Source organism: Antechinus flavipes, chromosome 2, assembly GCF_016432865.1.
Source record: "Antechinus flavipes isolate AdamAnt ecotype Samford, QLD, Australia chromosome 2, AdamAnt_v2, whole genome shotgun sequence".
Classification (NCBI taxonomy): Eukaryota; Metazoa; Chordata; class Mammalia; order Dasyuromorphia; family Dasyuridae; genus Antechinus; species Antechinus flavipes.
The window spans coordinates 218,169,788-218,241,876 of NC_067399.1; the positions used below are offsets into that span (position 1 = coordinate 218,169,788).

A 72,089-nucleotide genomic window follows, 5' to 3' on the forward strand; every position below is an offset into this window, starting at 1 on the left:
ACATAGTTAGGCAGTTCTCTTCCAAGATCCTCAAAAAAAAATGAGCCAAATTCAATAGTGGAGTAGAATCCTTGACTCCCATGTGAACCCTTCAGAAAAAAAAGTCTCCTTTACAGGTCCCCAGATCACCCAAAGATAAGGAAGACAATACTTGTTTTAATGGAAAAAAAAATAACTAGTTGCCACCAGGGCTAAGCCCTTTTGTTCTCTTACTTACTTGCTCTCAGTTTCTACTTTCTATAGTAGAAACCAGAGCATCTGAGTAAGTAATTCTGAGTAAACTGAGGAAAACAGCCATGTATAAGGAAATGAGCCCAGCACTAAGAGTCAAGAGACCTGAATTGGAGATCCATCTTTGTCACTAACTAATTATGTGACTTTTTGGCAAGACATATTGTTCTTCTGAGTTTTAATTTCCTCCTGAGTAAAATATGTCTGCCAGGCTGGATTCTCTCCAAGGATCCACTCTTCTGTGGCTAACATCCTATGACCCTCTGGGACTGTTTTCGAGAATTATATCACTCTCAAATCATAATCTGTAAGTCGCTAATAAGGACAGACAAGAAGTTGCTAGATATACTCCCTGGTGTCCAGATTCTCCCTCCTTCCTTGTCCTTCAATTCTGAGATGCTGAGACAACAATATGAGGAATAAGTAAAGCAGCTTGATGTAGTGAAAATGGCTAAGACCAGTAGTAAATTTTTTCCCACTCTAGAGTAAGATCATGAAATCCACCTGAAATACATTTTTTATCTGTAGTTGAATCCTCAATATCTAGGAAAGTGCCTGGAATATTTATTGTTGTTGATCAGTAATTTGTCTGACTCTTTGTGACCCCATTTGAGGTTTTTATGGCAAAAATAATGAAGTAGTGTGTCATTTCCTTCTTCAGCTCATTTTAGAGATAAGAAAGCTGAGGCAAACAGAATAGACCACACAATTAGGAAGTGACTGAGGCTAGATTTGAATTCAGGCCTTCCTGACAACTCCAGGTCCAACACTCTACCCACTGCATCACCTAGTTGCCCCTAGCTTCCTGGAGAATAAAAGGCACTGAATAAATATTTGTTGAATCAAACCTTGCAAAATGTGCCCTAGTGAATGATCAACAAACAACAAAAACAAAATTTTCAGAAAAATTCTGTTGCAGGTCTGGGAAGGAAAAGAAGAGACAAAAACTCTGGGACAGTGGATATCAACTCATATGGGGCATAGAAGTCAGGAATTGGAATGAGAGAAAAGGAAGTGCATACCATCTGGTATTTCCTATTTTAACTAATTATTCTTGCTAAAATCTAAGCTCAGTTGTTTCTATGCTTCTAAATGAGTATAAGCACTGTTTAAATGACCTATAAATTTTAGCACCCTGGAAGAAAAATCCATTAGTCCTGCCCTAGTTCCTAAGGAAGGAAACTAGGTTTGAATCTCTTCCCTTTTCTAAGCCTCAGCCAAATAAGGAGATTGGATTAGATGATCCCTGGGATCTCTCTTCAAACTCTGAATTTTATAAATTAAAGAAATCTGGCAGTCCTATGAGAGGAGCCATCAAACAAAAACAAGTGCTTCCTGTATAATTTTTTTCTCCCTTCACTCCCTACAGACATTTCAGTTGCTGCCCTGATCTTTCTCCTTTTCATCAGTTGCTTTTCATTTCCCTAGCAAAACTGATCTGAATTGATTCATTTAAAGGCAGAGAGGGAAGAAATGCCCAAAGACAGAACATCAAGATCTATTTATTCTGGAACATAGGGCAGAAGATTAATTTACAACCTTCCCCATAATTAAGAATAGTCTACATGGCCATCAATGTCATTATGAAAAGTGGAGGAAAGAAGACAAAGAGGAATGAAGAGAAAAGGGGGAGACAGAGACAGAGAGAGGCAGAAACAGAAGAAGAAGAGGAGGGGCTGAAGAGAGTCCAGAAGAAAAAGTGGAGGATGAAAGAGGCAGAGGGACAGAGAGATTGAGAAGTAGACAATGAAAAACCATCATTATATCATTGCAACTACTCTCAAAATATGATTTTTTTCAAACTATCAACTTTCAGAATTTCCTGAAGATTAAAAACGCTTGATCTAGTACAAGAACCCTTTCCCCTTCTTCCCCACCCCTCGATGCCCCACAAACCTTTGAGAGAAGAGGAAACTAACTGTAAGTGTAATCTTAGGTCAGAAAAGTGAGAAAGCACTCTGAACTTAAAAGAGTCTTTCCTCTCACACATTCACACCTTCAAGAAACTGAGAACTGACAAATTGGAAAACTGTATTCTTGAAAATAGAGTAGCTGCAGTGATGTAGTGGTGGTTTCTCTCCATTTTCCTCTCATTCTGTCTTTCTCCTTCTTTGTCTCTGTGCTCTTCCTCCACTTTCTCTTCTCTCCCTCTTCTTCCCTCCTTCTCTCCTTCCCTTCCTTACTTCTCTCTCTCTCTCTTTCTCTCTCTTTCTCTCTTTCTTTCTCTCTCTCTCTCTCTCTCTCTCTCTTCTCTCTCTCTCTCTTTCTCTCTCTTTCTTCTCTCTCTCTCTCTCTCTCTCTCTCTCTCTCTCTCTCTCTCTTTCTCTCTCTTTCTTTTTCTCTCTCTCTCTCTCTCTCTCTGTCTCTCTCTCTTTTTCTCTCTCTCTCATTCTCTTTCTCTCTTTCTTTCCCTGTCTTTCATTCCATTTCTTTCTGTCTGTCTCTCTGTTTCTCTCTGTTTCTTTCTCTTTCTCTCTTTCCTTTTTTCTCTCTCTTTCCCCTTCTCTCTGTCTTTCTTCTCCTCCTCCTCCTCTTTCTCTTCCTGTCTTTCCTTCCCCTTGTTCTCCTCCTTCTTCTTACTACTCCTGTACTTCTTCCTTTTCTTTTCATTTTGTCTCTCTGTGGGGAGGAGGGAAGAAAGAAGGAAAGCTCTTATACTAAACCAGGGAGACCTACCAACCTGAAAGATAAATCCATATGCCCAAAAAATAAGACAAATTTGTCAAGATGATATGACAATATATGACACATAACTACATCATTGTATTAATTTGTTCTTGTGTATATATACATAATAAACTCAAGATTTTTTTCCTTTCAAATTGACCAGCAGGTAGGGAAAGGTTTGTAAAGATCAAGATGTACTGGCTGAGAAAATCAAGAACCCTTTGTGCTAGATATACTGATAATGAACTTACAATGAAAAAACAGTTGTCCTCCAAGAGCTTACATACTGGAAAGAGAAGGCAATATTTAATTAAATAAATACAATTTAGGTAGAATGGAGAACAACTATTAATCAGAGAGATTAGCAAAGACTTCCTGTAGAAAATGGCATCTAAGTTGAATCTTTAAGGAAGATGAAGACTAATTCTAAAGAGAACAATGAAAGCAGAGGAAATAGAATTCTGGGTTTGAAGTCAAGAAGACCTCAGTTCAAGTCTTGCCTTGGATAATTAATAGCTGTGTGATCTTTGGCATGTCACTTATATTCTCTGGATCTCATTTTCTTTATCTATAAAATGAGAGAGAATTGAGCTCGATGGCTTCAAAGGTCTTTCAGATCTATATCTAGGATGCTAGCAAGGAAAGAGGGCATTCTAGGAATGAAGGGCAGACCGTGAAAAAGCAAGAGAGCCAGGAGAGAGAATGCTGAGTCTACAGAAAAAGTAGTTGGCCAGGATTGTGGGAGGAACAATGTGAAATAATTCTAGAAAAGTAGGTTGGAGTCCAACTCTGAGAGTAAATAATGATTCTAATTACCATTGTCTTGTCCATTTAGAACAATAAGCTTTACCTTTTCCTTGTTCCTCCTCTTGGCACTAATACAGTGATAGGTTAGCCAGAATTCAAATAACAAGGAGAATACAACTTAGTGATGTAAAACATTAAGTCTTACATGTAGTAGTAGCTCAGAAACTATAGTGATTGCTAGAGTTCTGAAGAAGGACATTTGGTTGTGGGCTAGGATAGCTGTGAAGGACTTCCTAAAAGAGGTGGAATTAAGATGGATAGAGAAGTATTTAATGTCTGTTGATTGATTAATTGATTGACAAGTAGAATTAGACTGGTAGCTATTCTCCAAATAGCATTCCATTTCTGGATTCTATATATTTGTACTGGCAACCTGCTATGGCTAATGTACTTCACTGCATCTCTGTCACTCAGAATCCATGTCTTCCTTAAAGGTTTTGCTCAACCATATAGAGCTTGTTTCTATAGAAGTCTTTCCCTAATCTCTCTTTTTAGTTAGTGTTCTTTCCTTCTTCAGATTATCTTATATTATATTTATCTGTATTCATGTTGAAAAGTAACATATTGAAGTAGTAGAGAGCTGACTTCAGAATCAGGAAGATCAGATCTTGGTCAACTGGGATCCAACTTTTGATATATTGGATGTTTGACTTAAACAAATTACTTAAACTTTCAGTGTTCCAAGGCAACTCTTTAAAATTATAAATTGAAGAATAGTTGCTGATTTGTTTTGATAGAGTAAGTTTCTTCACTAGATATTCCCTACATCAGTAAAATCATTGGTCTGGAACTCTCCCTTTTCTTGGCCCCATCACTCCACCATGTAACTATTCTATCCCTAGAATATGAGCTTCTTTAGAGTAGAGTCTATTTGATTTATGTTTTTGGATTCCCGGTGAGAGATAATAGAAATCATTTCCCTGATCTTTATCTCTTTTTCCCCATGTGGGAAAAAATGATTATAAAGTAGTTGATTTAATTTTCTCTCTTTCAACTGTAGCATCCTATGTCTTCTAAGATCTATGCAGTCCCAATAAGGTCCCAATATGCTTTGGGAATCATTAAGGAGGATGGGTGGAAGTGTTCATCTCATCTCCTCCTGGTGAGACAGCTGTCAACCAAATTATGAAGTTCCCTTTCCCTTCATGGCATTTACACTTTTCAAATATTTGAATTCTAATCATCTCACTTAGTCATCGTTGATCTAAGCTGGGCATATTTCGTCCTTTTAATCACTCTTCATAAATCATTCCTCGCTTCCACCCCCATTCTCTCAATTGCTGGTTAGTGCTGCTCTTCTCCAGGCTTTACCTAACTTAGAAAGAGTTTCATCCATCATTTATTAAATGTTTACTATACACCAACTCTCTGAAAAGCACTTGGGGAGATAGACTAGAAATATACACTACTACCTTTGCTTTGAGAAGTTTGTAATTTAAATGGGGAATTCATGTAAACAAACATAATAACTCCTAATTTATAGTAATCAATCAACAAGTAATTATTAAGTGTCTACTACTAGTGCTAGCCACTAGAGATTGAAAGGCAAAAGTGAAACAGTCCTTGCACAAGGAGAAGGGTTATTTTCTAATGGTACAATTCATAAGCTCCCAGCTGTGTGTTACCTGCCATAATTATTAGTGGATTATCAGTTGACCAGTTTTAATTGGCTTTCATAGAGAGATATTTACAAAAGTGGTATAATAGAGACAGTTGGTATAAAACATTGCCCTTTAAAAAAAATCTGTGACACACTCTCCCACAAGTGTATAAAAAGTTTAAGTAAAAGTAGATTCGGGCTTAGAGATCACATGTTGCATAGAAGTAACTCATTATTACAGGAAGACCTTTTATAGAAGTTTTCAAAATGTTCCCCTTAGATATGATACAGCTTTCCTGCTGAGCTCTTTACAGAGCCTATAATCTGTATCCAATCTGCCTTTGTCCCAGTGTAAATTGCAACAGCCATTTCAGGATGCTGTCATGATGGCCTTGGGAATATGAAAAGCCCTCTGGACCCCCAAAATTCACAAGCTCAAGGTCAAGTTCTCTGGTCAAGTACACTGGAAGGGAATAGATGAAACCAAGACTAAGATTAAGATTTGGGGCTCTGCTCTTTCCTCCCAAGTGATTTCTTCTTTGAATTATTTTTATTATTAGCCATGATATTCTGTTTGTTTAAATAATTCTCTCCCCATTTGGAGGAGAAAGGTATTATTAATCAGTGAAATCTCTGATCAGTTTGATAAAATCTTCAATCAACTTTTTTGAAACTATAGGGCATATATCCAAAGAAAGAACTAAGGAGACTGAATGCTAATTAAAACATATTTTCACTTAACTTCTTATGCTTTTTTACCTTTTGTTCAGATTTTTCACTTTTTTCTTCTGTTTTTTTCACTATACTTCTGATTTTTCTTTTACAACATAACTAATATGGGAATGTGTTTAAAGTTATTGTACATGTTTAACCTGTATCAGATTGCTGACTGTTCTGGTTAAGAGAAAGGGAGAAAAATGTGGAACTAAAATTTTTATTAAAAAATGAATATCAAAAATTGAAAAAATAAAACACCATTACTAAATGTTTTAAAAGAAACTACAGGGCATTTATTTCTTTTTCTTTTGGAGAATCTAGCATCCACTTTCCAACAGAGCATGAGTTTGAGTACTGTCACTCTGACTAGAGGATATAGAGATTGGTTTCTAATAACTTTGATGCCTTTTAGATACTGGCCACTGTGAATCAGTTCAGACTTATGTTAGAAAACTTGCTACTGGGAGTAGCACTGGCTTATAAAAAGAAATTGGTAGTGATTTTTTCTTTCTTGAATTTCCAGAGGGAGGAAGGAAGAAGGGAAAGAAAGAGAGGGAAAGGAGGGAAAAAGGGAAGAAGAAGAGAAAGAAAAAAGATAAACTCCTAAAATTGAAATAAGCTCAAATAAAAATCCAAATCCAAGGTATTTTTAAGCAATCTTGGAACATTAATTGAAACTGCATTCTGAATAAAAATAAGCAGTCAACCAAAAGTGGTAAATTAAAAATAGAAGATGGATTAAAATTTTGCTGCAGATTTTCCCTCAAAAAAGATGAAATAAAAAGGAAATGATCTTGACGAGGAACAATAACTTCTGTGGGAACTTCCCATCGGATCAATAGGGAATCTCCAAAGAGAAAGAATGCTGGACAAGGAAGCAAATCACCTCATACTGAGGTAGTTATCACAACCATGGCAAAGATGTTTGGGTTCAGGGTACAGATACTCATTGAATGAAAACTATTCCATCTCCTCTGAGATTATAATCTCCCAGCACAGGTAGGGATGGAGTATAGAGATTTCTGAGAAGGTAGAATTTTAATAGAGCAAAGCTAAGATTCATGATCCTCTTGGGATAACCTTGAGGGTTATCTGAAAATTCAGCGACCATGTCCAGGTAACCAGAAGAGCCTTATCCTCTCAGGGAACACATGGACTAAGGGAAGAAACTTCTAATTTGCAGCAGAGATGTGAAGAATGCCTAATGATAGCATCCTAGATGCAGATGCTACATAGGTTAGTTTCCCAATCCTCCATCTGGTTTCAGAGGAACACTACTCTACTCTATCAGAGCTGTGAGTCTCAGAGCAATTCAGTTTTCAAATTACTCTGCTGGGGAAAGAGAATGAGATCAAACTCATTCTTGAAATGTTAGCTGATAATACTTCTGTGCTTTACTATTCATTTCTTGCCCAATTGCATGTTTAATTGTTTCAATGCTGTTCCTCACCTCAGTCTTTTAGTATGATGAACAGCTAGACACTAAAACCTGTGTTGATCTCAGAACTTCCATTTTCTAACTAGATGAGGGCAAAGCAAGCCAGATGAGTAAATTTCTATTAAAAAAATAATAATAACTGCAATTTGAACTCAAGTTCATGAGAACTCAGAGCTGCTTGAACCAGTGGAGTAAGGTGTTAGACCTTAAAAACCATTTAGCCCAACTACTATTTCATAGATTACTTGTATAACATTTCCAATAAATGATCACTGAGACCTTCTCTCTTGAAGGCCTCTCTATTGACTGGTAAGTGCTCACAGAATCTTAGGGTTGAAAGGGGCTACAAAGGTCACCTAGTCTAATGAATACCTAAACAACAATCTCCTCCACAATATATCCAACGAAGGTTCATCATCCAGTTAAGACCTCTAGTAAGAGGGAATCCATTAATTCCAAAGCATGAACTCTTAACCTAGAGCACATAGACCCTGATGGATCTAACAACTTGGGTGAGAAAAAAATTGCACCTTTATTTTCACAAACCTCTAATTGCAATTTCATATCTCTTTTGATTTTAAATGAATGTAGACAACAAATATTATTTGGAGGAAGGCCTACATTTCATTAGACTACTAATGGGGTCCATAACACAAAAAAGGATAAAGATCCTCTAAAGGCACCTCATTCCACTTTGGGACAGTATTTAAGAATTAGGAAGTTTGTGCTCGCTTCGGCAGCACATATACTAAAATTGGAACGATACAGAGAAGATTAGCATGGCCCCTGCGCAAGGATGACACGCAAATTCGTGAAGCGTTCCATATTTTTAGCAAATTATAGACATAATTAATAACTTCATCCAAGAAAACGATAATAATGAGACATCATACCAAAATGTATGGGATGCAGCCAAAGCGGTAATAAGGGGAAATCTCATATCTCTAGAGGCCTATTTGAATAAAATAGAGAAAGAGAAGGTCAATGAATTGGGCTTGCAACTAAAAATGCTAGAAAAGGAACAAATTAAAAACCCCCAATCAAACACTAAACTTGAAATTCAAAAAATAAAAGGAGAGATCAATAAAATTGATAGTAAAAAAACTATTGAATTGATTAATAAAACTAAGAGTTGGTTCTATGAAAAAACCAACAAAATAGACAAACCCTTAGTAAATCTGATTAAAAAAAGGAAAGAGGAAAATCAAATTGTTAGTCTTAAAAATGAAAAGGGAGAACTCACCACTAACGAAGAGGAAATTAGAGCAATAATTAGGAGTTACTTTGCCCAACTTTACGCCAATAAATTCGACAACTTAAATGAAATAGAAGAATACCTCCAAAAATATAGCTTACCTAAACTAACAGAGGAAGAAGTAAATATCCTAAACACTCCTATCTCAGAAAAAGAAATAGAACAAACTATCAATCAACTCCCTAAGAAAAAAACCCCAGGACCAGATGGATTTACATCTGAATTCTATCAAACATTTAAAGATCAATTAACTCCAATGCTAAATAAACTATTTGAAGAAGTAGGGATTGAAGGAGTCCTACCAAACTCCTTTTATGACACAGATATGGTACTGATACCTAAACCAGGTAGGCTGAAAACAGAGAAAGAAAATTATAGACCAATCTCCCTAATGAATATTGATGCTAAAATCTTAAATAAAATATTAGCAAAAAGATTACAGAAAATCATCCCCAGGATAATACACTATGACCAAGTAGGATTTATACCAGAAATGCAGGGCTGGTTCAATATTAGGAAAACTATTAACATAATTGACTATATCAACAACCAACCAAACAAAAACCATATGATCATCTCAATAGATGCAGAAAAAGCATTTGATAAAATCCAACAGCCATTCCTAATAAAAACACTTGAGAGCATAGGAATAAAAGGACTTTTCCTTAAAATAGTTAGGAGCATATATTTTAAACCTTCAGTAAGCATCATATGCAATGGGGAAAAACTGGAACCTTTCCCGGTAAGATCTGGAGTGAAGCAAGGTTGCCCACTATCACCATTATTATTCAATATTGTATTAGAAACACTGGCCTCTGCAATAAGAGTCGAGAAAGAGATTAAAGGAATTAGAGTAGGCAATGAGGAAACCAAACTATCACTCTTTGCAGATGATATGATGGTATACCTAGAAAACCCCAAAGATTCTACTAAAAAGCTATTAGAAATAATTCATAATTTTAGCAAAGTAGCAGGATACAAAATAAATCCCCATAAATCCTCAGCATTCTTATACACCACCAACAAAATCCAAGAGCAAGAGATACAAAGAGAAATTCCATTCAAAATAACTGTTGATAGCATAAAATATTTGGGAATCTACCTACCAAAGGAAAGTCAGGAATTATATGAGCAAAATTACAAAAAAGTTTTCACACAAATAAAGTCAGACTTAAATAATTGGAAAAATATTAAGTGCTCTTGGATAGGCCGAGCAAATATAATAAAGATGACAATACTCCCTAAACTAATCTATTTATTTAGTGCTATACCAATCAGACTTCCAAGAAAATATTTTAATGATTTAGAAAAAATAACAACAAAATTCATATGGAACAATAAAAAGTCGAGAATCTCAAGGGAATTAATGAAAAAAAAATCAAATGAAGGTGGTCTAGCTGTACCTGATCTAAAATTATATTATAAAGCAGCAGTCACCAAAACCATCTGGTATTGGCTTAGAAATAGATTAGTTGATCAGTGGAAAAGGTTAGGTTCACAAGACAGAATAGTCAACTATAGCAATCTAGTGTTTGACAAACCCAAAGATTCTAAATTTTGGGATAAGATTTCATTATTTGATAAAAACTGCTGGGATAACTGGAAATTAGTATGGCAGAAATTAGGCAAGGACCCACACTTAACACCACATACCAAGATAAGATCAAAATGGGTCCATGACCTAGGCATAAAGAACGAGATTATAAATAAATTAGAGGAACATAGGATAGTTTATCTCTCAGACTTGTGGAGGAGAAAGAAATTTGTGACCAAAGATGAACTAGAGACCATTACCAATCACAAAATAGAAAATTTTGATTATATCAAATTAAAAAGCCTTTGTACAAACAGAACGAATGCAAACAAGATTAGTAGGGAAGTAACAAACTGGGAAAACATCTTTACAATTAAAGGTTCTGATAAAGGCCTCATTTCCAAAATATATAGAGAACTGACTCAAATTTATAAAAAATCAAGCCATTCTCCAATTGATAAATGGTCAAAGGATATGAACAGACAATTTTCAGATGAAGAAATTGAAACTATTACCACTCACATGAAAGAGTGTTCCAAATCACTATTGATCAGAGAAATGCAAATTAAGACAACTCTGAGATATCACTACACACCTGTCAGATTGGCTAAGATGACAGGAAAAAATAATGATGAATGTTGGAGGGGATGCGGGAAAACGGGGACACTGATGCATTGTTGGTGGAGTTGTGAACGAATCCAGCCATTCTGGAGAGCAATCTGGAATTATGCCCAAAAAGTTATCAAACTGTGCATACCCTTTGATCCAGCAGTGTTTCTATTGGGCTTATACCCCAAAGAGATACTAAAAAAGGGAAGGGGACCTGTATGTGCCAAAATGTTTGTAGCAGCCCTGTTTGTAGTGGCTAGAAACTGGAAAATGAATGGATGCCCATCAATTGGAGAATGGCTGGGTAAATTGTGGTATATGAATGTTATGGAATATTATTGCTCTGTAAGGAATGACCAGCAGGATGAATACAGAGAGGCTTGGAGAGACCTACATGGACTGATGCTAAGTGAGATGAGCAGAACCAGGAGATCATTATACACTTCGACAACGATATTGTATGAGGATGTATTCTGATGGAAGTGGATTTCTCTGACAAAGAGACTTAACTGAGTTTCATTGGAGAAATGATGGACAGAAACAGCTACACCCAAAGAAGGAATACTGGGAAAGGAATGTGAACTATTTGCATTTTTGATTTTCTTCCCGAGTTATTTTTACCTTCTGAATCCAATTCTCCCTGTGCAACAAGAGAACTGTTCGGTTCTGCAAATATGTATTGTATCTAGGATATACTGCAACATATTTAACATATATAGGACTGCTTGCCATCCTGGGGGGGGGGGGAGGAGGGAAGGAGGGGAAAAAACGAAACATAAGTGATTGCAAGGGATAATGTCATGTAAAAATTATCCTGGCATGGATTCTGTCAATACAAAGTTATTATTAAATAAAATTAAATTAAAAAAAAAAGAATTAGGAAGTTTTTAGGGGGAAAATATTAAGTTTTAAGTATTTTATTTGGTATTTAAGTATTAACTATTTTTGGTTTGGTTTATTTTTTAAATTCACTTTTTATTCACTCATATATAAATAATTAAATATAATTTGTACAATATCAAGGCTAAATTTGTATATCTACAAGTTTTACTCATTTTTTCCAATTCTTCTCTTCTCCAAGCAAAACATCATCAGTCTCTTCAACGGATCTTTGCATGGCACTATGCTCAGTACCTTTACTGTTTTGGTAATCCTACTCAATAGACTTCCTAAAATATGGTCCCCAGAGCTGAACACAAGATTCCAAATGTGGTCAGACTTGAGTCAAGTACAGAAAAACTTATTTTGCATCCTATGCCTCTCTTAATGTGACTTTACCTATTTTTAGTTTTTTGCCCACTGTAACCCCAAATCTTTTCCTACACAACTGCTATGAATGTCATATTTTTGGTATGGTCTCATTAGGACAGAATGCAGTGGGACTAGCATTTCCTCTGTTTAGGATATCAGATGCCTATTAATAGAGTCTAACATGGCATAAGCTTCTTTTGGCTGTTCTATCACATTTATTGACATACTAATTATGCAATTCACTAGAATCCCAGGACTTTTCCATATAAATTGATTTTGATCCATATCTGCCTCATTCTATATTTATATAGGTGATTTTTTGAATATATACCGGTATTTCATACTTATTTTTATTTTATTTCAGTCTTACTTGATTTGTCTAATCTATTTAAATTGTTTCAGACTCTCATTTATACATACAATCCATTGACTCTCTTTTTCTGCTTTGTTTCATGTGCAAATTGGATGTCTGTAATATCTACATATTTGTCTTAAGTCATTTATATAAACAGTGAGTTGCATAAGGGAAGGCAAAAATCCCTGAACATCAGCTCTGTGGGACACTTGGAACAAAGTTAAAACTGGGAAGGGAGGAATATGGTGGGACCCAGCTCAGGAAGAACTGACCTGGCATTTCTCTTCCAGAGGGAGAAGAGGTGGCATCTGTTAATTTCAAATGTTAATTCATTATTCTTGCTAACTGGGTGCTAAGTTCAATTGTTGCTATGTTGCTATTAAGGGAATTACCATTTCTTTAGGCACAGAGATAGAGACTGGAACCAAAGAGCAATATTCAAACAAAACAAATCCACAAATTGACTAAGTTTGACAATGTCTTTCTCGATGTTTAGTAGGAGTCCCTTACCTCTTTATCAGGCGGTTAAGTCAATCATTCATCTTTAGTTCTCTGGAGTCATGATTGTCATCGAAATGATCAGAGTTGTGAAATATTTCAAATGTGATTTTCTTAACGATGTGATTCTTAATGATGTGTAAATTGTTGTTGTTCTTATAAGCATTTAAAAGTTTTTCTTGCTGTTTTGGGGATGATAGAAAGATGTGGGCTAGACAATAGTATTATAACTGACTCTAGTGCTTTACACAGTACTTGGTACATAGTAAGCTTTTTATATTGATAAATTGACATTTATATTATGCTTAGGGTTCAAGAGCAATTTAAATTCATTTTTATATTTGATCTTCATAATACCTCAAAGAAAAAGGAAGGATAGGGAATGAGTTCATTAGTGTTAATAATTCCCAGATGAGGAAATTCCCTCCACCAATGTAGATAGGTCAACAACTTCTCTGAAACTATTTTATCTTGGGTCATAAAAGTAATGTAGGCAGAGAGGGGACTTAAACCCAACTCTTTCCATCTCCCTCTCTTTCCATTAAGCTAGATTGCCTTTAGAAAGTTAAATAATACAAGCAAGTGGAACAGTGGATAAAGTGCCAGAAATGAAGTCAGCAATACTCATCTTCATGATTTCAAATCTAGCCTCAGACACTGACGAGAACCTAGACAAATTATTTAATCCTGTTTGCTTCAGTTTTCTCATCAAAAGGGAATGGCAAACCACTCCAGTTTCTTTGCTTCATGGAATCATGAAGTGTCAGACATAACTGAAAAAATGACTGAACAACAAGAACAATTATTATCCCCATTTTACAGATGGGAAAAAGAATCAGAAGCAATATAGAGAGGTTGTAGTAAGAATCAGAAGCAATATAGAGAGGTTATATGTTATATCCATTAGCCAATCAACCAATAACATTTGTTAAATATCAATTGTGTGCTAGGCTCTGTACTAGCCACCGTGGTTATAAAACCAAAAACGAAATGGTTCCTGCTGTTAAGTATCTTATATTCTATTGGAGGAGACAATGTGATGTATGTATACATACATAAACATGATATATACATATGTGATATATATGTAAAATATTTTCAAATTAAGTACAAGATAATTTCAGGGGGACAAACAAGTTGTTAAAGAAGATTAAAAAGATTTTATGTATAAGAAGGAGTATAAGCTGAGTTTTGCAGGAAACCAAAGGAGCCCCAGCTCTGGAACTAGAGGATTTGGGTTTGAATGACCTCTCTTCTACATATTCCCTAAGTGACCTTGGACAGAAACATTACTTCTCTGGGTCTTCGTTCTCTCATTTGCAAAATGAGAGAGTAGGACTAGTGTCCAGAAGGCAACATGCGGGTTTTGGATATTGCTTTTGAAGGTTTCCTTAAGGCCTATCATGTGATAATCATCTCAGTCACGCCAAATCAGTGTATAGTCTGAAAGAAGCAGACATTTGGCCAGAAGCAAATTTCAAAGGCCCTTACTTGTGACCTCAGTCACTAAGGAGGATCAAGAGAAAAAGTTAATTCAGTGTCTTAAATTGATTTTTAGGCTGATCCATATGAGGGGATATTTTCTCATTTTGCTTCTGGGTCTACTGAGGTTCAGAAAGGCTAAGGGATTTGTTTAAAGGCATACAGCATAAATAAAGAATAAATAAAACAACCCAATTCTTCTAAGACCACAAACCATAACCTTTCCTCTAAAGTGTGTGTCCTAAATGATCAAATAAAGGAATAAGCATTTATATGGTGCCTTCTACTGGGCACTATTCTAAGCACTCTACAAAATATTATCTCATGTGATCCTTACAACTACCTTACAAAGTAGAGGCTATTACTATCCTCATTTTACAGATGAAAAAACTGAGGCAAACAGAGTTAAGTGATTTGTCCAGGGTAACACAGCTAGTAAGTGTCTGAGACTAGATTTGAACTTGGGTCTTCCTGACTCCAGGCTCAGTTCCCTATCTAATATATCACTTAGCACTATGCAAATGCTTACAATTGTCATTATTATTATATCATTACTATTACAATTATTATAGCATTGCATGTTTTTCTAGTACTTTAAAGTATACTGGAATGTCCTTGCTTCTAGCTTCTCTGGCTTCCTTCAAGTCTCAGCTAAAATCCTATCTTCTGCAAGAATCCTTTCCTAGTCTCCATTAATTCTAGTATCCTTTTTCTGAAATCATGTCCAAGTTATTCTATACCAAGGGGTAACTATGTAGTATATGGAATATTCACTTGCATTATTTTTTCTTTCAATACTGATTTATGTGTTTGGTTTTATGCTTCTCAATACTGTATCAATGGAAAGATTTGGTGGGGAGGAAGAACTGGAATTATAGTCCTATTTCTTTAAAAGGTAGGAATCAGGAAAATCCAAATTTAAATCCAGTTTCAAATACTCATTGACTATATGACTTTAAACAAGTTATTGAACTGTTCTTTGCCTCTGTTTTCTCTCATGTAAAATGGAAATAATAGCTCCTATCGCCCAAAGTAGTTGTGAGGATCAAATGTGATGATTGTAAAGTGCTTAGCATTGTGCTTGTTAGTATTACATAGTATTAACTTAGTACCATATAGTAAGTGCTATAAATGTCAGCTCTTACTATTATTAACTTCTCTTTGTCTTAGTTTCCCCATTTGTAAAATGGGTATATAGTTTTCCCTTCTCTTCCCTCTCCCTTTCCTTCTCTTCTCTTCTCTCTCTTTGCCTTCTTTTCCTTTTCCTTCTAGTTCCTCCTTATTTCATTCTCTAGCCTTCTTCTTCTATTCCCTAATATCTGTTCTCTTCCCTTTCCCTTCCCTTTTAATTCCTATCCTTTATTAGTCATTATCAAAAATAAATGTAGAAATAATAAATAAGCAACAATAAAGTCAGAGAGACAGAGAGCTACAGAGTGACAGAGACAGACAGACAGACAAAGAGATAGAGACAGAGAGTGGTTGTGAGATAATAGAAAGGGTCCCAGACTTGAAGTCAGATCAGAATCTGATTCCCAGATTTGACTCTTTGATCAGCCTGCTTTGCTTCTTTGATCCTCAGTTTCCTTCTATATAAAATGGAAATAATAATATGTGCATTGCTTACCCCATAGTTTTCTCCTCCATAAAATTCCCTGGGTAATTCTATATTACAATAACTCATTCATTTACGTGATTAAATATAAGGAATATTCACCTGCATTATTTTTTCTTTCAGTATTGATCTATGTGTTTGGTTTTGTGCTGCTCAATACTGTATCAGTGGGAAGATTTGGTGGGGGGAGAGAACAATTGGAATTATAGTCCTATTTCTGTAAAATGGCAGGATGGAATGAGGATGGGAAGATAATGATAACTCATATTTCTATAATTTTTTAAGATTTACAAAGTATTTTCCACACAAATCTCTATTCAGGTGGTAATAGAAGTTTCACTAGTTTCATTTTAAAAATGAGAAAACAGAAGTCCAAAGGAGAAAGTGACAACTAACAAGTGCTGGAGTCAGATTTCTTCAAGAATTAATGAGATAGGAATTTGTGAATGCTAATAAACAATGACAAAAGGACTTCTGTTCTCTTATGTGAGAAAGCATGAACCTCATTGGCCAATAATGGTCATTGTGCAGTCATAGTCAGGTTACTGATAAATAAAAATTCCTTACATTTGCACAGTTATTTTCATGCCCCTTAATTTGTATGATCCTTCCAACAATCCTACAAGGCAATTATCATGCCCATCTGGAATATAGTAAAACTGAGACTCAGAGTACAGGTCACCCAACCAGTAAGAAGTAGAACCCAGGTTCCCTAGCACCTGGTGCAAGACTCTTTAGAAATTTTTTAGTTGCCAGAATGGACTTGTTTTTATTTTAGGAGCTGGCACAAAGCTGGCCTGGGAAGATAACAGCAATTACCATTTTTCTTCCTCTCTGATAATGTTGCTATCTTTAGGAAACTAATTACTAATAGGGTTTGATAAGCAGCCAGCATAATTAACAGGGTAAACTATCTTTAACGACTTATTCTGCCCAATTAGCAGTTGGATGCTGTGAGCAACAAAGTTTGGGAAGCTTTTTTTCTTACAGATGTTCAAAGGAACAGGGCACAGAGCAGTATAAGTGAAGAAGTCTCTTGGTGCAGCTGCCAGGCAAGTTCTATTATGAGTTATGGCAACTCCAGGGTCACTGAGCTGGCAGAGATAGGGGTCTTGGAGTAAGAGCAAAAGTATGTGTATAAGACAATAAGCAGGAAGGAAAGAACAAGACTTGTAGAGGAGAACAAAGAATATTGGAATCTTATGGGGATCAGTGGAAGAGAAGAAAGAACTTATAAGGGGCAGAGGAGGTGGGGGAGCTTATTGGGATGAAAAGAGTAGAGGAAGGTACTTATGCACATATATGTGTGTGTATAGCTATATGTACATGTGTATATATATATACCTGTCTATATATGTATATGTGTATACATATATATATTTCCTCAATTACCAGCTAAAACAATTTTTAATATTCGGGGCTTTTTATTTTTGAGTTCCAAATTCTATCCATCAATATATCCCCTCCACCCCAAAGTAGTAAGCAAATATAGATTATACATGTGCTATCATGTAAAACATTTCCATAGTAGTTGTTTTGTACAAGAAGACTTCAATAAAAGAAAAAGAATAAAAGTAAGAAAATGAAAAATAACATACTTCATTCTGTATTTAGACTATATCATTTCTTTCTCTGGAGGCAGATAGTATGCTTCATCATTAGTTCTGTAGGATCATCTTGGATCATTGCATTTTTAAAAGCTTTTTATTTTCAAAACATATGCATAGATAATTTTCAACATTCATCCTTGCAAAACCTTGTGTTCCAAATTTTTTCCTCTCTCCCTTTCCCCACCCCTTCCCTAGTCAGCAAGTAATCCAATATATGTTAAACATATGTAATTCTTCAATATATAATTTTCACAATTATTATGCTGCACAAGAAAAATCAGATCAAAAAGGAAAAAATGAGAAATAAAACAAAATGAAAGCAAACAAGAAGTAAAAATGCAATATGGTGATCCATACTCAGTTCCCACAACTCTCTCTCTCTCTCTCTCTCTCTCTCTCTCTCTCTCTCTCTCTCTCTCTCTCTCTCTCTCTCTCTGGATACAGATGGTTGTCTTCATTACAAAACCATTGTAATTGGCCTGAATCATATCATTGTTGAAGAGAGCCACGTGCATTAGAATTAATCACTAAATAATCTTATAATCTTGTTGTTGCTGTGTATAATGATCTCCTGGTTCTGCTTATTTCATTCAGCATCAGTTCATGTAAGTCTCTCCAGGCCTCTCTGAAATCATCCTGATGATCATTTCTTGTATAATGATATTTGTATCGTGGCATTGCTGAGAATAACTAAGTCATTCATAATTCTTCATCATACAGTGTTGTCGTTGATGTGTACAGTGTTTTACTGATTCTGTAATGAAGAAGGTGCTTATGGATAATATTGAAGGACAGAATGAGTTTGAGGCAGAGAGGAGCATTATCGAGGGAAAGAGGAAGCTGATGGAGAAGAATGAAAAGAAATAGGAGTTGTGAGGTTCAGTAGGGAGGGAGAGGAGGGCCATTCAACAATTCAATTCTGAAAACAAAAGGCTTACATTCTACTGGAGTGGGTAGGAGAAAGAATTAAGCATGTACATAACATGTAATACAAAATAAATTGAAAAATGAAAAATAAAAGGAGACTTTACAGAGGAGTTGACATCTGTCCTGAAACTTGATGGCAGAGGAAGATGCCGAAAGAGAAATAAGGAAAGGAGTGAATATCAAGGGAACAACTTTGAACAAAAGTTCTGTGAGAAGGTCTAGCAGGATCTCAATAAGCAGATACCTTCCTCTCCAATTCCCTTCCTTTCATCCCACTGTCGGCTCATGATTTGTCTTGCGTTTCATCTGGGGCTCAACCTGATTGGGGAAAACAGACTTTTCTCCAAAACAATTCCCTAACTGAAGGAAACAGGAAAGAAAATGAAAAAAAACTTTGTCTTTAGTTTGTGCTAACATTTGAGATAACAAATTTTCAAAGTTAGTTGAAAGGGATCCTTAGTGACCAGTGCAGTTCATATTTGGAGTATAGCAAAACTCTGCATTTTACTCCCTCAACCCCCATGGACTCTAGTAATTTTGATCCCCAGAATGCAACTGGTTACATCTCCTTCTCAGGCTTCAAGAATCAAACCCCACCCCCCACTCCTGCCCCAAGATACAGAACTTTTCCTATGTCATTAGCTCAAGTTCCCATTCTGGTTGTTTTTCCCAATATTAATGACCAGTTTTAAACTGATCAAGTGTAATCTTACCAGTTGATATTACCTCAATATCCTTAATTAGCAATTAACATCAATTGCCTTTAACACAGGAATATTTACTAAAAAGACCCAAAGTACAAAAAAAAATCCCTCAAACTAGACATTTTCTTTCCTCTACAAATCAGTACTTGGGAAGTTTGGGCTCAAAACTAGTGATTGCCACTAAATATTAACCCAATTTTTAAGCATAGCACAGTCATTAAAAGAATCTCTACATTGTGTGTAAGACATGTTATCTTGGATGTTGAACAGTCCATTTCTGGATTGGGTCCCATAGAGCATTCCTTGGGTTGCATTCTTCTCTGAGCTAGACTTCTTATAGACCTTTTTATTTTTCAAAACCCACAAAGTTGTCCCTAGTTTCTACCTCCTACACTCTTTCACCTAGAAGGGAAAATGAAACACAAGGCAAAAATCAGCAGTACTTTGTATTCAAGGCTACAGGGTGTCCTGGGTGGAGCCCTAAGACTATCTCCCTACATGAAAGCTTATAATTTTTTTCTTTATTAACATCAGGAGAAAAAATTATTTTTTTAATTTATTTTGAATTTATGGAATAAAATAAGCATTTTCATAACATAGTATGGTAAAAAAATGATTACATATGAAACTGCAAATTAATTATGTACTGCTTGAAATTCTTTTTAAATGTATAATAAAACTATCATATAAATTTCTTTTTTCTCTCCCTCTTTGGAGATATCTACCATTAAAAACAAATAAATGTATATGTAAAATTATTTCATAAATATTCTATTTATCAGTTTTTTTTCTAATGGCAAATAGCATCTTTCTTCATCTGTCCTTTATAATTAACTTGGGTACCTATAATGTCAAAATGATCAATTCACTAAAAGTTGTTATTAAAATAGTACCGCTGTTACTGTATACAATATTCTTTTGGTTCTACTTATTTTGTTCTTTATTATTTCATTCAGGTATTTTCATGTTTTTTTTTCTAAAATCATTGAGTTCATCATTTCTTATAGCACAATAGTATTCTATCACAATCATATACCACAGTTTATTCAGCCATTCCCCAACATGGGTATGCCTGAATTTTCTAGTTCTTTGTCAACACCAGAGGATTCCTATTTTTAAAATATATAAGTTCTTTTCCTTTTCCCCTTAATCGTTTGCTTAAATCAATATGTGTCTATTTGTTGTTTGTCTATATGTTGTTTTCTATGTTTGTTACAAGTTATTGGATCAAAGGGTATAACCAGGTTAATAACTCTTTGGGCAAAATTCCAGATTGCTCTCCAAAATGATCATATAATTTTACAATTCCATCTCTGGGGCTTTTTATATGCTCTCCCAATTCTGGCTCACCAATTAAAAGGCACTTCCCAGTAATCATAGAGGAAACAATCATGGAAAACCCAGGTATGTTCTGGAATTGAAGACAGGATTCATTTATTGAAAATTATCACACATTTCCAAAAGCAGGATTCTAAAGCATTCATATAAGTTAGCATCAGGCAGAGAACATAGTACATATTCACAAGTTTGGACACTAGTAGTCAGGATTCCATTGTAATGAGCAAGAATTTCCTCCATGCCATATGTGAGAAGTGGTCATCTGCCTCAACTTAAAGATTTCCAATGGGGCAATGAAGTAAATGCTATTTCTGTCCCTAAGGTTCTCAATTATTTTAGACAAAACTTTATTAAAGTAAATTTAAATAAAGCAATAATGAATACACACTCAAATACACATGCATGTATGAGTGCTCATGCATGCCATCTTATTGCTATCCTTAGTTTAGTTTTTCTTACCGATGTCTGCTTACTTTTTAAGCTCAACATCCTTGATACGGTTCCTACAATGTAGTGCCATGTTTGTGAATTCATCCTGTCAATTGCTTTTGTATCCATTTTCCTTTCACAACTTTTTAAAATCTAATCTAGTCAATACAGTCTTTGAAAATGTATCCATAGTAGTCTGTTTGGATAATCCTTGTTTTTCCTCCTTTCTTTGTATCTTCAAATTTTTACTCTTAGTTTTCTTTCTCTTTCTAATTCTAATTAGGATGACTTCTGTTGAAGTCTCATTTTGTAAAGGCAATCATTGTCTATCTGTCTAGCAAGAAGGATCTAAGAAGCTTCCTCTCTATATGCAAATTTCAAAGTCCTCTTTTCTCTAGTATGAGATAGAGATTTCTGTTTCCTAATTGCTTACCTAGCTCTGAACCATTGCTATGCTGTGATACTCAGTTTCCATTCACTTCTTAAGCCCAATACCTTCTCCCATATTCTTTGTCTTTTGTTTCTAGCTTTGGCATTTGATCTCTCAACCCTGAATTCCATCCTTGTTTCATTGATATCATTGATTCTCAAAACAAATTGGGAATAATAGCAGCCTTTTCTTATATCATGTTCTCCAATTCTCTGTACCATGTATAAATGCCATAGAAAGATATTCACACTATTCTTTAGCAATACCATTGCATATCTCCTAGTTTTTCCTCCAACCATCCATGAAGACAAGGCTCTGAGCTTGGGTCATCGACACATTAGGTCGATTTCCAAAAATGGGGAGAAGAAAGATTTCCTCCACTTACTTACCAGGGATTCTGTTATTTGAAACATAATGTTATGTCAAAAGTCCAATCAGGACTCAATAAAAGGACAATCCTGAGAGATGTTTATAAAAAGTGACCATCTGCATTCCAGTTAGAATGTGAGTGGTGCTATTGAGGTTTATTCTTCTTATGTTAAGATATGGTAACAATTTATATTACCCTAAGAGAACATCTTCTGATAATGAACCTTTTATACTTCACTAGGCAGGCTCTCAGACACATGATTTCTCACCAGACATGCTTGAAAGTTTCATTCATAGGACATCTTTAATAAGAAAGTGGGTATTCTCTTGTCAGTAACTGCCTTCTCTCTATTAAAGGGCCCCCATTATCAGTTCCCAGAAATAACATAACAGAGAAGATATAGATATATATGTGCATCCATGCATATGTATATATATATATATATATATGGAGAAAGAGGAAGAAAGAAAGAAAGAAAGAAAGAAAGAAAGAAAGAAAGAAAGAAAGAAGAAAGAAAGAAAGAAAGAAAGAAAGAAAGAAAGAAGAAAGAAAGAAAGAAAGAAAAAGAAAGAAAGAAAGAAAGAAAAGGAGGGAGGGAGAAAGGGAGAAAGAGAGGGAGGGAGAGGAGGGAGGGAGGAAGGAAGGGAAGGAGGGAGGAAAGAAAAAATGGAGAGAGGGAAGAAGGAAGGGAGGGAACAAAGGAGGGAGGGAGAGGGGGAGGGAGGGAGGGAGAAAGGGAGGGACAGAGAAGCATAAATTAAGCATGCTTTATGCCTTCTCAGATCCCTTTCAACCCAGATTCTGCCTTTCTGTAAAGCCTCTTGTTTAAATTATTTTATGTTTTGGGGTTTTTTTTTGCTTTATTTTTATTATCACCTCCAGACATGATAACTGAAAAATTTATATCATAACTAAGCTCTCAAGTCCTTTTTTCACTATTTCTAAGGATGCCATTGCATCCATGTTAGCCCCTCTCCTGATATTAATTGTAAATTCTCCCTGCCTTAATATAGGTAATAGTATAGTAGAAAAAAGTACTGGGCTTGGAGTCAGAGGACTAACTCAGTTTTTGTCCTGCCTAGGAGACCTAAGGCACATCCATTTTTCCACTTTGGGGGCCCTGATTTCCTCTTCTATACAATGAATGTATTGAACTAGATAATCTGAGTTGATCTCCAATTCTAACTGTTATGATCCTAAAGTTTTGCATTAGCTACTTTGATCAATGATAATAATCACCATCCTCCACCTCCTCTACCACCATCATCATTAACATCATCAACAGCAACATCTTCAACATCAACATCAACATCATCATCCTTTGGTGGAAATGAACCTCTGCAATGAGATGAGCTCATTCTCAGGGGGCAGAGACACAATATGTCACCTAGGTTGTACTTGTAGCCATTATTTCATGCTAGGATCTGCCTTTTTGAGAACCTTGGCTCATCTGCTTGTCCCAAAGAGGCATCAGAGCAGTACTTTAGTGGAAAGAAAGAGCATTAGATGTATTAAAAAACACACACAAAAGCCTTTCATGTCACAGATTACTGGGCAATTTGGGTTTGAAAGGTCTTTCATTAATTTAAACATGTACTCAGAGTCTTATTCACAGAGCACTGCCTCCCCCGCTCCCATCATTATGCACAATGAAACAGCCTGAGCGTTGAGCTGCCAACAAAGACACAGAATAAAAGCCACTCCTGGGATAATGTGCAGCCATTATGTGAGAACAAACTAAGTGCAGAATATACTTCAAAGAGACTAAACTGCTTTGTTTTATGTCAGGTATGAGATCAGCTTTTGTAGGTCTCAGTTCTCAGTCCTAGCCCAATTGAACACTGGGAATATCTTAAAATATTTATCCTCTCTAGATGGTGCCATGGATAGAAAGCCTGGGGTCAGTAAGACACATCTGTCTCATATGCTTGCTAGCTTTGTGACCTTGGGCAAGTAACTTATCCCTATTTGTCTCAGTTTCCTCATCTATAAAATGAGCTGGAGAAGAGCAAACCATTCTAATATCTTTGCCAAGAAAATCCCAAATGAAATCACAAAGAATAGGATGTGATTGAATAACAAATGGACAGAATAGAAAGCTTTCTGTTCAAATGACTCCTCTCACCTCAGTACTTAAACATTATTACCTAGTTCACAATAAGTTAGCACCAATGCTGAAAAAAAGAAGGAAAGAACTTAGTAACATATTCTTCAAATCAGAAAATAATTTTAATGTTTTAAAATTTTACTTTCTTGGAAAAGAGCAGTCTTTATATATTTCTAGGTAAAACTTGGAAACATATTAAAGTTATCTTTCTATAAGTTCATTTTTATAATGTATAACATGGTATCCTGGACTTACTTCACACATAGAAACTGCCTCAGATTCAAGGCTTTTTGTCAATACCCACTCAAAATCAGAATTCACAAATTCCCCACAATGTTTTTAACTTCTTGACCCTATTTTTCAGATAAGGAAACTAAGATTTAGTGATTTAAAGATCAAAAAAATAACACTACACTATAGAAAAATCCTATTTATAACACAACATACCAGAAATAGCACTCACAGTTTTTACAATAAAAGCTCAGTAGGTCTAAAGGCTCAACTGGACACTGTATCTAAGGGAGCTCCAAATCTCCTAACCAAGGGCAATGTCCTTGTCTTTTATTTTTCTAGGTAATATTTTATTATATATTTACTTTAATATTCTTCTATTTCTAAATTTAGAGTTCTAAATTTTTCTTCCTCCGTCCCACCAATATAGGAAACAAAATATCAATTATTTATGTGAAATTATGCAAAACATTTTTCCATGTTAGCCATGTCAGAAAAAAAAAAAAAAGCAGAAAAAATTGTACTTCAATTTGAATTCAGAGTTCATCACTTCTCATTCTGAAAGTGGATAGCATTTTTCATCATGAGTTCTTCGGAATTGTTTTGGATCATTGTATTGATCAGAGTAACCAAATCTTTTAACAGTTGATAATCAAAACTTTGCTGTCACTGTGCAAAATGATCTCCTGACTCTTCTCACTTCACATCAGTTCATATAGGTCTCAACATGATTTTTTGTTTGTTTGTTTTCTGAAACCATCTACCTTGTTATTTCTTTTTTTTTTTAAGGTTGTTTTTTTTTTACTTTTTTTTTCGTGAAACAATTGGGGTTAAGTGACTTGTTCAGAATCACAGAGCTAAAGTGGCTAAGGCTGCCTTTGAACTCAGGGCCTCCTGATTTCAGAGCCAGTACTCTATCTACTACTCCATCTAGCTGTCTGTTTTTTAAAGCACAATAAACTCCATCACAAATTTTATAAATTTTGCTGTGCTCCCTATATATTTGAGAAATGAGGCCTTCATCAGAGAAACTTCCTATAAAATTTCATAATAAGCTTGATAAACTCTGCTCCAGCCTTTTATTTCAACTCTGTGTGTCTTTCTTTACCAAATGTTTCTCTTGTACACAATATATTGGAACCTGGTTTCCAAGGAGAACACAATACTTCCATTGAATGCTAGATGCTTTAGTGTAGAGATGATATTTTTGTCTTCCTATCCCTGAAGCCTATCTTACAGCTCATAAATATTCAATGAGGGAGGTGCATCATTCCTGAAAGTATTGCAATAATGGATGCAATAATGCATGAAGTTGGCAAAGCAATCTCCCATTCCATCTATTTGTTCCAAAAATCCATTTAATATATTGGATAGAGAATGCATCAGATATTAAACTGAAAAGAATTTTACTTGATCTTAGCCATTAAGGTATGTGGGAGGATTAGCACCTCTGGTGTGAGGGCTTACTGAGCCCTTTTCAGGGCTGCTGATCCACCTTGGTATCCAACATTCCCCAGCTTTCACCTGGACTTTAAGAAGATGTAACATGTACAGTTGCCACAGCCCAATGAAACCATGAAACCAGAGGAAAATCTGGACTCAATCCTCTATTCACTTTATTTCCTAGCTACCTCCAATGAGAAAGAGAGTTGCAAAGATGCAAATTTAGACTTAACATAAGAAAAAAAAACTTCCTCATAAAAAAATAACTGAGCTCTAGTGAGCTAATGAAATCACCAAGGGAGAGAATATAGAAAGAGGAGAGAGAGGGGAGGGGAAGAAAGGAGAGAAGAGGGAAGGGGAGGGAAGAAGAGGGGAGGAGAAGAGGATCCGTGACAGAGCCTTAGAGGACATATATGATTAAGAGATGAGGGGGGAGAAGTCAAAGACAGAGATTCAGGAAGCTGATGATGATTCAGAGACTAAGAAAGCAAAGGCAAAGAGGGAGGAGAAAAACTGAAAGAAATCACTATCACAGAAACCAAGAGAGGAGAGAATATTCAGAACTGATCAGCAAAATGGAATACTGCACAGAGGACAAGCCAAATGAGGACTAGAAGAAAGGCTTCAGATTTAACAAATAAGATGATTAGTAACTTTTGAAAGAAATTTCAATAAATGATAGGTTAAGGAGCCAGATCACCAACAACTTAAAAGTGAGTAAATAGTGTAACAATAATATAGATAACTCCTCCTAGGTAAATGAGAGGAAGGAGAGGAAGAAAGAGGACTTTTCAGTGATGAAACAGTCAATTTCAGAGTTTTTTTTTTTTTGTTTTGTTTTGTTTTATAAATGGAGAAGACTGAAAGGCAGTTCAGCTTGTGGAATAAAAAATTGGCTTTGGAATAAGGAAGGCCCTGGGTTTGGCACTAATTGGTGACCCTCAATATCTCAAGCAAGTGTTTAAAGCTATTCATTGCAGAACTAGCCTTGTACAAAGAAAGTTCCCTTATCCTCATTGGAAATTTTCTATAACTGCGAAATCACACATTTAATAAAAACAAATGGAAAGATAATCATATGGTTCGGCGAACTCAGTTCATAAAAGAGACAAATAGGTTCCAAGAAATATTAAAAAATAGAATAAACTTTAGCCTGGACTTAGTCATTTGATGTAGATTGGCTGAGGATAGGAATTCTTTTGTCCTCTCTATAAGGTATAGCTAAGAAAAGCAGAGAGAAGAAAACTTACCCTTCTCTGCATGAAGAAAGGCTTTTTAAAGCCCAGAACTACTTGTAGTTGGAAGACTGAGGAGCAGACAGCTCTGAAGATAGCTAATCAAGTCACTATGCCATTTAGTTGCCCACATGGCATTCAATCAACAACTAGACTGTTTCCTTGGTCTTCTACTATCAAATCCACACTTCAGTGGTGGCTTAGTCCTTCAATTTGGACTTCAACTAAGGACTACAGCTGAGCCATATTAGAGACTAAAAGAATAGGCAGAAAAAGCTATAGTCCTCTTTGGAGAAAAGGTTTTTAAACAAGCACTACCCTTTGAAATTGACTCCTAAAAAATCCAGGGTACATGTCAGACTATGTCCAAATTCCCTCTCCTCTATTATCACGAAGAGTAGGTTTCCACACATATTGCCAAAACAGGATGAAGGGAAAGGTGAAATATCTTGTTAAAATATCTCCAACCAATCACCATGTGAGTAGAACTGGCTAAACAACAAAGTCCTGACAAAGGGACCCAACCTTAAAAACCATCCCAAATCAGCTAGGGTCAATGACAGAGAACAAGGCTTTTTACATGGAATGGACAAATAAAAGGGATTGTAAATCCAACCAATTGTAACTCTGATTGCAATCCAATCTAATTGTAATTCGAATTATAAATCATAACTAACTCTGAAGGTAAATCTGACCAATCCGTACCTTGAAGGGAGGGGGTAAGAAAATAAACACATAGAAAAAGTTTGCTCCGTCTTAGTATTCCTTGTTTCACCCATGAGTATACCCCCTTCTCATATGAATTACTGAATAAAGAATTTTGCTCTCATTCTAAAAGAGCACTGGTTGTAGCTGTACTCTTGAATTAGCTTGCAACTGGGGAAGCAGTGAGCACTGGCAGCTCGACTCGGGCTTACTCCCCAACCCTGCTGAGTTCCATGGAGTCTTTTGATAACAACTATGAAATCTAAAATGGAGGAGTTTACTTTCCCTCCAAGCTTATTATCCCTGGTGGAAGTATCTGAAAGAGTTACAAGATTTCTTGGTAGGGGAGAAACTCTTAGAATTTCTAGTTAATATTAGATAGGATATGTGGTGATTATGAACACAAATAGACAGCTGGGGAACAGCTGAGGAACCTGGAACAGAGGAGATGCCTATCAGGAGCAGCTGAAATATTGCAGCTGACAGGGAGCAGCGGTAAACAATGCTTGGTGGGAGATAATTCCAAAAAGAAGCAATGAGCAGCAACTTTGTAAGCACTGAAAATTTGAAGACTTAGCTAGAGGTGTTTTCTGATCACCCTTGAGTCCTGTTGTACACATTACTTTAGACTGATAATCAGAACATGTGTTCCCCAGGTGTATAAGTCCCATGTATGATTCTTCTAGAAATCTACTCTTCTCACAGAATATATGTATATTTGTAACAGTGATCTCAAGAGGTATGCGCATATATTGTTTATGAAGGATTTCTATTGTTATAATATTACTAAGTTATTAATTCTTTAATCCTTTCATTGTGAACTTGAGTGAAGTAATAAAAAAATAAACCAAGTAATAACAGTAAACAGTGGAGGAGGCTTCTGAGCTATGGCCTGGAGAGGATTCTGATTCTCAAAGTATCTGGAACATAGGGTAATCAGCTGGAGATCCATAAATAAGGGAGTCTTGGGGCTAAATACAGATAAAAACAAAAGACAGGTGATGAAGCATGAATACAAAAGCATGAGATGGTTGTGTATGAATAAAAATTGCTTAGAATAGCTGGGAGTATCAATTTGAATGATAAGAAAAAGAAAGTTTTAGTTATACTGGCAAAAAAGAAAAGGAGAAAAGGATGGAACTACTGCTTCCATAGATGAAACAATGAGAATGTACAATGGAATAATAATAATAATAATATTTATGTAGCACTGTACATGTTTTCTCAGGTGAAGTCATTATTATATTTAAATTATTTTTATTTTGTTAAATATTTCCCAATTTCATGTAAAAATTTTTAACAATTTTTTTCACTTTTAGTTTTCAATTCTCTTGACCCCTACCACATTTTCCCTCCTTGAGAAGACAAGCAATTTGATATTGATTATACATATAAAGTCATACCAAGCATACTAATGAGCTATATTACATAAAATAAAATAATTTTTTTTAATGTGCTTCCATCTGTATTCAGAATTCATCAGTTCTCCCTCTGAAGGTAGATAGTATTTTTCATCATTGAATTGTCTTGGTTCATTGGTTCTTTCTCTTGGTTCATCCTTTTTGAATTGTCTTGGTTCATTGCTTTGATCAGAGCAGCTAAGTCTTTCGCAATTGATACTTACAATATTGCTCCTACTATGTACAATGTTCTGGTTCTGCTTACTTCACTTTTCATGAGTTCATATAAGTCTTCCTAGGTTTTCTAAAACCATCCTGCTATCATTGCTTATAGCACAATAGTATTTCATCACAATCATATACCACCAATTGCTCAGACATTTACCAATTGATGAGTGTGCCTTTGATTTCTAATTCTTTGATGCCACAAAAAGGGGTGCTGTAAATATTTTATATAAATGAGACCTTTTCTCATTTCTTTGATGTCTTTGGCATACCAACTCATTAGTAGTATTGTAGGGGTAAGGGGTATACACATTTTTATAACCCTCTAGGTGCAGTTCCAAATTGTTCTCAAGAGTAGTTAGACTAGTTCATAACTCTACCAAAAGTGCATTCATGTTGCAATTTTCCCACATTCCTTCCAACGGGTCATTTTCCTTTTCTGTTAAGTTAAGCAATCTGATAGGTATGGGAGGATATCTTAGAGTTGTTCTAATTTCCATTTCCCTAATTAGTAATGATTTAGAGCTTTTAAAGTGATTATTGATAGCTTTGATTTCTTCTCCTGAAAATTGACTATTTATATCCTTTGTCAGGTCCCTTTATCATTTCTGACTTGAGAATTCCTGAAGCTGCTGCTGCTTATATCACCATTAATTAGTCCCACCATTGATGTTTCATCCATGTGTGCTCAAGACCAACCTCATCTCCCCACAATACATTTCTCTCTTTCTAACTCCCTATGTTGTCCCAGTTTGGAAGAAAGCTTCCCACTGATCTTTTGTTAGCTATGTCACTCCAGAATTCAATTTGAAAGATTATTTTTAAATTATTTGGAGGGGAATATTGGGAGAGCTTGGCTAAGTGCTTTCTCTACTTTGACATCTTGGCTCTGCCCCCCAGATGCTAATCATTACTCTCATTTATAAATAAGAAAACTAAGGCTCATAGAAATTAAGTGATTTGATCAGCATCATCCAATACGATAAGATTTAGCCTGGTGGTCTTGAAACCACCATAACAATCTCCCCTTTAAAAGAAATTGTAGGTTATATAATCTATTCTTGAGAAAAATAAAGACAATTATATTTTTAAGTTAACATAACTGTATATCGAAAATTATTTTCTTTACAATAGATAGCTTATTTTCCTGTACCTGTGCACCCTGTAAATCCCATATGAGCCTTGAATCCTGACACTCAAAATGACCAGCTCCAGGTGATCATCAAAATAATATAAGTTTGATATAAATATCCAATTTTTGGAAGGATACCTTGAAGCATACCTTTCTAGCTGAATAGATCTATGCCTCAGTGATTCCCAGTGCATTGTCACTTTTAGGTCAATTATGATCTATTAGTGTAGGTCTTTGGGTGGTAATCAGCTTCCCCTTTCCCTTTATCACTATTACCCTTTTCTCACCAATAAAGTTTTGCATTGAATTGACACCTACTATTTTACATGTTATTCTTAGCATCCAAATTCATTAAGGCATTGTTTCTTCCCTGATGTCTCTAGCTGGGCCATAGTACTTTCTTTAAACATAAATCAATACCAGATAAAGATTTTACCTATTAGTAGCCATATATACACTGTAAGCCATATGTACACATATGCTTTATATAGCTTTATATAGACATAGCTTTATAGAGAAAACAAAGATCAGCAGAACTGTACATCCTCCTGGGAGGGTGTCCTTATGCAAAAAGATTGTCACAAAACTCACAACTTATAATATTTGAAGCTTGATTTTGAGATTAGAACTCATGTTTTTCTGACTTAAAAGTTAGCCTTGTATCCACTAAATCTCACTTAATTGTGAGGTCTAAGCTGCTTTGTTTTCTCCTGCCAGGAAAAATGAATGAAAATAGTTAATATCAATTTGATACTGAAGATTAATAAAAAGATGTCAACAAATTACTTACTTGTGCTCAATTAATTTGATTCATCTTGCTCCAATAAATTACATCCCAGAATACTAAAAACAAACAAATAAAGGAAAAGTTGTGATTGATGAGATACTGTCAGTGATCTCTAAAAGTTAATGGAGACCTGGAAAGGGACCTCTCCTAAATGCCTAAAATATTTTTTTTATTTATAATTTCCCTGGTTCCTCTGACTTTTAGCTAAAATCCTAATTTCTGCAAGAAGTCTGTCCAGTTGTCTTTATTTTAGTGCCTTCTGTCTGAGATTATCCCTAATTTATCATATATATGTGTGTATGTGTATGCCTTGTTTGTATATAATTGTTTGTGTATTGTCTCCCCTCTTAAATTATGAGTTCCTTGAGAACAGGAACTCTTTTTTGTTCTTTTTAGTATTTCCAGTGTTCAGCACAATACCTAGCACATTAGCAGATACTTAATAAATGCTAGTTGACTGCCTAACCAAGAGATGTTGAGATTACTAAATATTGTGACTCCTCTTGGGCTGGTGAGCAGGAAAGGGGAAACATTTCCTTCACCAACTTCCCAGTTTTGTTTTGATTCTAGTCTGTAATCCTGAGACATGTTCATTCTATTGAGCCACGTAATTTCTTTATGACACAGTCTTCAGCCCTGAATTCTAAATCCAAAGGATGGGGCAGTCAGGAAACTGAACGATTTCTCTGTGTCCAGAGAACAACAATAACAAGTTACTAGCATTTACATAGTACCTACTATGTTCCAAATACTGTGCTAAGTTCTTTACAAATATTATCTCATTTGATCCTCATAACAATCCTGGGAGGTAGGTGCTATTATTATCTTCATTTTACAGATGAGGAAACTGAGGAAATTTTCTGATAAATGCCCTGCCAAAGGTTAAATAACTAACAAGTTTCTGAAGTCATATTTGAACTTAGATGTCCTGAGAGAAGAGAAGTCAAAAGATCATTTCTTCTCTTTTGTCTCCATACTCTCTTTGCTCATTTCATGTGCTCTTGGGTTTGAGTCTGAATTTAGGAATGATATCAATCATAACTGATTATAATATTTATAAGAAAAAATGAACTTTATATGTTTAGAATTAGTTCTAAGGATTTTATTTTTATTCTAGAGAAGTCAAATGTAAAAAACTGAAATTAGAATTCCCTTATCACATACGTGTATGTGATATCATATATATCATTATATATGACATATACAGGGGTCCTCAAACTATGTTTATCCCCCTCACCCAGGACTATGAAGTTTCTTTATTTAAAGGCCCACAAAACAAAGTTTTTGTTTTTACTATAATCCGGCCCTCCAACAGTCTGAGGGACAGTGAACTGGTCCCCTATTTAAAAAGTTTGAGGATCCCTGTATATGTGAGATCTTTGTTGAGGAGGTAAAAGAGGATTCTAGATTTGTGGTTTTAATGTTATAGGGAACTCCCAGAAAGAAAAATTCATTCCACTAAAAAAACTTAGTCATTTCTCTGTAATTTAAAGTGTAGAAAGTTTCTTGAGGTCCAGAGGTTAAGTGACTGGTCCTTGGTCACATGGCCAATATGCATTAGAGGGAGGACTTGAATCCAACCCTTTCTGACTCCAAGACAGGTCCACTTTCCACTATGCTACACTGCCTCTTTTTGCTTATTCTAATCATCCTCACTAAATATCTCTCTAACTGCAGTGGGGAACGTCCAGCCCACCAGGCCTACAAGGCCAGCAAAATCATTTTTTAAGGCAACTGCAGGCGGTGATGAGCTGAAAGCTAGGTACAACAACCTCCCACTGCTTGAGTTCTATAAGTTGATAATTTTGTATGGCCTATGCATGATGTTATAAATATCCAAATGGCCCTTGGAAGAAAAAAGGTTTCCCAAACTGTACACAATTATGCAATTATTGAAATGGGGAGGGGAAGAAAGGAGGAAAGTATGCTGTGACCTGGGTATAAAAATACCAGGAGAACTGGCAACACAATATTTTGGAGTACAGTAAACTTAAGAATTGATAGAAGGGGACAGGTAGGTGGTGCAGTAAATAGAATAACATGCTTGGAGTCAGGAATTTATGAGTTCATATGCAGCCTCAGACACTTACTGGCTGTGTGATCCTAGGCAAGTCATTTAAATCTGCTGCTGAAAAAAAAGCAGGGGATGGGGATGGAAGAGCTGTTGGAGATAAGAGGTTTCCCTTTCCCAACAGATGTGATAACACAAGTCAAATCAAAAGAACTAATTTCTGATGGAATTACTAGATGGGCAAAGCAGAGGAATGTTATAGACATTTATTTGCAATTTTAGCAAAGTACCTGACAAAACTTCTTTTGAGATGTGGGCTGGTTCAGATTCAATGCACTTAGATAAATTTAGAAAAGGCTGAACAACTGGACAAGTAGTCATTAATGAGCTAATGTTGACTTGGAGGGAAGACTTTAGGGGAATATCCCAGAGATCTTTGCATGGTCCAGCAGATTAACATTTTTATCAATGACTTGACTAAAATCATCAAAAATGTGTTTATCAGATTTGCAGAACATACAGAATCAGGAAGAATGATTAATTCAAATAAAAGTGTTGGGACCCAAAAAGATCTCAGCAGACCTGAATAGTGAAATAGATCTAATAAAGTGAAATTTAGTAAAGATAAATGGGTTCTGTTTTCTTTTAAATCAACTGCTTGAGTAAAGGATGAGGGAGATGTGGTTAGACAATTTGTTTTGTAAAAAAAATGCCTGCGATCTCTTGGGTCTGTAAGTATAGTGTGAACCATTTATATCATATGAGAATCATATGAAGATCAAGGGAATGGTACAGTAGAAAGTATACTGGATTTGAAGTTATAAAATCTAAGATTAGGTGTCACAGTGAATAGATTGCTGGGCTTGGAATCAGACAGACTCATCTTCCTGAATTCAAATCTAGATTCAGACACTTGGTTATATGATCCTGAGCAAATTCCTTAGCCCTGTTTAGTTCAGTTTCCTCTCTTTCCTTCACTCATTCTCTTCAGTTTAGTAATTAACCTGAAGGAAATGGAATATTCTATGCTCCCCATTGCTACTTCTTAGTTCTCTCCTTATCCATTGCTTAGCAATGTTTCTTCCTTCAAAGTCCATACTATTCATACCTACCACTAAATAAAAATGTTAGTCATTGCTATCTATAGATCACCCTCTCACCCAAGGTCAACTCCCCTTCCTTCCTTTGTAAGTTGATTACATGGCTCACAATTTTTCTTCTTCAACTCCTGCTTTCATAGTAGGAAACTTCAATATACTTCAAATTCCTTACCCAGTGAGCTTCTCAACCTTCTCACTTCTCATGACCTACTTATTCCTCAGCTAAAAGTGGTCATAACTTTGCTCTTACCATCATTTAAAAGTGTACCACCTCCATGTTTAAGAATTCTGAAATCCATTTTTCCAATCATAATGAATTAGGTTTTCATCTCTCTTTCTGCTTATCCTTACAAAAGACTAGTTTTTATCTGCACCATGTCTTCCAATCCCTTGATCCCCTCAAATCTCTTCCAGGCTTTCTCCTCTGTACTAACAACTTTCTTCTCTTTCCTCAATTTTGGCTTCTTAGAGAACCAATTCAACTCTACACTGTTTTCTTTTCTTGAACCCCTAAACTCTTATCATATCTTAGCAATAATACTTTGCCAACTTTGCTTTGGAACATTCCCACCATTCACTATCTTCATTCTTATACATCTGCAGCTCAAATAAAGTAGAAAAAAATCATGCAATTGTTCTGACTGGATGGAATACAAATTTATTTTATGCAACTTCAATTGGGTTTCCATTGTTGCTAAGCAATCCTACTATTCTTTATCAATTCACTATCCTATTCTCCTAGGTGGTAGCTCTTCCAAACTTTTTCAACTCTCCTCCTTTTTCCCATGGCTCCCTCTTCCTCCATCTCTCAGCTGAGAAGCTTCCTTCACTTTCCTCTGCTTACTTTCAACTCCATGTAGAAAGATACCTCTCCCAGAATAAGCTCATCACTCCAAAACTCATCCCTATGCTAACTCAACTCTTCCTGTTCCACTCCACCCAATCTCTTTTCAGCTCTGATTAGAGGGATAGAGGATGCAGAACTAAAAAAAGTTTCCTTTATCAAAGGTAGGCTTTGGATTCTCCAGTTCACTCCATCTACAACTCTGCCTCTGTATTGTAAGCTCCTTGAGGTGAAACTTTCTTTCTTTTTCTTGTTTGCATCCAAAGCACCTTGTGTGTACCTTGCACATAATACACACTTGATAAATGTTTATTGAATTGAATCATATTTTATAGAAAAAAGGCCATTCACTTTTTCCACCTCCTATCACTCGGATATATTCTGTCACTTTCTCCTCCTTCAGCTCTGTCTAATATGATAAAGTGACCTCTCTTCTTTCCAAGGTCAACCCCTCTACCTATTCAAGAGCTCCTATTCCATCCCATCTTCTCCAACAGACTGCCCTCTATGGTTTCCTTATTCTATCACTTATTTTTAATCTCTCCCTGCTTATTGACTCATTCTCTACTACCTATAAACATGCTCATGTCTTCCCTCAGGGGAACATCCTTTCATCACTTCTCCAAGATCAAATACAAAATGCTCTAATTGATATTCAAAGCCCTTTGTAAACTAGCCCTCTCCTACTTTTCCAGACTTCTTATGCCCTACTCCCCAAAATGTGCTTTTTAATCCAATGGTACATTAGTACCATGGCTGTTTCTCAAATGAGATATTCCAAATCTCAACTCCAGGTATTTTTTCTGGTTGACCTCGTGCCTAAAATTTTCTCCCTCCTCATTTTTACCTTCCAACTTCCCTGATTTCCTTTAAATCCCAAATAAAATCCCATCTTTTTAAAGGAAGCCTTTCCCAACCCCTCCTAATTCTGTCTTCCCTCGGTTAATTATTTTCCTATTTCCCATTTTTATAGAATTTACTTTGTATTTGGTTGGTTGTTGTTTCCCTACATTATACTATAAGCTCTTTAAAGGTAAGAACTGTCTTGTGTGAATATGAGCTGCTTCTTCTTTTTCCTCTTCTTCAAGGCAGTGGTTAAGTGACTTGCCCAAAGTCACACAGCTAGTATTTAGCATCTGAGGCTGTATTTAAACTCAGGTCCTCCTAACTCCAGGACTGGTACTCTATAAATTGTGCCATCTAACTACCCTGTAAGGACTTTTACCACCTTTTTTATCCCAAGGGTTTGGCACAATGCCTACTAGCATCTAGAATAGGTGCTTAATAAATATTTATTGATTAATCAGTTAGCATAGCTATTCTGAGCTTTGGTTTCCTTATATGCAAAACAATATGTGGGTTGCAATAGATAATCTTTAAGGTCTCTTCCTATGACCCTTTAAAAAATAAAAGATGGAGGGGAGACAAAATAATTATCTTTATGTATTTGAAAGTCTATCACATGGCATCTTCATAAGCATCATCATCATCACTACCACTACTAATGGCCCTGGACAATTCATTGGACCTCTATCTGCCTTAGTTTCCTCTTCTGTAAAACAGGGATAATATTTGCACTTACCTCCCAGAATTGTTGAACATCAAATGAGGCAACATATGTAAAATCCTTTGTAAAATTTAAAATGCTATATAAATACTAGCCATTACATTGTCATTATTGTTGGCATTGTCATTATTATTAATAGCCTGAGTTTTATCTCATTTTAAGATCTACAAAGCTCCATACATACATAGGTTATCTCAGTGGAAGAACGATTACACTTGTTCTGTTGATACCCAGAGGACAGAGCCAGGAACAATGGATGGAATTAAAGAAAGACATTTTTTGGCTCAACATAAAGAAAAGCTTCAAACAACTGGTCTCTGAGGTACCTTCCAATTCTCAACCTGTGATTTTGTGAATTAGAGCAGTCTGAAAATAGATTTGAATGCCTCACAAGTTAGTAATTTCCCCTCATTAGAAGTCTGCTAATGAGGACTGAATAAACATTTGTTGAGAGAGTGGTAAAAGGGATTTGGGGTCAGCTCAGAATTGGACTAGGCGTAAAAGAATGAGCATTCATATAGCACCTACCAAGTGCCAATCACTATGTTAAGCACTTCACAAATATTATCTCATTTGATACTTATAACAACCTGCTTATTGTTGTAAAATAATAATATGCTATTATTATCCCCACTTAACAAATAAAGAAAGTGAAGCAGGCAGCTATCAATGTGGGATTCCAGGATCCCACAGTCAGTAAATGTCTCAGGTCATATTTGAATTCAGGTCTTCCTGACATCAGAACCAGTTCTCTACCTTAAGTAGTCTGTGACATCCCCCCAACTTTGTAAGTTGATGATAATGGTGGTCTGGAGGATTCCATGCAAAAGAAGACTTCATATTCTAGGCAATGCTCGATCATTTAACGTTACACTTCCATTCTACCATAATGCCAGTGAGAAGCCAGGCTCATAGCCACCAGTGGGAGCAATGCCTCCTGTTTTTTCACAAATGGCAGCCATGGCCCCCTGTGTCATATCATGATAGCATATGATCCTCCCAATGATACAAAGGCAATCATCAAGCCTACAGGTGGAGGAGACATCCAATAACAATTCTGTAGCATGTTGCAGTTTTGCTTTTCTTCCCAGGTTATTTATACCTTCTGAATCCAATTCTCCCTGTGCAACAAGAGAATTGTTCAGTTCACAGGAGATCATTATATACCTCAACAACGATACTGTTTGAGGATGTATTCTGATGGAAGTGGATCTCTTCGATAAAGAGATCTAATTCAGTTTCAATTGATCAAGGATAGACAGAAGCAGCTACACCCAAAGAAAGAATACTGGGAAATGAAAATAAACTGCTCTCATTTTTGTTTTTCTTCCCGGGTTATTTTTACCTTCAGAATCCAATGCTCCCTGTGCAACAAGAAAACTGTTCGGTTCTGTACACATATATTGTATCTAGGATATACTGTAACCTGTTTAACATGTAAAGCACTGCTTGCTATCTAGGGGAGGGGGTGGAGGGAGGGAGGGGAAAAATCGGAACAGAAGTGAGTGCAAGGGATAACGCTGTAAAAAATTACCCTGGCATGGGTTCTGTCAATAAAAAGTTTTTTAAAAAAATTATGTAGCATGACCTTTTTTCTCCAACCATGAATTGCATGATAAACAGTAGTAGAGCTTCTTCGCTCTTCATAGGCAGCATCTCGTGCCTACCTGGCCCTTGGATATTGATGGAGGATATTGATTGGTACTGATAGTAGGTGTTGACTTCATAGTTGATAATAGCCATCATCATGAAGACGTACTCTTTTCAAAGACCTAAAAATTAAATTACCCTATAAGAGACCCACGAATTCTCTCTAACCACCCTGAAATAGAAAACAACTTTCAGGTATTAAGGCTTTTTAATAGAGATTGAGTAGATAAAGTTATGTAAGACATACATTCACACAAACATATATGTATATGTATGTGTGTATATATATATATATGTATAATATACATATATGTAACAAACTACATGTATTATATGTGATGATTAACATGAATATGTATTAATTATATAAATGAATGTATACACATACATGAATATGTCAAACTTGTGTGTGTATTAAACAAGTCATTATTGTAGTGATGAAATCCAGTAGAATCAAACTGATAACCTTATTCCAATTATTCAGTCCTCCTATTAGTTAATAGTTTTCTTTAAAATTTTATTCTACAGAAAAGTTTCAAACAATGGCTAAATGTGTATGATTGTTGATGGACTTTCATGATATAAAAGGAATGTTTTATAAATCTTGAGAAAAATATACTTTTTATTCTTTTACCAGACCTGTAATTTTATTAATGTAAGGAGTTCTCATTCAGGAACTCCTTTTCTAATCAATGAGATCATCATCATTTGTGTAAATTATAGATTTAGGGAACTCCCTAGTACACTAGCTCAGGCCCAATCCATTGGCTGATAAGTTAACAAACATTTATTAAATATTTACTTTGTGCCAAACACCATCTAAGTTCTGGAATACAAATCCAAGCAAAAAGAATAATCACCAAGTATAGTGAGAAATGAAGAGATTGCTGATCTAGATCCCCTTCTTAAATGGAAGTTCTGGGAGGATAATACAACTTCACCATCCATGAGTTTTCTACAAGACTGTGCTTGACATTCCTTTTCTCCCACAATATTTGGTAATATCATTAGCTTCTATGGATTAAATTATCGTCTGGGATAGTTTGCCATTTCCTTCTATAGTTCATTTTACAGATGAGAAAACCAAGGTAAACATAGTTAAGTGACTTGCCTAGGGTCACACAGCTAAGTATCTGAGGCCAGATTTGAATTCAGGAAGAAGGGTCTTCCTGACTTCAAACCCAGCACTCTGTGCACTAAGCTACCTAGCTACTTTCTTTGAATGTCATCTCCCTCTCAGATTATTAGCAATCTGAGTGTAGAACTTATCTTCATTTTTGAGTCTTTGTACCCCTAACATTTATTCTGGTTTATTGAACATATGTGCCTAATAAACAATTTTTCATTCATTTATTCATATAGCACACTGTCTCTCATATCTCAGAAAAATTTAAAATATCATGGCCACATAGACAGCACATTTTTTTTCTAAAACCCAGATAGAAAGAGAAAGAGAAAGAGGGAAAAAGAGAGAGAGAAGGGTCGAGTAGAGAGAGAGAGAGAGAGAGAGAGAGAGAGAACATTTAAGTGTTTACAATGTACCCATCACTGCACTGAAGTGGAAATTAAAAAAAAAAAAAAAAGAGTCCCTACCTTCAAAGAACTTACATTCTAATGAGAAAGAGAACATAAAAAAGAAAAGAGCATTGCAAGAGAGAAATGAGCTTGGATGGAGTGGGCCATTCATGAAACAGTGGTATAGGGCAGAAACTCACTTTTATCTGTTTGACCCTCTAATCCTGAAACTACTGGAAAGACAAAATTATTCAAAAAAGATTCTGTTAAGTTCTTTCCTACATACAATGATTTAGAATGATACCCTGCTATTTCCAGGTGCTAATAACTTTGGATTTCATAATTATTTTCAACCTTTACAGCTTATGTGTGGCTTATTTTAAAATTTTATTTTGAATTATTTTGCATTTGACTGAAGCCAATTCATTTTCTGTCACTAAAAAAATCCATACATGAGTGGGGTATAGTATGAATGGAATCTTGAACTAGGAGTCAAAATATATGAGTCTAAATACCATGATCATTTCTTCCCATTACTGGATCTCAGTTTCGTCAGCTATAAAATTAGATCATCTTTTAATAAAGGAAGCATATATTGTATAGGTTGTGCAAAGTAAGCAATTATTTATATTAGTGTTTATTGTAATTGTAACAGGCATTGATGCATTGGTTGGGCATTCCAGACCCACTCCACTTCCCAGTCAATTTGATGAACTGTCATCAAATATACTTATCCTATAGAGTATGGGAACATCCATTGTTAACCTATTAGAGGACAATGATAACTTCTTGCTAGTTTTCAGTGACTGGTGTTGACCCCAAAATGATTAGTTCTTTCCCCATCCCTTTTAATTCTAGTGCCTTCCTTTTGTTGATCATTTTCAATTTATCATATATATGTATATCCATATGTATGTATCTATGTATATAACATATACTTCTTGTATATTGTTATTTACCTTTTGTTTCCCTCATTAGATTGTGATTTCCTAAATTAGGACACATACTTTTTTTACCTTTCTTTGTATCCCCAGCATTTAGCCCAATGCCTATCAGCCACTGAAATCCAATTCACTTGCATGTCATAGTATCATCTCTCAAGAACAAAGGACCTTTTAGGAAAGAGCAGAGAAATTCCCGAGCAGCATGCCTCTTTAAGAAGGAAGAAGATATGGGAGATAATTTACCAGTACATCCTGAAGACATAGCAATACAATTATAAAATACTGTTTGCAAAAATAAAAGAAAACTTTAATGTTTATGGCTCATAAATGGACTGAGCCAGTATTATAAAAATGATTTGATTACCCAAATAAATTGCAGTTTCATTGCTATAAAAAACAAACTTATAAGTGGCTACTTTATAGATTATCTGGAGGAACAAAAAATAGATTTAATTGAAAATAATGGGGAAGAGGGTAGCTAGGTAGTGCAGTGGATAGAGCACCAGCTCTGAAGTCAGGAGGACCTGAGTTCAAATATGATCTTAGACACTTAACACTTTCTGTTAACCCCGGACAAGTCACTTAACCCCAATTGCCTCAGCAAAAATAAATAAATAAATAAAAGAAAGAAAGAAAAAGAAAATAATGGGGAGGGTGGTAGAAATGAAGAAAAGGTAGCAGACCTCAAACTACATTATTAAAGCAATAATCATTAATGGGTAATGGTTAAAAAGGTAAGTAAAATACACCTGAGAAGCAAGAATCACAAACAAATTCAGTAGCCCAATGTTAAATAAAACCAAGATAAACTCTTTGCAAAAGTATTCATTACTTGACTAGAACGTCTGGAAAAAAAGAAAAGAAGTTGGGGGTAAAGGGAAAAGTAGGCTTATAGTAATATCTTAAAACTTATGCCACATTCAATTAGGCCAACCCTTCAAGAAAACATTTTGGAATTATATTTTTTAAAGTGATTAAATTATGCCTATCTTGTGCCCAATGATTCCTGTTAATGGCCTTTCAAGGATATAACAGAAAGAAAAGTCACATAAATACCAAAATATTTAGAGCAAACCTATTTGTTGTAGCAAAGGACTTGGAATAATATAAGAGAATTGCTAAACAAATTGTTGTATCTTACAAAAAAAGAATATTATTGAGCCATAAGAAATGATAAATATGAAGAATTTAGAAAAACTAAGATCCATACAAATTGATGCAAAGTGAATTAAGCAGAACCAAGAAAATAAATGTGTGGTTATTACAATAATGTTAAAGAAAATAACAATAAAATGAAATAACTCTGTATAATGATAATGACTACTTTGATCCCCAGAAAAAAGATTTCCTTCTTTTATTGGAGAAGTGGGAGTTGGAGTTATGAATGCTGGGTATTCTGTAAAATGGTTTCAGTGTTTAGCTGACTTTGCTTAGCTGTTTTGTTTTCTTTTCATTTCTTTTGTAAATCTGAGAGATTACTATGTTTAATTTATGTCTAATCAGGTAGATTTTAAATAGACCTATGTTTGTAGTAATTCTGCTTTTTGTTATACAACATAGGAATGGTTTTTGATGATGCCTCCAGTGAGAAAGCAAAAAATCTCTAACAATGGAAGAGAGAATTGGGATCCCAAATCTGTACTAGTAAGTGTTATTTTTTCTGGATGGCTCTCAGAGCTCTTCTTCATGACTTAAATAAAGAAACACAAAGAAATACAAGTACAGGGTCAATAACAGGTGTTTGAGAGAAATGACATTAGAGAAAGCAAATGCAGTCTTTAACTGAATAAAGGATCATGATTTATAATCCATGCCAAGACACAGCTAGCTGAAGTAAGACAGGGAACAGGAATAAAAGCTATCAGTTTCTCCATTTCTGTTTTTTTTTTTCCTTAGTGCTTTAGCCATCTGAATGATCTCTTATATGAGAGAGAGTTAGAGAAGGAGAAAAAGACAAACAGAAACAGAGACAGACACAGAGAGACACAGAGAGAGACAGAGGTAGAGAGACAGAGACAGAGATAGATAGAAACAAAAACAGAGAAAGAGAGAGAGACAGAGAGAAATAGAGAAGGAAAGAGTAAGGGAAGAAGGGGCAGAAGAAGGGAGGAAGGGAGGGGGAGAATTGTTTTATTGTCCATTTACCATTCACCTCATGGCCTTTCACAGAAGCTTGGGTTTGAAGAAGAAAACTGAAAATGTTCTTCCCACTAGTTGCCATGATCATGCTGCTGGACCTTGTGTTAGGACAGAGACTTGCCACTTCCCTCTTTCATCTCTTCATGGCTCATCTCCTTGTGTCCTTTCTCCTCTATTGAAAGATTCTCAAAAACTTCTGCTGTAAAAATCCATTTTGCATCTTGAGTTAGCTTTCTCTCTTCTCACACTGGAAAGAAATACAACTTTAAGAGTATTAAGTAACTTGTTCTGCAAGTGGTTAATCATGCTTACCAAAGACTTGTTACACTTTGTTATAAGGGAAGCTCCATTTGGACAATGTTGGAAAGTATATTCAGAAATTATTTTGATATAAAAAACAAAAAGCATCAATGAAGACTTGGTAAGCAGAGGAAAACCCTTAAATAGGAGTTACTGAAAATATGGATGTCCCTAGTCCCTAGAGAGTTAGGGAGGATCTTCCAAAAGTCTTTACTGCATCTTAGGCTTTGCATATCCTTCTGACTTTTGTCTTGTTATTGGATTTCTAGGATTCTGGAAGAATAAGGCTGACAAGATTAAGTCTGCCTAACTTAAATCCAATCACCACCCTAAGATATCATTGGTCCTCTTCAAAAACAAAGGATGTACAATCACAATAACAACAAATGAAGGAGGATTAAAGCCATGACATGGAGAAAAGAAGACATTAAATCCTTGCTATCCTTCATATTACTATAAAATATGCTGTATAAGTCTAATGGCAAAGGAGTCATCTATTTTGCAGTCCCAAAGTGTTGTTTTTCTTCTAGGAATGGGGTGTGAGATTTGAAACATGGTACAGGGCCAGGAATCTAGGAGAACCTGACTAGAATCATGTGGGAGAGTGGAGCTTTTAGAGGATTTTCAGAATGCTACTCCAGTGATAACCCCAAGTTCAGTTCCTTCCAAGGGAAACAACCATGAGAGCTTTTATGTGTTTTGTGTATCTGTAAATGGAATCCTAATAGCCCTTTTTATTCTGCATTTTCCCTCACTAAAATAAAGGGTATCTTATTGATATGCATTTTTTTTACCTGAAGAGTTTTTTTTGGTACAGAAACTGGAGACCTCTCTATTACTCATATCTTTGGAAATGTGCACATAAGCCACATATAGATATTTTTCTAAAATAATCATATAAGAGCCATGGATAATAATGAATAATAATCATTAGCAGGAATTTTTTTGAGGAAATATAATGGAGTGGTTAGACTGCTAAACTTAGAGTTAGAAAGACTATATTCACATCTTGCCTCCAATATTCACTAATCAGGTAACCTTTGAAAGCATCATTTACCTCATTTATAAAATCAAATAATTCTAGAATACCTCTCTTCTAGAAATATTATGGGACTCAAATGACATAATATATGCAAAGAATTTTTGCAAATGTTGTTACATAAATTTCAATTATTATTTTGATCATTATGTAAGTTATTATTATTCCTAGGGTCAAGAAGATTCAAGTTCAAACACCAACACTTACCAGCTATGTGACCCTGGACAAGTCCCTTAACCCTGTTTGCTCAGTTTCCTCATCTGTAAAATGAAAAAATTGGCAAACCACTCAAGTATCTTTACCAAGAAAACCCAAATGAGGTCACAAAGTATCAGACACAACTGAACAATGATAAGAATTTAGGGGATGAAATGACCATAAGAGTCATTCACTCTATCTCCCTTATTTGACTAGTAAGTCTTCTCTGGAAATAGCAGAGATAGAAAACTTGCCTTTGAGTCAGAAAGACCTCTAATATATATTTTCTGCCTAAGACAGGGGTGAATGGGTGGATGCTGGACCCAATTCTAACCTTCTGGGAGCTCATCTCAAAATGCTAACTTCTCACCACAAACATTCATACCTCAGAAATTGGTCATCTCTACAATTTATTGCTTTATTGATTTCTAGATGAGAAAATATTAATGATGTAGATTAAATTCAAAAGTATATTTGTACATTTCTCACCATCTCCCCACAAAACCAGGTTGTTAAACATTTACCAGCATCCCACTATGAATGGCCATGAGTGAGTCACTTAGTTTCTCCAAGATCTAAGAACTCACCAAGACTTTAAGTGACAAAACAGGTACCAATTTTCAATGATAGGAGGAATTTCCTGATTGGGAATTCCTAAACAGATGAAATCCAGGTTTGATTTTTTTAATTACCTCTAAAACTGACATTCATATGACTTACTTAGACTTACAGCTACACAGTCAGGTTGGTAGAATATTATTAATGCCATTTTAAGAGACGGAAGTTGAAGATCAGAGAAGGGAATTGACTGGATTGCACAGTTAGTGAGTGTCAGAGATGTTACTTTTTAAAATATGCTTTCCAAGTAGGAGGCAGAAAGGATAAGAAATTCAACAGCATTTCCAGTAGGAAGCCTGGAACACCCACTGCTTGAAACCAAAAAGCATCAGAATCTCTTAGAATTCTGTGACAAAGAAGAAATTATAAAATTGAGGCACAATGTAGGGAGTAAGCTCCCAATCCAATTCCTCACATACTTTACCAAAAAGTCAACTGCCAGATTTTAATTTCTACATTTCCATGGAGTGGTTCCTACCAAGCAAGGATGGTATGGCCTTCTCCATGCCCTTCAGGAAAACCTCTTAGAATCTCACTACACACATACACACACACACACACACACACACACACACACACACACACACACAAGATGTCAATCAGTGGAGAGAGAGGGTATTGTCATGGTTTCATGAGCCAGCATCCCCCTTGCAGAGCTACTTTCCCAAGTCATTAGTTTCATTCAGCATACAGGACTTGCATTGTGGATCTGGCCTCCGACTCAAGGTCTGTCTGGATGCTCAATGTCACAAACAGAAACACTAAGCATGTTTGGCTTTTTGTTGCCCTGACTAGGAGCTCCTAATGCTTTATTTTCCTCCAATCTGCATAAAAGTATTTTTCTTTGACTGGTTGGTTGGTTGGTTGGTTTCTTAGATCTGTACTGTTGGATGATCTAAGGGTCTTTTGCATATTCTCAGACTCATAGAACTTCAGAGCTGAAATGGAATTTGATATGATCATCCCCAATCCATTCATATTATTGAGGGAAACTGAGAGCTATCTGTGTTCATAAATCTTTTTCTACTCTAGGACTATAAAATTGAAAAAAAATTGAATTGTAGCCCTAAAGTTTAATGGATGGATGGGTGGATGAAAAAACATTTGTCAAGTGCATACTAGTGCCAGGGTCCTTATTAAGCATTAGGGATACAAATATAAAAGCAAAGGTATTCCTCAAAAGCATTTATACTTCTATTATCTCCCCTATGTAGTTGGAAGGCACAACTGAGTCATACACCAAAGTTCTTTAATGCCTGGGTAGTTGAGAAGCAATATTAAGAATAGGTGCATCCTCACCAAGTCTACCCATCATTTAAAGAGCTGTTTGTTGCACAAAAACTACTAGGGAGACTAAGTCTGGGAGATGTCTTGATCTACAGTGAGTTAAGCCTATTGAGTGCCTGCATTAAATACGACATCAATATGGTAATGAAAGGTGTAATCTAGGTTACCTAAGAAGAGACAAACCATCCCAGGTTTGAAACAGAGTAAGTTGAAGCTCCCATGCTGACAGATACTGGAGTAGATCCACGAGTAATCTCCCCATTTCCAGTTTGTCAAGATAAGCAAAAATTTTTTTTTAATTAAGGAAGTGGGAAGACATTACACACTATTAATGTTCTACAAATAGTTGTGGTGGTTCTGCTCATTTCATCCTATGTTAATTTATAAAAATCTTCAAAATTGTCTGTTTTATTATATTGATATTGTGGTATAAATTGTTGGTTTTGTTCACTTCACTCTGCCAAAGTTCATATGTGTTCTCATCTCTTTTGAAGTCCTTTATTTCCTTATTTTTGCAGACCAAAAGAGCTCCATCACATTCATATACCTAACTTACTAATTCAACTATTTCTTAATTGTTGGATATTCTCTTAAGATCCAGTTTTTTGCCACAACCAAAAGAGTTGCTATAAATATTTTTTTCACAAAATACATTTTCCTCTTTCTTTCATCTCTCTTGGGGAAGGGATAGCAGTGAAAAAAGTAGGTCAAAGATGCAGTATTTAGTGACTTTGTGTATTGTTCCAAATTGCTTTCAGAATGATTGTACATATTCACAGCTCCTCCAGAAGTGCATCAGTATGCCTGTTTTCTTACATCCCTTCCAACATTTATTGTTTTTCTTTTTGTCATCTGTGCCCCTCTGATAAGTGTATGAAATAAAAGACCATTTGTAATTCCAGATATCTGATAACAAAACATGCTATCCATTGTACAGACATAATGAATTTAGAATGTAGAAACATGTATTGTGTGTTTATATATACATATGTACATATATGTAAGTGTAGATCTACATGTACATATATGGGGAAGATAAATATATGTGACTATATACAAATATGTATATATTTATGCATAGTCAGTATATATAAATGTGTGTTTGTACATACCCATTGTGTGTATGTGTATGTGTGTGTGTGTATATATATATAGAGAGAGAGAGAGAGAGCGCCATGGGGAGATTTGCTTTACTTGTCTATACATATTTGTCATCCCCCAAAAAATTGCTCTTTTCTTTTTCTTTCTTTTTTTGGTAATGGAATGGAGAAGAGAAAATTTTTGTTAACTTATAAATATAGAGAATGTTAGTGGAGAGGTGTTCTAGGTTCACATATTTCCAAATTAGGTCACTTAGTTTAATTCAACTTGTTTATTTCTTACAAGAGATCCTCACAAATCAAGAATAACTGATGAAGGAATATAATATAGAAACAAAGAAAGGCAAGGCAAGGCAAAGGAAGACAAGGGAAGACAAAAGAAGAGAAGGGAAGGGAAAAAAGAAAGGAAAGGGAAGGAAAAGGCCAAATAACAATCAGGAGATGGGGACTGCAGGACAAAAGTTCCTCTGGGGAAGGAGTTGTTTTTGTTGTTGTTGTTGTTGTTGTTGTTGTTTTTTACTGTTGTTCTCATAGATGCCTTGAACTGAAACTGAAATATAGTTACAAAATATTTTTAAAACAAAATCCTAGGCTTGGGACCTGCTCTAGGGTATGACTTCTCATGTGAGTGGCAAAGTGGTTGGCAAGGCTATCATGGAAGTGGCCAGAGAAAAAGAATCCGATCCAAGTCTAGAAAAAAGCAAATGATTTTCCATTTGAATGTGCAGATAAAAAAACAAATGCATCATCTCTGTCTCAATGTTTGGGAGGTTTGGGATGAAGTCCATATTTTCCTTTTCTGTTCTGTAGCCAGGACTTAAAAATCACTTTTTCAATGTGTCTCTTGTTGGCTAGCCCACAAATGTTAAAGTCAGTACCAAAGAGAATCCTTGAATCCTAGAATTCTTGAAGCCTGGATTCCTCAAATTCTAGATGATTAGTATCCTAAAATACTAGAATCATAGACTATTAAATTTCTAAACTCACGTTAATTTAAAATCTAAAAATAATATGTAAGAAGGATTTGAACATGCAGTGGTTTATTGGGATTTATAGTTCATGGAGAGAAGTATTCCCCTTTCACCCTTGAGAAGTGACAGGACAAGGAGAAGTAATTTGGTATTTTAGTTGGAAGGCACAACTGAGTCATACACCAAAGTTCTTGAAGCAATATTAAGAATAGGTGCATCCTCACCAAGTCTACCCATCATTTAAAGAGCTGTTTGTTGCACAAAAAATGAATGGCACCAGAGCAAAAGAGAAAAGAAGAAAAAAAAATAGAACCTAAATGCACCAGAGAAATATCCTAGAGATTGATAAATCCTAAAGGGAGCTCAGAGCAGAAGACAAACTGAAGTCATTGGTTGTACCCACCTTTTCAAAAACCAAGGGAAATTCCAAGAAAAAAAGTTTCTTCTTTCTCCAATTTCTTTTCCCAATGCCTGATCCTTAATAGACACTGTCTAAAACACTGCTCACTTCTTTAACTAAACAGTGCTAATAACTTAAACTTTGTCTTCACTAAAAAGAATCTAAAAGATAACTAGAGATATACATAAATTTAAATTAAAGCAGAGACAATCTCTGTGCAAATGGTAGGAATTTTTCTAACTTGGGAGTCTCAGTAATTGTAATTCTACCCCTGATTTTTTGTTTCATTTAATACAAATGCCATAAAATAGTAGAAGTGGGAATCATGTGGACCTTAGGATATTATATTATCACTAGGATAAAAAAAATGAGCTGATTATTATAGTAGATGGGGTTGTTTACATTTTCAGATACACAGTAGATAGAGAGGAAAGGATGGTAAGGATACTGGTCATTTACACCCTCCAGAAGCATGGAGACACCTATATATAATGGTGTTGCAAATAGAATTATATAGAATGCCCTCGTAGATCTCTTCTAGTCTTAACCTAATGAATCTGTGAAACTGGAGATCTAGAATAGGTTTGCTACACGTAGCCAAGGGCTAAGGATTCTTATTCAGAAAAGGAATCAGTGTTGGAATCAGTATTGCTAAAAGAACATTAAGTCAGGCCTTATGTCATGTTTTCTTCTCCCTAGAAATAAGCGTAAGTGAAACTGGGATCTGGCAAAATTTGTCTGGATACTTCTCCCTAATCCCCAGGACTACTTTTAAATACCTACTTTCACAATGATCTTTATTTTTCAGAAGTTTTGATAGGCGTTACCTCTGATGGTGTTTCCCCATGTGGAGAGGTCAGAGAACCATCTTCCTTGGACTCCTTTGATACTGAAATGATTTGCCAGAGAAAACTGAGGCAAATAAGAGGTATAGAGCCACCAAATGAGAACAGATTTGAATTCAGACCTTTCTGACTCCAAGCCCGGTACTCCTAACCACCCCCATAAAGCCATATAGTATCATTTCTCTTCAGATACTGTCGGCAAAGGAGTCAGCCAAGAAAGTAGCCAGAGTGCAAGATTGAGGAAAATGACAGTCTCTGGTCACTAGTACTTTTTTGGAGACATCCGTGTTTCCAACTACCCAGACAATTGAAAAGACTGCTCCAACCATATGGTTAGCATCCCAGAATCAGTTACAGAATGCTGTTGAATGTTCAAGTTGCTCCAATGTGGTTCCATTCTACATTTCAGTATCAAAGGAGACACAAAGAATTAGACATGACTGAATACAACTAAACAACATATATTCCTATAGAAATAACCTTAGTTGTTTTGCCTTAACATTTATCATTTCTCATCTTTAAATATAGGAGATTAATCTGAAGGCTCTATTTTATGAGTTTTGAAAAGTCAAAAGAGTGAGCCTTTAGGAGTCTTAGAGTCCATCCTGTAATTTGAATCCAGATTAGCATCATTTCCTTAAGCACTAAAGAATAATCTTCAAGTGATTTTCAGAGTCCAGCTGAGACAAAGACTCAGCCAGTAGCAATGCTCTTTCATGTGAACTTTGAGTGATATGGTGGAACTGAACTAAATTTACATCTTCAAAATAAATATCACTGAATAAAAAGGTAATTGATATTAAGAGGTTAACTAAAGATTAATAGGAGGGCTAGCTACTGAGACCCAACAACAAGGGAAATACAATCACTGAGAGCTCAAACCAATAGCATTAAAGAGATACCCCAAACCGATCAGGGTACCTCTAGAATCCTGAGGGGACAATGTAACTGGGCTGGCTCCAAGAGTTCATCAAAGCATCACCATCATATATATAAGAACCCTCCCTAAGTTAGAAACAAATGAGTCTGGAGTTAGCACAGCAGACCATATATAGTCCTGGACATACCATGACAGCAGGTTAGCTAGGATAGAAAATAGACTGTCACAGAACATCAGAAGCTAGAAAAAAATGAGTGACATGTTGGGGAGACAGCTTGGACCAGAAAAACTGTCAACCCATCAGCATCTTTTACAATTCATTTTCTGATCTCAGTTGGACTTAGTGGCCTGAATCTTTGCTCTAATAACTCCTTTTTCTCTTTCATCACAGTTTGCTCCACAGACACCCTGGTAACTGGGTGAACACAAAGGAGAAATCAAGCCTGGTTGTTCAAGTTAAAATTCTTTTTCTCCAAATGAGTGCCTAGCCTCCTCTGCGCCCATGTAGAGGTTGCCCTTTCTCCATTCTCAGAGTTTTCTACTCATTCATTCTCTTGAGCAGAATATGACAATTTCTCTCATTAAGAATGTTAGAAACTATCTTTCTCTAGATGTGTTTTTATTTTAAAACTAAGTTCTCATTGTGCATAAAAAGCTATGTCCCTCATTAAAGGGATTTGGGCAATAGGAAACAGGTCAGAAAGGATATCTTGGTGGGGGAAGGATAGAGGAAAGCAAGATAATGCCCTTGATTTACTAACTTGAAAAATGAAGAAATATAGCTAAGTTTGCACAGTTGGAATTCAAACCCAAATCCTCCAGATGCTATATCAAGCCCTCATTCATTGAACTATAAATCCTTTTTTGGCTTTGACATCACTATCTGAATGTAAATCCAAAGTCAGCAGGAGCCTGATGTATACTGAAGGAGGGGTGGGTAGACAAAAAATTTTTAACCAAACATGTTTGTCTTCCTGGATCAGGTGTGGACTCAGACATATCAAGCTGAAATTATCTAATCAAATTCATCTCCTTCTCCCTAGGACAAAATCTATTATAAAATTCATGGCTTGCTGATTTAAATGACATTTTTTCTTCATTTTTTATGAGTTCATTTCCTTACAGTTTTAATAATTTCTATTAGAACCAGGGAATGAACTGTTTCCCACTAAAAGGAATCAAGATTTGTAATAAAACTCTCTAGATACCAACCACTGTCTAGAATAATCCTGATAGCATAATTCATACAGGGATCTAGATGTGTAATGATCCCCACTAAAACCTTGGCATGGAATCATCCCCACCAGAATCTGATCAGGAATGATCCCTCCTGGAACCCAGGCATTGTGTACCTGGATCTATAGCTGATTTTCTACACAGAATAAGCTCAACAGGAGAAAGAAGTGTTTTTTCCCCCTGTGGATTTCCCATGCCTACTTAGTATAAGGCTTTGGACATACTAAAATATGCAAGGATTTTATGAATTTGTCATCATGAGGGATTCCCAATGTAGGAACTCCCTCCCCTAACATAGATATAACTCATTTACGATATATTATGGTGTAGTCAAAACATCACTGGTTTTGGAAATCGTTCAGAGCTTGACTCTGATGCTCACTAGCTCTATGATCTTGTTGAGAAACATTTAACTTCTGGAGGTCTCAGTTTCTTCATTTGTAAAATGACTATTAAAAAAAATTTAGACTAAATGATCTCTAAAGTTCTTTGTAGCTCTAGATATGTGACCTAATGATTACTTAGTAGAAAAGTTCTAGGACACTATTTGGAAGAAATTAAGGAAATTGCCCTGGATCACCCAAAAAAATAAGCTTCATCAAAGTACAGATTTTACCTAGCTGTTCCTGATTCCAAGCTAGAACCCTATTCTCCCAGGTCACTGGTACCTCTAACTTATACAAAATAGATAATAAACAAATGTCAAATTGAATTAAGCAAGATTTTGTGAATTTTGACTCCATAAAGAAAATATGCAAAATGTATATCCACAATCTGACTTTTCTTATCACTATATCACATCCTTTAGCCTCTCTAGAAAACTCTTCATCTTCCCACACAGGAGTATATGACCTTTGTTACCATGCCCAGCCCTGCAACTATATGTTTTATTATCAGAAACTACACTGAAGGCTGCCAGATGAGTAATTTGAGAATGAAGAATGACCATTTCACTTTCTTCAGACTTTTGAATTTGCTTGCATAAGAAGAAAAAAAAAACCCTTCCAGTTCTGGTCTATGGATTCACATCACATCATGTTTTTCTCATCTGTTAAATAGAAATGCTAATATTTGTGCGCCATACCTCAATAGGATTTGCAGAAGATGTTTAACTGGTATAGACATGAGATACTATTTTTACAAAAGGTTGGGGGGTGGAGAGAGAAGGAATGACTGATCCAAACTCTGGCTCATCATTTTCCTAAAGGGAAGCACAAGGAATATCTACTGCTTGACTTCTTTCCACCTGGTGTCCATTTTTTGTCCATCTTGAGATCTGTACCTCAAAGGATGGCTTTTAGAAAGATGCTTTCCAAACCTTCAAGTGTTGTATAAAAATGAGTTATTGTTACTATTGTTCTAACAAACAGCTGGAGGATACAGTAGATAAAGTGATAGGATTGTATATTCAGAGACAGATACTTATTAGCTGTATGAAATCGGAGCAAGTCACTTCACCTCTGTTTTCCTCAGTTTCCTCTCTTAAAAAATAGGGATAATAATAATACTTATCTCACAAAATTGTTGTGAGAATCATAATGTAAGGGTTTAGCATAATGCTTGGCATTTTCAGTTTGTTGTTCAGTCGTTTTTCAGTCCAACCCTTTGTGATCCCATTGGAATTTTACTGGCAGAAACACTAGAATGATTTGCCATTTCTATCTCCAGCTCACTTTACAGATGAGGAAACTGAGACAAACAGGGGTAAGTGATTCTCCCAGGTCACTGGTACCTCTAACTTATACAAAATAGATAATTAACAAATGTCAAATTGAATTAAGCAAGATTTTGTGAATTTTGACTCCATAAAGAAAATATGCAAAATGTATATCCACAATCTGACTTTTCACACAGCTAATAAGTGTTTGAGACTGAATTTGAACTCATGAAGTCTTCTGACTCTAAGTCTAGCACTCTATCCATGGCATCACATAGTTGTCCCATGCATAGCATTTAGTAGGAATTTAATAAATGCTATTTCTTTCCTCTCCCTTTCCATTCCCCTATGGATCTTGCTTATCCAGTCTAGTATGATTCTAAATCATGGACTAACATGAAGACATTTAACACTTAGAACATTCAAGTATAAATGCTTAAGCCCCCCATTTGCCCATTCGTACATGAAGCAGCCTGTGATAATTCTTACAATAGGATTAAATGCCAGATTTTTTTAAACCAGCACATATAAAAACCCACACACAAAATGTGCATTCCCAGCAACCTTATTTCAATGCCTACCAACCCAGTATAGATATGGATGATTACGGAAGTCTATGTTGTTTGTTGATAGTTGTTATGGTGTATCTTCCTTCGCCCCAACAGGGTGTGGGGGTGTGGACTGCATTTATTTAGGAGAATGCATGGAATTGTATTCTTTGGTGATTATAGCTATATTGAGATCAATTACAATGTGCAACAAACATCTGAATCATTACCAGAAATCTAGAGTCTCAAATATGAATATGTATGAGAAGCTGTCCAGAAATTACTAAATATATACATATATATATATAAATAATACAAAAAGTAAAACAGTATTTGACTTAAGAACAGAGAATAATGTTTTGTAGACTCTCGTGAGCTCTGTGAACAATGAAAGGGATTGATGCTAAATTAATTAATGAAAATATCAAGTCATGCAGTATTTTTAATGATCTCAAGCTGTTCACTACCTCAAAAGCCCATCTCTTTTAAGCCAGTGTTCTCTCTTAGAAAAGCTATGTGGCTTTAAATCAGGGAAGACCATGATGTCTGAAGAAGTAAAACGATGAGTAACCCAAAGAACGATGGAAAAATTAGGGAATTTTAGAGGACTGAAAAGTTTAATATGAGTCAAAAGTATGTTACTGTGTCCAGAAAAATTAACACAAGCTTTATAAGATCATTCATTGTTTAGAACATGGGAGGCAATAGTCTTACTGAACCCCAATCAAACCTTGCTTATGTATTCAGTACCATAGTTTCAGAAGGACATTAATAAGCTGGAGAACATCCAGAGTACAATCAAAATAGTAAAGAGCCTGGGGATTATGCCAGATGAAGATGAATTGAAGAAATTGGTAAGTTTAGCATAAAGAGAAAAGTCAAGAGAAAAACTAATAACTTCTTCAATGCTTTGAAAAGCTGCTGAGTAGAAAAGGATGTGGATATGTTCCATGTAGACCTGAAGGGCAGAACCAGGAGAACTGAGTAGAAATTAGAGGGACAGACCTTCACTCAGTATAAGAAATAATTTTAATGGACGACTTTTTATGGAGTAGTGAAAATTCTTGTTCAAGTACTTGAAGTCTTTTTCTAACTCCAAGATTTTGGACCATTAAAGTCAGGACTTGAGGTCAGGTTCTGCCTCAGTTTCTTCAATTGTAAAATTTAATGGCTGGGCATTGTGACTTCCAAAATCCTTTCTAGCTCCAAATTTAGAATCCTCCACTGAATTTCTCTATGATCTCTACAAACTCAGGCAGAGCGACCTTGCAGTTGAGACTAATAGTAGGATAGCAAAATTTTTTGGGATATTAACTACACACATATACACACACACATTTATATATGTTCATATACATGCATATATATATATATATATACTCATGAATGTTTATCGTAGTGTTCTGAACTTAACCTGGGTTCAAATACTGACTCTGAAATTACTTACTGTGCACTATGTCCAGATCATAACCTCTATAATCCTCATTTTCCCTATCTATAAGATGGTCATCAGAATATTTGTATTTTCTATTTCACAAGGCAGTTGTAAGAAAAACATGTTGCAAACCTTAAAATGCTACAAAAAAAATATGCATTAATATGATTAAGAGTTAAAATTAACAGAAAAATAAATAGAACTCACATCGCACAAGAAACTCCAAATAACTGATTTTATTCTTGGGTTTTTATAAGGAATAAAAGTCTCATTTCTTTGTCCTTTGTGCTCATGTCATCTAAGAAAGCATTTCAAAGTTCTTTCTCTCCTAAAGACAAATATTAAAAAAACAAAACCCCATTGGTGTAAGATCATCTTTCATTGTTTTGAGTTTACCACCTCCCCCCTCCCCACACACACACACACAAAACCACTGTTTTTTCCTATCCAAAAAAAAAAAAAAAATCAGAAGAGACCAAGGCACTAGAAGTATCCAGGACCTTCTAAAAGTAAATTGAGAGTCAAAGCATCCATCAGTCTCAATGGTCTCTGACTTCTCTCTCTCTCAAAGTCCTTGAACCAGTCTTCCTTCTGTTCAGTCAGCCCTCCCTTCAATCCAATTTATTTGTAAATCACAGCATCACCTCCCTGATGTCATGGTCTTCATCAAGAAAGAAGGACAAACAAGAACAACTACCACAAAATCTCAGACCCATATTTCTCTTTTCTGAAAGAAAAATTTTGGGACCCACTGTTCCTTTCCTAGTAACTTAATCTCTTGCTTCTCAAGAATGTATGGTTTCCAGCAACTATAGCAATATATGTGAAAAGATCAACAGAAGAAAATTGAACTCTGTGTAACTGAAAAAGTGATAATAGCTTCCAAGAACTGTGAATTAAATATGCCTCCATCCTCTAGCCCTCTATGGAGGACTACTTGACTGGAGGGGAAGGTATGCATGTTGTCAAGCAAGGTCACTATGTAGATCTTTAGCTGTCTTCCCTTGTTCCAAGATAGGGCTCAATTTGGGAAATGTTAGGATATAAAAACAAGAAGCACCAGTAAACTTTATGTTTTAAAAAAAATGAGTAGGTCTTAGATTCTTATCAGAATGTGATAATTAGCTTTCTTTCTGAGACCCTTTTACCTTATCTAGAATCTGTATTTACAACTATGGATATATAGAGAGACAGACAGAAGATAGAGACAGATAGAGACGAGGGAAAGAGAATCAGAGAGATAGATATATCTAGTTATTTACATATGGTTCTCCCTCATTAGAAAGTAAGGTTCTTGAAGGAAGGGACTGTTTTTGCCTTCCTTTCTGTCACCAGTGTTTAGCATAATTCTTGGCACAAAATAAAAACTTAGCAAATGCTTGGTCCCCTCACTGACAGAACCCACAGTTTTGTTCTAGGGAGTGAGACCTTAATATTCAGAGCTTTATGCTGTACCAGTGCAGAAGAATGCTTTACTTCCACCATTTGCTACTTACATTTTACATTCTCTTAGCATACAAATTGAACACAACCATCTTTGTTGTGCAGCTTTAACAAAGAATTCCTAAAAACCAGAATAAAGAATTTCCTCCGTTCCTCTAAATGGCTTTCAAAGGAGACACTATGGCAGAATGGGCAAATTCCTGGCTTTACTGTCAGGGGATTCCCATCCTAGCTGGGTGACCTTGAGTAAGTCACTTCTCTGAGACTCAGTTTATTTATATGCAAAATTGGAGTAATAATATTTGCACTACCTATCTCATAGTGTTATTGGAAAGTAAGCACTTGACAAAATCTTTAAGATGCTACTGAGACAAATAATCATTTATCTCTCATTAATTAATTACTGAATTATGATCAGGATGTTTTCAGAAGCTTGTAGGTTCTTCAATTTTTAAGGACATTGCTGATAATAAGATTATATTAATTTTCTTTATATCTTGTACAGATCCCACCCAGGTGAGGAAAACTGTTGAATATCACTCATTTCCCTCTTTTGGAAGTAAATTCTTTGATTAAATTGCCAAGGCTGGGATGATCTGGAAGTAAATGACATGATCAAAGTCATATCCCCTTATCCCTCATTAGAATAACTCCTTCTTTCATTATAATATTCATTCTCTCTTATTACTTATTAATCAATCAGAGTCAATTGTCACCTTCAGGAACAATGACTCTTCCAAGAACATATAAGATTTGAGTGAATTCCATGAGGGGTTTAGGGCACTGTAGAGTGTCACTGACTCTTTTATTAAAATATACTAGCATTATCAATACTTTATATTAATAATTAATACAATAGTTAATTACTCAGAAATTCTAACTCTTGAACTTTTTAAATGTCACACTATTAAATGCATCATTATCATCGACAACATCATTTTCTTCCCAGAACCATCATGTTTTTGGAACCAGCTCTTCCTCGCTCTAAGACATAGTTTCCATTCACTGAACCACACTCCATCCCCTTTACGTGCACAAAGTAATTTCAGAGATGGGAGGATACTAGCAGCTGGTAGGATCAGAATGAGGCTTCTGAGGAGGTGGTGTTTTAAGCTGAAACTTAAAGGAAGCTTGGGATGCTGAGAGCCAGAAGTGAGGAGGGAATGCATTCTAGCCACAAGGGATAATCTCTCTTCAGATGCTAAATCTTATGGTCTATGACGTACAAACCCAATGATGCAGCCATCTGAGATTGTGCTCATATCTCATTCACTATCACACTAGAATGTAGGGTGCCAACCCCCTCCTTCATTTCTCACCTATACCCCACACATGCTGACACATCCACCCAGCACCAGGATTTCAAAGAGAAGAAAGTAGTAGGCAATATGCCTCTTACAGCCAAAAAAAAAAAAAAAAAGGAAAAAAAAAAAAAAAGCTATTTACAAAACTTTTTTCTTTGATCTCTTCTATTCTACTTTTCTTTTGTTTTCCAGTAGAATCATATTCCTAAAAACACTTAATGAAATCCCCAGAGAATTATTCTTCATTCTGTGATAATTATCACTCTTCTAGTCCTTATATAAATAAGTCCTTATATAAATAATCCTGTCTTTCTGCTTCTTCTAAAATGGTCCCTACATGACCTTCACTTGATTGCTCTCCTAGACCTACAACTATTGACTGATGGCTTTCTTTTCTATTCTTTTGACCATATACTAACTTCTCCCTAAAAACAACAAATCAGGTAGCTGACTAAAGGAAGTGTCTTTCAGGCTGCAGGATATTTTCCCCAACCAGTCTGCAATCCTGAAGAGGTCTTATACAGAAAGGGATCAACTGCCAACTCCTCTCTACCCTAAGGCCTTTTATAAACAAGCAGATTCCAATCTTAACTGAAGAAAATAAAATGGTAAATACTTCCATGGAACTAGGGGTTCCATGCTAATTATAGTTAGCTATCATTTTCTAAGAGCTGTATTAATTCTCAAAAAGTAGGGGGAATTGAGTAACTATCTGCAGGAGAGTTCACAGAATTTTTGTTGCTGTTGAGTCATTTTTCAGTCATATCTAACTCTTCATAATCCCATTTGAGGTTTTCTTGGCAAAATATCAGAGTGGTTTACCATTTCCTTCTTCAATTCATTTTACAGATGAGGAAACTGAGGCAAACAGAATTAAGTGACTTGCCACTGGTCACACAGCTAAGAAGTGTCAGGCATTCCTGACTATAAGCCTGGTAGTTTATCTGCTATATCACCTAGCTGTCCAAAAGTATTCAAAAGAATATTATGGCCCAAAAGTTCACTGACTAAGTTATAGGTTGCTACTAGTTGGACTTCTCACTACTCTACTTATGACACATGCATAGACTTTAAACCCTTTTGAGGGCAAAGATCTTATTAAATATTAATATAATTGAGTCAAATCTTAATCTATTTCAACTCTTTGGGCCTTGGTTTCCTCATCTATAAAATGAAAGAGTTGGACTAAATGAAGTCTAAGTTTCTTTATGATCATGGGGTCATAGATTTAAAGCTGGAAAAGACATTATTGGCTATTAACTCTAACCACTAATTTTACAAATGAGGAAACTAAAGCAAAGAGACTTGCCCAGGATCACATGGAGTTAACAAACGTCTAAGGTAGAAGTTGAACTCATCTCCTGACTCCAAGGACAAAGTCTTGTCCACTAGAACAAGATTAATATATGATTCTACTAATAAATCTACTTTGGCTAGCTCTTTACTCTTTATAGGGCAGCTAGATGGTGAAATGGATAGAGTGGAGTCAGTAAGACTCATTTCCCTGAGTTCAAATCCAGCCTCAGACTCTTAAAAGCTATGTGGCCCCGGGCAAGTCATTTAATCCTGTTTGCCTTTGTTTCCTCCTCTGTAAAATGATATGAAGAAGGAAATGGCAAACCCCTCCAGTATCATTGCCAAGAAAACTCCAGCCGGAGTCACAAAGAGAACTAAACAAAAGCAATAGCAACTTGCACTTCACTATGCTCAGGTTAAAACTTTATTTACCTTTGCTCTCAGTAGAAAATTGAGAGAAAGATTTAAGGGCAATATAAGGAAAAACTTCTTAGTACTTGAATTATCCAAAAGTGAAATGGGCTGCCAGATTCCCCATCACTAAAAGTCTTAAAGAGAAGCAGAATTCTAATGACTAGGATATTATAGAGAGAATTCCTGACCAAGAACAACTTGTACTAGTTGGTCTGTGGAATTCTTTCTAACTTTTGAGATTCAAGCCGTGTGTATAACCATGGTAAGGAGTCGGGAAAAGAAAAAGGATAAAAAAAAAAAAGAGCAATAGATTGATAGGAGAACTCAGGGTGTATAATGTCATGGAAGTCAATAATTCTGTATAGTTCAAAGGAAAAAGAACTGGATTTGGAGTCAGGTAACCTGGGTTCAAATCTTGGGCTTTCCACTGCATTGTAACAGCCCTGTTATACATTCTTATGCAGTCTCCAGATGACCATTGATGCACATTTACAAGACAACTATCTAGAATTTGAATGGCAGCCCATTTGTAGAATGAAGCCAAGTTACCTGGCCCACAGCACTCCCACAAACCCTTTAGGACATCTTAAATATCCACTCTCTACACCAGTCCAAACCAATAAGGGAATTTGTTACTGAATCACTTATAAATGAAAAACACACACAGCCCCAAATATCTCCCTTTTGCTAGCTGTGCAAACAATATTTTTCTTCTGCTTTTAGAAAAGGCAGATGGTAGAAAATAAAACAGCTGTGGGGTCAGGAAAATAGATTTAACATCTTCTGACTTTCATTTAGAGGTCAGAAATTGGCAAGAATATTATTTCAGGCTTCCAATTTTGTATTTTCCACATGCTTTGTGAAATGCTATTTCAGTTTAATAATATGGTACTAATACAAGAAATACAAGAAAGGGACACAAAAACTGGTTCTAGTTTTCTGTATCTTAAAAAATAGCAACATATGGGTTTTAATGTTCTGGTTTTCAATGATGATACTCTAGGTCATAGAAGAAAGAACTTGGTGGACAAGAAGGCACTTTGGAAACAGTAAGTTATGATTAATAATAGGATGGAGAGCTGAAAGATCTAAAATAGCATCTTAAGAAAACCTCTACATTTTATGTTTGAGAAAACTTGTTCAAAGTCACACAGGTAGCAAGTGACAGACAGGATTCAAAACCATACCCCTTGCTTCTAAATCCAGTAATAATCTTTCCACTATACCATCCTTCTGCTTAAGCATGACTTAGTCTCCATGGACATTACATACTTTAAGCCATCAGATCTACTGGTGGCAAGTAAGCCGTCATTAACTTGATCTTCTTCAGACCTGGTCTCCAAGTCTCATAGGTTCTGACATATGACCCAGAGAACAGTTAGATGGGGTAAGGGTTGGGAAAAAATTATCCAGGCCATGTTAAAAAGAACACTACACTGAAAATCAAAAAGACTTGATTTTGAGTTCTAATTTACCACTAACATCATTATGACATTGGACATTATCAATTACTTTTGTGTTGTTTATATCATTTTCTGTTTTGTCTCACTCTTTGTGATCCCTTTCTTGGGTTTTCTTGACAAAGATACTGGAGTGGTTCCATTTTCTCCTCTAGCTTATTTGACACATGAGCTTATATGACAGAGGAAAGTGAAGCAAGCAGGATTAAGCGATTTACCCAGAGTCACACAGCTACTAAGTGTTTGAGGCTGACTTTGAACTCAGAAGGAGGAATCTTCCTTACTCCAGGCCTAGTGCTCTATCCATTGCACTATCTAGTTGCCGATAGCTTACTATACTTCAACTAAATCTGTGAAATCAAAGGGAAAGACGTGGCATTTCTAAAAATCTAAATTTTATAAGCCTATGAGTGGATGATCTCTAATTTATGTTTAGCTTTAATTATTCCATGTTTCACATTCTAAGATCCCTTCCAACTTTGGCATTCTATATTAAAGATACTCATTAACATTTATTGGCACCCTTTGCTAATGATGATAGAAAAAAGTATGTAGTACTTCAAGGTTTATAAAGTAACTTTTATTCTTTATTTCATTTGTTTCTCATAACAATACTGTGAGATGATGGCTATTGCTATCCTCATTTTAATAAGGCTCAAAGGCTTTTGCAGGCTCATAGAGCTAGTAAGAGAAGAGACAGAATTAAAACCCTGTTCCTCTTTACTATTCTGATCAGATCCTTCCCACTACACCACACTGACTATGTTCTGAGGGCTCTTCCAACTGTAATATTCTATATTCTCTGCTCTAAGCTCCCATCTACCCCCACCAGCTCTGAACTTGTATGTTCTACTTTCAAAGGCATTTTCCAGATGCAAAATTCTATGCTTTATATTCAAAAGGTGCATGAGTCTTCACTGCCCTTTTCTCCCATTCTTTGTGCCTTTTTCATTAAAAGAGATACATCCTAGTGATTTCATCAGGTAGAGAAATTTTCTTTCCTTGGGCCTGTCCAATGGACCCCAGATTCTGAGTATCCTTCTTAGAGTGTACAAATAGGACCCCAAGGGCAGGGAATCCACTTTTCCAGATTATCGTATCTGTCCTTCGGGAGGAAGGATGCATTAGCTGAGTTTTTCTCCTCAGTCTGAAAAGGAATGAGACAAGTAGAACATGGCAAAGACATACTTCTTGGCTGTAAGCATTAGCTCCCAACAGCTTAGGCAACATATGTATGAACAGAAATTCTGCATGTATATATTAATATTTGCACCCTTTCCTTGGATTCTAGCTACTATTGTTGCAATCACAAATTCCATTTTCTCAGCCAAGTCCTTGTCAACAGACACAATATTATGCACTTGAGGTTGAAGTGTGTAGAGGGTGTTCTTACAAAAGGACACTAGCAATGTGTCTCTCTTTCAAAGTGACTCTGTAGCTTCATGGGGACAGAGCTGAAAGGTCAAATAGAAGTATGGACCACCTGGCACAGAATCATAGAATCACACGACTAGAAATCCTACAAGTCATTGTATCTAGTCCTTTCTCTGCAAAGGTCAAGTAAGATCCAGAAATGGGAAATCATTTGCCTAAGATCAACCAGTGAATTAAATTTAACAGTTTGTCTGAATTCCTTTCTGGTCCAGGGGTCCTCAAACTACGGCTGCGGGCCAGATGTGGCAGCTGAGGACATTTATCCCCCTCACCCAGGACTATGAAGTTTCTTTATTTAAAGGCCCACAAAACAAAGTTTTTGTTTTTACTATAATCCGGCCCTCCAACAGTCTGAGGGACAGTGAACTGGTCCCCTATTTAAAAAGTTAGAAGACCCCTGTATGCTTTTCACTAACCCACTGTTCAACTACAGCTGAGGTTTCATGTGTTTCTTAGGATTTAGAACTAGAAGAGACCTTAGACCTTATCCATACATTTAGTCAATAACCAACATCAAAGTACTTGCTTACTTCTTAAGCTTAACAAAATTCTATAAATTTATTTAATTTACTTAAGATTCTATAGAATCTTTAAAAAGATTCTGTAGTCTATGAATAGAGAGACCTTAGTTTCCTTTCAAATTTCAACACTAATGTTCCCTTTCATCTAAATTTTAACATGTAACTTCTTAGAGTCTCAATTTCCTCATCTGCAAATGAGAGGTAAACATCCTCATTCACAACTTCTTTTCCTGGAATGTGGAAAATGAATGAAACCTATACTAGAAAGAAATGAGCAATCTTTGAAACCCAAGAACCATTTGTAAAAAAAAAAAAAAAGAGTACTTTCAGGAACAGACAATGAACCTAGTCACACAGTAATTTCATGCAAAGAGTAAATCAGTCCATAAGTCATTATTAAGTATCTGCACTGTGCTCAGTACTGGGAATATAAGGAAGGCAAAAACAAAACGAAACAATCCCTGCTTACAAGAAGCTCTCAGGTTAATATATAATCAACTACATACAAATAAAATAATAAATATGAGATAAATTGAAAATAATCTAAGAGAAAGTATCAACATTAGAGGGAATGGGAAAGGCTTCTTGCACAAGGTGAGGATTTAGTTGGGATGTGAACGAAACAAAGAAAGGCAGGACTTGATAATGAGTAAAGAGAAAGATCAAGACATGAGGTATACAGATGGTATATATGAGTAGAGAGAATGAATGTCTCGTTCCAGATGACCAATGTAGCTAAATCAGAGAGTAAGAGAGATAAGAAGGAGGGGGAGATAAGGTGTGAGAAGACTAGAAAGATAGGAAGGAAGCAGGTTAAGAAGAGTTCTAAAAATCAAACAAAGAATTTTATACTTTGAAAGCAAGAACTATTTTTTGCTTTTTTTTTTTTTAATCCTCAGTATTCAAGACAATGGCTGACATTAGTCATTGTACTGAATACTAGAAATAAAAAGATATATGTAGATAGATAAGCATATGTATGTGTTTATATACATATACATATGTGTGTATATACCTATACATATGTATGTATATATATACATACATATATATATATATTAGGGGGTTGATATATCCCCTATTTTAATTGACTTGGGAAAGAATTAAGGCAAGAAGACTAACAAAAAGATTATTCCAATAATCCAGTGACAATATAATAAAGACCTGCACCAGATATTGATAACCCTGTCTTCCAAATGAGGCAACAATACTTCCAATACAATTGAGTCCAATACTGCTTCTACAACCACCCATTTACACTTAGGACAAAATATTTCAAATTCTCTCTTGTTGTGGCTCAGTGGATAGAGCACTAGCCCTGAAGTGAGGAGGACCCGAGTTCAAATTTGACCTCAGACACTTAACACTTCCTAGCTGTGTGACTCTGGGCAAGTCACTTAATCCCAACTGCCTCAAGAAAAAAAAAAAATTCTCCCTCTTTTTTCTCCCATTTGAGGCAATCAATGTTAAGTGACTTGTACAGGTCACACAACCAGTCAATATCTAAGGCCAAATTTGAAGTCAGGTGCTCCTAACTCCAGGGTCATTACACCTCCTAGGAGCCCCTCTCCCTTCCTTTTTTAAAAACAGGGCTTTAGCCTTCCATCTGGGTTTGCTTACTGGGTAGCCTGCACTTCAGTTTATAACTACTGCCATGTTTCCTACCAGGTCTGCTTGAAACATGCCTTTCCCAGGAATACACCACACTCAACTGCCTTTTTCTCTGAGAGTAATGAGTAGGTGGAATCTCTGAAGCCTTTTTCCTTCCTCCCCCACCCCGACTTGCCTTTCATCTCCCTTGGAGATTAACAGGAGGCTGAGGAGATATTTAATTATATCCGTGAGCAAGATGGTTCCTGTTGCTGAGGGAGTATGAACGAGGGCTACACCTGAGCCCAGGTGACACAGGCACCATCCTATAATATTATTTCAGGGCCACCAAAAGACAATATACCCACAAATCAGCTAGGAAATTGGATTAAATTATTTACAGAGGTTCGTTTTAATCCTGAGGTTTTAGGGTTTTGGAATTCCCTTGTCTCTTCTACTCTATGTCCTGTCTATCTGAAATTGTAGTATTAGACATATTGCTTAAATTAAAGTGTTAAAGACCCCTGTTAAAATCTTTTTTTTTTTTTGGTCTATATTTGTGATTTCATTGTTGTCCATATGAGCTGGGGCTTGAACTCATGTCACATGGTTGTGTCACACAGTCAGCATGTGTATCATTCTGCACTGCCACATTGCTCCTCATTCCACATTGCTCCTCAACCTTAAAATATGGCTTGCTTTTCTTGCATGAGGTAACACAACTCCTTGTAGACAACAGGTGATTAATAATATCTTTAAAATTTAATCAAATATTACTTAGAAAATGTAGCACATCAAACCACCATCAGATAATAAAACTTTATCAAGAATTAACTTATAATTAAGTACATTAGACCAAGAAGAATCTAATGCCCTCATTATAGTTGTAGTTCTGTATTTAGTACTGGAATCAAATCTCCCTCTCTTTAAATAAAAGAAGTGAACTCAGAGATGTGATCTTAGTTGTTCCCTTTTTTATGATGTCTGGTTTAAGTACTATAAGCCCCAGAATAGAAAAGAGGGGTCAAGTCAGAAATAAGGATAAAGTTCTGTGTGCCTTTCCCATGTGTCTTTCTCTCTTTAGTCAATCCTTTTTATTCCCTTGAGATCATCTTACCACCAATATATTCCTCTTCCTACTACTGACCCTATTGAAGGGACTTTCATCTCAGGACTATCACAAAGACAAGATTTGAAACCAGGTCTTCCAACTCCTGTTAAAGCACACTTTCCATTTGTACCATGCTTCAGAATAAGAACTAGAAATCAAGTTATCTGCCTCATTAATTAAGGGGGCCACAGACACCATATTTAGAAAGCCTCTCCAGCACCACCAAATTCTGCTGCATGGATACCTATCAATTCTTCCAAATCATAAAACCCTCTCTATAAGGAAACCCTTGGGCCTTTCTCTGGTCAGGCTCTGCCCACTGGGATAAACTGGATACTAGCTCAGGAGAAAAATCCTCTGTCCTAGTCAGAAATACACCTAATCTACAAATCTGAAGGTTTGGGGAAGACCATGATCTTTATTTCAAAAGACCTCCAGGGAAGGACATTCTATAACCTCTCTTTAATAATGGAGATTCAAAAAATATTAAAAAATATTTTCCTGAGGTTGGTAGTAATACCTGGACTATGTCCCATTTTAGGAAACTGAGGGAAGGAGAAATGCAGTAACTTGTTACAGCTGCATTTAAACCCAGAATTTCTGACTCTAAGTCTGGTGCTCTTTCTGCTAAATTGCATTGCCTCTCCAGCTCCCTAACCCCGCTGGCACACACCACACAGCAGTGCTCTGATCTGAGGTGCCCCAAACAGGCACCTGTGGGTGCCTACAAATAGGATGCTCACCTCTGGAACCATACAGTCACACAGACACATACCCATGTCTCCAGTGGCCAGGCAGCTGAAGATGCTCAGTGACTCAGGGTGGGAAGGAAAGGAAGCAACAGCAAAATGAGAAAATACAATTAACAAATACAATTAATGTCAGCATGTAACACCACCACCCCTACTTCCTGTCAGCAGAGCAACACAAGCAACTCTTCCCCTTTTCACACCCACTTCTACAATCCTCTCCCTACATGGCCTTTTAAACGCAGTCCATGGATGCTGAAATATCAGGGAGTAGGGCGAAGCAGGAAGGCAGAGGGAATCATAAGGACAACTGGAGGCCTGAACCCTCTAGGTATAATGGTATTGAGAGATAACAGGCACTTTAAAGATCTCTTTGTCTACCTTCTCATTTTATAGGTGAAGAAGCTGTCGGTCAAAGGGGAATAACTGATTAGACCATGGTCAGATGGCTAATAAGCAGTAGATTCAGGGAGAGCTAGGTGACCCAGTGGATAGAACACCTGGACTCAGGAAGACTCATCTTTCTGAGTTCAAATTCAGCCTCAGACACTTACTAGCAGTTTGACACTGGACAAGTCATTTAACCCTTTCTGCCTCAGTTTCCTCAACTGCAAAATGAACTGGAGGAGGAAACTGCAAACCACTCCAGTATCTTTGCCAAGAAAACCCCAAATAGGATCACAAAGAGTCGGACATGACTGAAAATGACAGAACAACAATAATAGTGACAGGATTCAAATCCAGGCCCTCAGACTCCAACCCCAAGATGCCTTTCATTGTGCTGAGATGCCTCTGTTATCCCCACTAAATGTGGGTGACCTTTTATTGATCATCTATTAGGCACAAGGCACCCATAACATGGCAGCCTCATCTTGGGTCCCTTGCCACAGCTTGCATCCCTTAGTGCCAGGGGCACAATTAGGCTTGGTAGTGAGAACTTATACTGCAGAATGGAAAGGGGGGCCATGGAGGCTTTTCACTGGACAAGTGCTCTGCTCAAAGCTTTATACATTAGCAGTTCAATTCCTGCAGTATATCAAGGGTAAATTGGAAGAATAGGAAGGGAAAGGAGATCAAAGAGCACTGAAGTTGGAATCAGGAAAACTTGAATTCAAAATCTGTCTCTGATACTTATTAGCTTTCTGATCCTAAGCAAGTCACCTCTCAGCCTCCGTTACCTTATCTGTAAAATGGGATTAATAGTACCTATCTCACAGAATTGCTGTCAGGCTAAATGAGATAACATGTGTAAAGTGCTTTGCAGACCTTAAGAGACCAGCAAAATGTTAGCTATTGTTATTTTTATTATTATTTAGAAGGAAAAGTGTAGGCTTCAGAGCTATAATGAACCTTATTTCACAAATGAGAAAGTTGAGACCCAGAGAAAGGTTCTCACATGGTTCTTTACATGTCATTCTGGTACTAAGTAACAGAGCCAGGATTTCTAGTTCCAAATCCAAGACTTCAAAGCAGTATTATAGACCCTTGAGAGAAGCCTGCTAGCCCCAGATCCAGGCCCCCATGCCAGCTATGTTTTGGGAATGCTTTCCCCACTTTTATGTAAAGCCTGGTTGATTGTAACCCCTGGCACATGCTTCACGAGACTGCCCTCCTAATGAGAACTCTATCCCATGGTTTGGCATCATTAATGGTTTAACCTGCCCTGGTACCACTAGTCACAACTTTGATTATTATGGTTATTGCTTAGTCATGTCCAATTCTTTATGACCCCATGGATCATATTATTCTTGGAGTTTTCTTGGCAAAGATGCTGGAGTGGTTTGCCATTTCCATCCAATCTTTTGTAGGCACTTGTTTCCTACTATGCCTCCAGAACAATAAAGCAGTGTTAGCAAATTCATTTTCAACAGAGTTGTGCAAAGTGTGAATTTGGGCTGAAAATCTCAGCTTTGAGAGGAAGACAGCGAAACACCCCAGAACCATGAAGGAATATTTTGGATCACCCTATTATAATACAACCAACTTGTATTTTTTTAGCTTTTCCATTCATCTTGCAACATAATGACCATAGACAGTAAGAGAATATAATACAATTGTGAGAAGTATTATTCGACCCTCTACCTCCATCCTTGATAATTTTACCATTCTACAGAAATTCCAGTGCTGTCATTAACAAGAACAATGTTCCCCCTTACTGGTTTCTATGCATGCATCTCTTTATAAAAATGATTCAAGGAACTACCTTAAAGAATGATTTATGCTGAGAAGGAAATGTGATTTTTGAAAACAAAGAAAATGTTCCCATAATAGAAGCAAATCTTAATGCTAGAAGGATCCTTAGCAACATCTATTTCAACAATCCCTCCTTTAGGATTGTCTAATCTTAGAGCTGGAAGGAATCAGAGCAATCTCATAACTTTGCAGCTGAGAAAAATGAGTCTTAGGGAGAAGCAGTCTCTTAACCCCAGCATCACAAAGCCAGGATTCAAGTGCATTTCTTCTGACTCCAAATTCAGTGTTCTTTCCAGTTCTGCCTCCCTCATCAAATGATCCTAAATTTAGAATTAGAAGACTTTTTATGATCATCTAGGCCAGGGTTTCTTAACATTTTTTTGTGTCACAGACCCTTTTGGCAGGCTGGTAAAGCTCTTAGTCCTCTCTTTGGAATAAGATTTTCAAATTGATAAGTTAAAATACATAGAATACAATCAATTGTATTGAAATATAGTTGTAAAAATAAAAAACAAAATTCATAGAGCCCCAAATTAAGAACCCTTCTTCTCAAACAACATCTCATGTTATAAATGAGGAAACTAAGGTCCAAAAAAGTGATTTGACTAAAAAAAAAAAAAAGAATTGAAATTCAATCCAGGGATTCTGACACCAAAACAAATATTTTGGGTGAGAAAACTAGGTACTGAGAAGGAAAATGTTTTTATTGTCTAGTCAATGGAAGAACCAGGATATAGACCTAGGACTTCAGCATTTTCTCTGCTACTATCTATGTGAAGCTGTCTGGAATGTGGCAAACCTCCTTAACTTGACATATCCCTACAGTGTGTGTTCACATCTTTAATTAGATCTGGACTAAAAATACTCCCCCACCCTCTGGCTCCACACCTACTGCACACAACTCAGGGATGACAGTCAGCTTTGGTGTTTGAACCAAGCAAAGTCTTTTGTAGGTAAAAGTCCAGGGACAAAACCCAAAACACAGGTTTGTGGTATATAGAGTTGGAGCTTTATTAGACCAGATACAGAACTGAAAATTGGTCAGATGGCACACCCAAATTATGTCACAGCTATTGCCTGACGTGTAACTAACATACCTCATTTTCTCATCAGGGATGAGCTGGCTTTCTAATCACCTCTTAGACCTTGTTCTGTCATGAACTATTGGCAGGTAATAAAAGCAAAGTCTTACCCAAATGGGTAATTAAGATTTGTATTCAGGTGGAGGAAAAGGGAAAAGAGGGGGAATGAAAGGAAAACAGTTTTCAGGCACCCAAATGACAATTCTTACAATATCCTCGGCAGCAGCTCATCAGTCTTGTGTCCAAATGGGAGGGCTAGAGTCCCCAAACCCTGCTGTTCATTTGCAACTCTGAAGCCGGGTCCTATAATGTTTCTCATCTGAGAGGAGGGGAATGAAGGTGTCACTGTGGGAAACCTTTAGCCTGCTGCTCCACAAAGGGACCTCCTTCCCTTCCTGCTGTGGCTGGAGATTGTCTAGATCACTCCGGGAGCCTCCAGGTCGCCCTTCACTGGAGTTGAGTTCCATCAGCTCCAGCTCATGTTTAGCCGCCGTCTCTAGCACCCTCTGTTTGTTGTAATACCTGACAAAGTTGTTGATGATGGGGTGTATGGGAAGGGCAATAGCAATGACCCCACAGAGGAAGCTGATGGCAGCATTCAGCTTTCCTAGAGTGGTCTTGGGGTAGATGTCCCCATATCCCACTGTTGTCATGGTGATGATGGCCCACCAGAAGGATTGGGGGATGCTTTTGAAAAGTGTCTCTGGGTGGCTCTGCTCCATAGTGTAGCCAAGGGCAGAAAAAACAAAAATCCCAACAGCCAAGTACATCAGGAGCAGCCCAAGCTCCTTGAAGCTCCGTTTCAGAGCATAGGTCAAGGTCTGCAGCCCAGAAGAGTGACGGGCCAATTTGAAGATCCTTGCTATCCTCATGATGCGCAAGGCTTGGACTGCCTGTTGCACATTGGTCAACTCCATCATCTTGGCCCCAAAGTGAGTCAAAGTCAGGCTGACATAGAAGGGTAGAATGGCCAACACATCAATGATATTCATAAAGGAGAGAGCAAAATGGAGCTTGTTAGGAGATGAGATTAGCCGAAGGACATATTCAAGTGTGAACCAGCCAATGCAGGCAGTCTCAATGTTGTCCAAAGTGGGATGTTCTACATGATTTCCCTCATCATCTAAAATCTGAAGCTCTGGGATAGTTCCCATGCACATAACCACTGATGAGATCAATATCAAAAGAAAGGATAGGATGGCCACAATCCGGGCTGGGCAAGAGGACTCTGGCTTCTCCATGAATTTCCAAATACACTTTTGGCACCTTTTCCAGCGATTTTCTGAGGCATCCACTCCCAAATCATCCAGGATCAACTGGACCCTGCGGGCGATTTCCTCTAGCTCTTCCCGCTTCTCACTCAGATGACTTTTACAACAGTCATCTAAGAATTTGAGGTCCACTTTCCAAAACTCCATTTCATTCTTGAAGCAAATGGGACAGATCCCCTTTTTCATGTGAACCTCCCCAAAATAATAGACCTCAATAACACATTTGAAGGCATCAGGGTCCCGGTCAAAGTAAAATTCTCGCTTCCCTGGGTCATAATCATCACACAGAGAGAAAATGGTATCGTATCCCCCTGCCAGACAGTTGATTAATTCAGCCAGCCGGGTTTCTGGATATTGGCTTAGCAAGTCTCCATACAAAACCTGCCTCACTCCTCCAACATTGACCACAATCTCTATGTCTTCAGTGTTTTCTGACCCGTTACTGTCCAGCTCCAACAGGCTGGAATCCCCTGCCACATTCATCCTGCCGTCTTGGCTGCTCCCCTCTTCCATCCAACCCTCACCAGGCTGCCGTCTCTGTAAAGACCAATGAAGGCACAAGTCAGGGATCATATAGTGAAACTCTGAATGACTGCTCTGGGGTAGCAAAGGAAGGCTCCGGGCAGGCGTTTACAATCTGTCAAAGCTTGCGAGGTATGTAACAGGCTGCTGGGGAAGGACGAGGCGGCTGGTGGGGGGAGTGAGGGGAATGGGGGATGAGGGAGAGAGAAAGGGAGTCAAGAGGAAACTTGAGCCAGGAAAAACTACTTTTGTGTGATTCAGATGGAAGAAAGCAGCAAAAGAA

General features: G+C 36.3%; 1 protein-coding gene, 1 non-coding gene and 1 pseudogene across 2 annotated transcripts in view; 1 reads left to right on the forward strand and 2 right to left on the reverse strand.

Moving 5' to 3' along the window:
- Positions 1-8,184: 8,184 nt before the first annotated feature.
- On the forward strand, positions 8,185-8,291 carry LOC127552733 (U6 spliceosomal RNA). Its single transcript, XR_007951569.1, has one exon. It is a non-coding gene; the product is annotated as a U6 spliceosomal RNA (small nuclear RNA).
- A 17,171-nt stretch (positions 8,292-25,462) lies between these two features.
- On the reverse strand, positions 25,463-25,637 carry LOC127552716 (uncharacterized; annotated as a pseudogene).
- A 44,280-nt stretch (positions 25,638-69,917) lies between these two features.
- Positions 69,918-72,089, reverse strand: part of KCNF1 (potassium voltage-gated channel modifier subfamily F member 1) — a 2,655-nt gene continuing 483 nt past the window's right edge. The window contains exon 2 of the mRNA XM_051976191.1: positions 69,918-71,821. Coding sequence (XP_051832151.1) covers positions 70,292-71,797 — 1,506 coding nt within the window. The 5' untranslated portion in view covers positions 71,798-71,821 and the 3' untranslated portion in view covers positions 69,918-70,291. The remainder of the gene's footprint in view (positions 71,822-72,089) is intronic.